This window comes from Schistosoma haematobium, chromosome 1 (genome assembly GCF_000699445.3).
Source record: "Schistosoma haematobium chromosome 1, whole genome shotgun sequence".
Classification (NCBI taxonomy): domain Eukaryota; kingdom Metazoa; phylum Platyhelminthes; class Trematoda; order Strigeidida; family Schistosomatidae; genus Schistosoma; species Schistosoma haematobium.
Genome location: NC_067196.1, coordinates 26,187,339 through 26,259,427, shown reverse-complemented (window position 1 = coordinate 26,259,427; position 72,089 = coordinate 26,187,339). Strand labels below are relative to the sequence as shown.

The 72,089-nt window shown below is 34.0% G+C and overlaps 1 protein-coding gene across 2 annotated transcripts; it reads left to right on the top strand.

Moving 5' to 3' along the window:
* The first annotated feature begins 15,259 nt into the window (after positions 1 to 15,259).
* On the top strand, positions 15,260 to 53,770 carry DVL2_1 (Segment polarity protein dishevelled DVL-2). Of its 2 annotated transcripts, XM_051214318.1 has the most exons (16): positions 15,260 to 15,482; positions 15,525 to 15,594; positions 15,628 to 15,719; positions 17,206 to 17,345; positions 17,988 to 18,029; positions 18,729 to 18,843; positions 21,223 to 21,328; positions 26,172 to 26,458; positions 30,883 to 31,094; positions 32,296 to 32,736; positions 37,391 to 37,558; positions 37,653 to 38,067; positions 38,481 to 38,863; positions 41,728 to 42,291; positions 42,790 to 43,189; positions 46,776 to 48,320. In XM_051214318.1, exons 1-15 carry the CDS (start codon positions 15,322 to 15,324, stop codon positions 43,125 to 43,127), a joined length of 3,534 nt encoding a protein of 1,177 aa, XP_051073554.1. In that variant the 5' UTR covers positions 15,260 to 15,321; the 3' UTR covers positions 43,128 to 43,189; positions 46,776 to 48,320. The 2 variants fall into 2 exon arrangements, with proteins under 2 accessions (XP_051073554.1, XP_051073553.1); XM_051214317.1 differs by adding an exon at positions 53,207 to 53,770 and having other exon boundaries at positions 26,172 to 31,094; positions 42,790 to 48,454.
* The last annotated feature ends 18,319 nt before the right edge of the window (positions 53,771 to 72,089 follow it).

Here is a 72,089-nt window from a genome sequence, read left to right as displayed (position 1 = left end):
GAACGCACTGGAACTCTTATTCGATGTTTACAGTCGGAATCTTATTTTACCGCAAATAATATTGACACTGCGCTTTCCGATTTATACCACAACGTGAAATATTGCCTTGACTGCACTAGTCCAAATATTGGCTATGTGGCTAATAACGCTAACATGGGCCAGAATACTTTTAAAACTTCAGAAAAAGCTGAGGAAACCGGAACACCGCTACTACGAGCATAATGACGTGTGTGCACTTCAGAGTATATTTAACTTAATCGACAGAAATGCTCCATCTAAACGCAAGCATTTTATGAATATAGAAAATAAAGCCCTCGGTAGTAAAAGCCCGGAATTATCAATACTTTGGCTTTTCAGACCTCGTGTGAAGTCGAAATATCTTGGCGCGACTAAATTCTTCATAGTTAATGAAAACAATGTTGACGACCTTGATATTATTTGCGAACAATCCAGCCAGCATTTCTCGCAATGCTACAGCACTGGTACTGAAACCTCTACCAATACATTTCCAATGGTGACATCCATACATCTTTCCAAAATCGATTTCGCATCCACCAAGTAATAATAATAATAATATATATTTCTGCATGCGCAGGTACATGCCATTTTTACGGGAATGATCTATAAATTACAACACTTTTCGTGCCTTAAGGTAACCTTCGTGCTATTGATAGAAGAAACCAGAGAAGTAGTGAATAGGTCTTTATTTCGGTCTTCGCGCAGTGACAGTGGAGCGTGGGATTATCTGTTCAGACAAACAAAGGCTCTCAACATTCAATATAAGATATTAGGGAATATAACGCTTATACAAAATAAGGAAGTGAATGAATACTTGAACAATACTGTTTTAGCATATGCTTAGTTGTTTGGGGTCAACTCTTAACCAACCAACCTAAGCTGTTACATTAGCTTCCCCCTAGAATCGACTTCCGTAGGAACGTCGGTTCGATTAACGTAACTATCGAAAACACCTTAGTTCTATTTCTCATACCAAGGGAAAATTATCAACTCGCTCACTGTTTGACTTACAATCAGTGACGACTGACGCTGTCAACGATAGTCCATGGATGTCTCTTCATTTACTAGCTTGTCATCTTATTTTGTAGCATGTGATTTCTTCTACAAATATCGCTGACGGTTTGCTGCGTGCTTTCAAGGGAAAGTGTGAGAATGTGGAACAAGAATATCTGAGGAAGTGCCGCGAGCGGGCTACCCAACACCATGTTGGTGAGGTACGATTTTTCCGTGCTCAGACCGGCTATCAGGTGTTTACTCACCTGCCTCTTGAGTCGCCCTCAAGTAAAACGTAAAGAAGAATCTACTTCAAAGGTAATGGTGAAAATCAAGCAAACCTGAAGAACTGCTCCACTGCCTGCATAAAATAATGAGATACAAAATGGAAATACATAAATGTAATTGATAATTGTTCGGTTCCATGTAAGTGCTTGGTCTCCAGAACGGATTGGTATTCTGGAAGGGAATAGACATAGTGTAGATATCTTGTGCGCGAAAAACCATGAAAACAAAAAAATATACTCTTTTGTCATGCATATATGTAAAAGGGTGAACTTGCTAGAAGTTGGACTCTAACAAGATCGATCAAACGCATGACCTTGAGCCTGTGATGACCGCCTTTAACAACTAGGTGCGTAACCAAGGGTGCATCAGAGTATTCCACAAAACGGAAAAGAATATACGGTTAAGAAGCAAAAAAAAATTGTGTAGAGTATGCGGATGAAGTACAGTTGTGTCAAATACCCTTTTCTGGTTTGGTTTAGGTATGCATGATATATTGAACCAATATTTCGTCAATTCATCCAAGTAACGAATTGGTTTGTACCTCAGAAGTGTGTAAGCCCTATTACTCATTAGTATTATGAGTGATTAATTGGTGTAAGGAAATATTGAAGTCACTTCCTCCGTGGTCTGATGTGTTTGAACGGCTAAGCACGCGGTCTAGGATTCAGGAGGGCAGAGGTTCGAGTGCGTGTGGGGCCTGCGTTTTTGTTCACCAGACCCACCTTCAATACGATGTTTGTTGCCCGTAAGTCGCTCACATATGAGAGAGAAAATGACAAGAGGACAGATTGATATATCAAAGTGCCATATTGGGAAAGTATAAGTTCTTTGTTTACATTAATATTATTACTATAGAAAAAAAACTACAAGTTTAGTAAATTTCCATTTTACGTTATATTTAAACCAACGAATATATATATATATATCAGTTATTGACACAAATTGTCTTTTTATTACGCTAATGTTAAGTTCCAGGACTTTGTATGGGCCACTAATAATAATTGGTTAACGTTAACATAGCCATGATAGTCGTATCGTCAGTTCAATGTCATGATTACTAAAGAGTTCCCTTATAAGTTGTGTTTAAAATTAGGTATGTGGAATCAATGAGGCTAACATAGTAACCTTACAGTAACGCACTGTACTATATCTTCACGGTTATTGATTCTTAAATGTCAGAAATTTAAAAAAATCTGAATATTGCCAATAAAGATGGGTTATATGATCACACTAAAAAGCGTGCTGCAGGAAAACTGGTTAAGTCATTACGTAAGTTTCCTAAACATGAAAAAAAATGAGAACTTTAATAAGTACTTGACCATGGTTTAATCCAAAATGTTTTGTCTAGAAAACTACTTATTAATAGTAGTATTAATCGTATCAAGCTACTAAACATATCCTCAACCGAAAACTTTTAGAAGTAGTTCATATGGTATATATGTATAGCCAGTCTACGTGAAAAATGTATATAAATATATAAGAAGTACAGCTAACATAGTTAATTAACCAGAAAAAGAAATTATAAAACTCGCCTGGGTTGCTTTTTGAATTCGTTGTATTTGCCAGTGATAGTTGTATGAGTTTAATTAAAATCCGCAGCCATCGTTTCGGAATACCTAGCTTATGTGTCCAGTATTTTAAAAAAATATTTAACATAACACGTATATATCAAAGGTAAAAGGTCTGAGGAATTGTCGGTGAGGCGGAATAAGGAAAAAAAAATTATTTTTAAGTAGATGCAGGGTGTGATTAGCTACGTGGTTAGATTTTATCCTGCAGCCGAAACTGTCAACATCCTTGACTGACTAATTGGATGTGCCCAGCGAACCGTTTTAGTCATTTGTAAAGATTTATCATCTTTACATTTCGATTCCGTAATGGATTTGTCAGTTAAACGATCTAACAACACGTATGGTGGTTCATGATCTAGATAAGCCGGCTTTAGCCTATCAATACTTACTGTGTCGGTGTTTCCATGCTTTTCTATCACGAAATATTTAGATTTTCTTGAGACGACTTTGAAGGGACCTTCAAATGGAGGACTGAGTGGTGCTTTTATTTTGTCACATCTTATCCAGACGTGCGTGCAATTGCTTAGGTCTTTAGGTATATATACGGCGCGCGATTGTTCACGAGTATTAATCGGCTTAATTTTAGACATGTGGTCCCGTAGTTGATCTACATAATTTTCTAAATTAAGTTTTTGACTGTTAGTATTAGGGTTAACAAATTCACCGGGTAGTCTCAGAGTCGTTCCGAAAACCAGTTCCGCAGCTGAACACTGTGCGTCAGTTTTGACAGATGTTCGTATTCCCAACATAACTAATGGTAGGAATTCTGTCCACTGATTGGGGTTCGAGTGAGATATAAGGGCAGTTTTTAGCTGACGGTGAAAACGTTCTACCATCCCATTAGCCTGAGGATGATATGCAGTGCAGCGTATCCTATTGGAGCCTAGAAGTTTAGCCAAGTTATTAAATAGTTCGGATTCGAATTGCGCTCCTCTATCAGTCGTTATTGTTATGGGTGTACCAAAAATGGTTACCCAGTTCTGCATGAAAACCTTGGCTACTGTTTCCGCTGTGATGTCCGCTATCGGGAATCTGGTAAATCGATCTATGCATGTAAAAAGATAATTAAAACCGTTTGAACGTGGTAAAGGACCTACCAAGTCGATATGCACATGGGCAAAACGTGTATCTGGTTGCGAGAAAACACCTATGGGTGAATTTGTGTGACGATTAATCTTTGATTGTTGGCACTCTCTAACCCATTTGTGTACATCCTTCTGTAAATTCGGCCATATATATCTGGCATTGATTAGTTTTGTTGAAGCTTTTGCGCCAGGATGAGACAAAGAATGAAAGTTATTATATATCAACTTTCGCATACTTTTGGGAACGAAAGGTCGCGGCATTGCCTTGGTCGTGTCACAGTAGATTAGAATACCATCGACAGGTGATGGGAACTGTTTTAAATTAAGACTTGAATTGTTTGTTTTAAGCAGGTTTTGTAATTCTAGATTCTGCTCTTGTTCGTGTCTCAACGTCTCGAAGTTTACTGTGGACTGTTGTAGCACGTTCATTTCTAGCCTAGATAAAGCATCTGCCGCCTGATTGTCCTGACCTTTGACATGTCGGATATCGCTTGTGAACTGTGATATATAGTCAAGGTGTCGGACTTCTCGAGGTGAGTATTTATCAGCTCTCGCTTTTAGTGCATTCGTTAGTGGTTTGTGATCCGTAAAGACTATAAATTCCCTGCCTTCTAACATGTGTCGGAAGTGTTTAATGGTTAGGTAGATTACAAGAAGTTCTCGCCCGAAGGTAGAATACCTTGTCTCTGCTGGAGCGAGTCTTTTCGAGAAGAAAGCAATTGGTTTCCAGGCGTTTTTAACCAGTTGGTTAAGGGTACCGCCTACTGCTTTATCTGAAGCATCCACCATCAAAGCAAGTGGGGAAAGAGAATTCGGATACATCAACGTAGTTGCTTGAGCTAATTTATCTTTAAGCTGTTTAATAGCTTCGACGGCGTCAGAAGACAGTTTGAATTCTTTTGGTTTTCCTTTGAGTGAATCTGTCAAAGGTTGCATTAGTTGTGCACAACCTGGTATGAATCTGCGATAAAAGTTAATTAGACCTAGAAAACTTCTTAGTTGTGTTAGAGAACTAGGTATGGGGTATTGTTTGATGGTGTCTACTTCTTTTTTGATCGGTTTAATCCCTTCTGGGCTTATTGTGTGACCGAGAAATTCTAACGTTTGAACACCGAAAACACACTTTGATGTATGTTTATTCCATGTTCATCCAGTCTTTTCAACACTGCTTGTACATGTTGTTTGTGTGATTGCAAATCGGGGCTGGCAATTAACAAGTCGTCTATATACCCCTGCGCAAATGGCATATCTCGAAGTAGGTTGTCTATGAATCTTTGAAATGTCTGTGCCGCATTTCTCAGGCCGAATGGCATGCGTACAAACTCGAATAAGCCAAAGGGTGTTGTAATAGCTGTCTTGGGAATATCTTCATCAGCCACTGGGATATTGTGATATGCCCTGACTAAGTCAATTTTAGTGAATATGTTCATACCCTGTAAACCGTTTGTGAAATCTTGGATATGCGGTATTGGGTACCTATCTGGTACGGTTTGACGGTTGAGGGCTCTGTAATCCCCGCACGGTCGCCAGTCACCTTCATTCTTCTTTGGGACCATATGCAAAGGGGATGCCCATTGACTATCAGAGGGACGGATAATACCCAGTTGTAGCATATAATCAAACTCGGCCCTAGCGATTTTGAGCTTATCTGGTGCTAGTCTCCTGGGTTTTGCCAAAACCGGTGCACCTTCGGTTTTGATAGTGTGACTTACTTTTAGTTTGTCTTTGGAAGGCTGTGGGTTTGGTTTAGTTAAGTTTGGAAATTCCGCGAGTATATCTTGGAATTTCGCTGTTGTTACTGGAGGAGTTTGAATCAAGTTAAGAGAGCTGATGTGACTTTCTTTGCCTTTTGTGTAATACGAAGTTTCTTTTAGTGTTAATCGCCGTTTCTTGGTGTCAACTAGAAATTCGTATCTCTCTAGAAAGTCAGTCCCCAGTATTGCCAGATCTAAGTCGGCTACCGTGAAAACCCAAGGGAATTGCCTCCTGAACCCCAAATCTAGGGTTAAATTTTTCTGCCCAAATGTCGCAATTTTAGTTTTATTTGCAGCTTGAAGTGTAATTGATGATGTTTCTCGACTAGTCTCAGTTTTATTTTGAGGGATGATGCTAAGAGCAGCGCCAGTATCCACCAAGAAATTCAAGCCAGAGTTTCTGTCTCTAACATAAAGCAAGCGACTGTTTAGGCGCCCCTTTTCAGTCGTCGCGACTTGGGGAGGGGTTACTCGTTTCCCGCTGTCTTAGAATTATGCTTAGGCCAGGCGCATGGTTGCATGCACTTGGTTGAGTTGACACCAAACTTCCAGTGGTACCAACAAAACTGCCCAGATTGTCTGGACATTTGTGACCTGTTTTGTGACTTGGATCGTGGTCGTTGTGGTGACCTGCTCCTGTTTCTATGACCCATTTGCATTCTGGTGACAGCCTCAGTGAGACTCTTAACACTCGCAATGAGTCCTTCTATTACGGGGTCTTTTGCTGATTCTACTTTTTGTGTGTGATTTATTGTGCCTGATCCAGTTGGAGGACCTCTTTCCATTATTCTATCGGCTATACGCGCTAAATGAGATAATGAGGTTTCAGGATCTTGTGCATCCAAATAGTGTTGGACGTAGCATGGGAGAGCTTGTATCCATCCTTGTTTTAGGACTGCTTCACCCACTGTGTTACCACCCACTAAAACTTGGAGGTGACGTAAAAACTGTGACGGCGACCGATCACCTAGTGTTTCACCTTGAAAAAGTCTTTGAACTCTTTGACTATCTGATAATGACAAACGGTTCATTATCTCTCGTCCTAAGATGGTGTATGGTTGTGGTGATGGTGGATCTAAAATCAAGTCACGGACTTCTTTGGCGACTGAAGGAGGAAGGATAGAACACAAGTCTCTATAGCGAATCCCTTCAGATTTGATATTGTGTCTCGTGAAATAATGCTCTAGTTGAGCAAACCACAACTCAGGATCACTACGATCAAATTCTGGAATTCGAGATTTCGTAGTCATAACAGTGTCTATTTCCACTGGTGACAAATCCTCCAGATTATGGGTTTCTATTGAGTCTGACATGAGGTATGTGACAAATATAGCAATAAAGTTAGCACGAAAAATGGTTACTATAACACGAATAACATAAGATAATACGGAACAAACTAGTTATATACTCAACTTAGTTTACGGATAATCAGGTCTACTTTTACGATTAAGCAAAAAATGTTAATAACAGAAATGAGGTTGAATTTGTGTTCAAAAAGGGCTCACCACTTTCGTGCCTTAAGGTAACCCTCGTGCTATTGATAGAAGAAACCAGAGAAGTAGTGAATAGGTCTTTATTTCGGTCTTCGCGCAGTGACAGTGGAGCGTGGGATTATCTGTTCAGACAAACAAAGGCTCTCAACATTCAATATAAGATATTAGGGAATATAACGCTTATACAAAATAAGGAAGTGAATGAATACTTGAACAATACTGTTTTGGCATATGCTTAGTTGTTTGGGGTCAACTCTTAACCAACCAACCTAAGCTGTTACACACTTCTTGGTTCACAAAATGCTTCGCAACTTATTAAGTTTATAGTTGTTATAAAGTATACTCGTAGGGCGCTTGCTGTAAACCGTGATCTTGAGGAGACACGTACGTCAAGTTTGTTCCAGAAGTCAGAAGTTTCATAGCTGTGCCCTCAGAGCAAATTTCTGAAGAAAAAAAGAGAAACAGAAGAGCAGAAAGTCACTTGGATATGAACGCCAAACGTTGCTTAACACTGTGTAGTAGAAAGAACAGAGGTATAATAAATTAGAATAAATTCATATGATATCTTGTTAGAGTGAAATGAAGTCAGAGGCTCCATATTAGAGAATGTAGTAATAAAGAACAATGAGTTGTGTCGTTTAACGAGTTGTAGTAAGCTCACATGAAGGAAAGGAATTCAAGGCTGGTACAAGGAAAGTGGTTTATTAGAAAGGTGTGTATATAGAGGGTGAGGTGTTAAGAATACTAATGGCTATATCTTTTGTTGTCTAACTTTTTTCCCTTGTTTTTGTTTATCCGATGCCAGCCACACAATCCTAGTGTAAAAGTCCAAGTTAGCATGTTATAGGTTGTCTTAGTAGAATAGCTAATCCAGCATAATATTGGAAACGTGAGTCTGAGTGGTGAGCTTAGGAAAACAATCTGTATCACAGATTGATTGACTTATTCTCAATCATAAAGAGCCTGATACATACAAAATGTTCTGCCCCCACAAACACAGGTGGATTGAAGTTATCGCCCTCACCATCAATGCTTGCTGGTCAGTAACTCCACCCTCCCTCCTTTTGGGATGTTAGGGGGATGGGGTATATATCTGGGTGAGACTTCGAGATCTACATCATCGGGCTGGCTATTGCAGGCAGGCTTACATGTACTCCGTGGGCCGCTAATCAGGATGGCGGATTGTGAGATTGTTGGGTGTTTGGGGTCAGCCGCACTGTCTAAATACTGCTCAAAACATGTGATGCTTTTGTTTGGACTGACAAATGATGTCGACTCTAACGGTATGTGACTGCTCTTATTTATATCTACAAGCGAGATACAAGGTAGTAATATGTCTTGTCCACGTAAAGGGTGCACGTTTAGTGTAACTGAGGGAAGATCAGAGTAGGATGCAGACTGATCAGTGTGTAGATAAAGCTGCCCTGGAAAAGTCTTATGAAGGTGGAATTGACAATATTCGTTCATCATTTGTGAAATATGGAAGTACAGAATTTTCATTATATTGTCCAAAACGGTCCAACCTATTTATGGAATACGGGACCTAACCATCTGTATGAAAAACATCTCTTATTGCCCCTAGATTTAAAATAGGATCACTTGGTGATATGGTTTACTATAGGCCAATTAATTTGACATCCGTGCTATCCACAAACAGCTTTTATAATTGTTGCTTTCAGCTAGTCTGATTAGTCCATCCCAACACTGGTTTATGGATAAACTCTAATGCTTAACATCGCACCTGGAATTTTTCGATCAAATTACCCAGGGAAGAGATGTTAGTCAGTCAGTGATAATTCTGTACTTCGACTTTAGTATAGCTTTCGACAGTGTCACACAAAATTCTTCAACAACTTTCTTCATTTGGCATACGGAATCCCTCATTATATTGGCTCAAGTCTTTTTTGGCAGAACATAGCCAAATCGTCCGCTTTGAATCTTGCTACTCTAAGCCTGCGAATTTAACCAGTGGGTTATGTAAGGAACTGTAAGTGGTCCATTGCTCTTTTCCCCCTTTATGTCAGTATGATAAACTATTTTTTGACGATGACTAAAAAGTGGTTGATTCGTTCTCATCTCCCACCGAAGAAGCTATATTTCAGCTTTTTCAGACTTTTACACTAATTTTTCGAGAAAGAAGCAGGAACAATGTGGTGTGTTGTACAGATCATTGAGACTACTTGCAACCAACGATTTTCCTTTATATTTCCAAACATGCTAGAAAAACTAAAAAAGTACAATAGGCAGGCCAGAAATGTGAAATATCGTGATAGGTAATCGTGTTTGATGTAATATATGTAGTAGAAATTCCCATATGTATACAAAACATATTGTCCAGGCAACGAATAGACTGATGAACAGAGGCAGTTATAGGGCTGTGGACGAATGTTATTTTATTGTATTGCAAATAGAATTGGTTGAGTAATAATTAGTCATTCATAATTTAAAACAAATATCGCAAGTATGTAGTGGCATTGGACCATAACCACACAATCTTCAAAGCTGAACACAAGACTACTCAGAAAATAGATATTCAATATTTAGCACGGAGAAATACCTAACAATGGAGAAGGCGCGGAGAAGGAATTGAATGGACTGGGTTTGATCGGATGGCATGGCTCGTCCATGCAGGCGTGGTCCATCTCAATGTTACTTTATATCTTCTATTCATATTAAATATATTGTTCTTTCTCTAGCCTAACCTTGTTCTACATCATGTATTGGTAATTGATACGATACAGTGAGTTGGTGTAGTCGATGGTGTGACTTCCACGTAAGATCTTATAGATTAGGTAGTTATATCATGACAAATCTACAAATTTAGGATTAGGTCTATTATTAGAGCAGTACTAATATCATAGTAGACCATAATTCTACATTGGTAAGCCCGACTAGAGAAACGCAACCTAATATTGTTAATCTTACTTCCATTCTAAATTCTTGATCTATTTTGTATTTATGTTACCCCAATATTCTAACAGTCCTGATTAATGCTCACATGTATTATCGTAATGTTATATCGATTAGTTCTCATGACATACTAGCTCAATCGACAATAAAAACTGGTCGTCTATATTAACTAATTAGCTTTGATGGTTCGTTAACAAGCTTTAATAGCATTTACATGCTTCAGCGACATAGACTTGTTTAAGCATCAAGCTCTAGCAAATATGACCTGTAAATAACGCAAATATACATTGACTAACAATGTAGCAAGAACTAAATAGTTACCTGGATCTAATATTCAGTGTTCCTTATCTTATCACCTCATCCTGTTTCAAACTATGCACTATCCTGTAATATCTTTTCTTCCGACCACTGCCTGCCTAATTTCAAATTTTCGAGTTCCATTGCCAAACAACAAGGATGACACTTCTCTAAAAACATACGGTGAGTTCCAGCCATAAGTTTTCTGCAATCATAAGGTCATTTTAGATGGCTCGTTCAATGGTGACCGCACAATTATCTGGATTCATCCGGTTGTTCTGATCCGAGCGAGTGGCAAAAACGTCAACAACATCAAGGACTCTGGAATTAATTGCCATACTGCATGTTTTATTCTGGATACTTTTGGATCATTACTACTCACGAATGGCGTTATATATATGTCGTCCACTGGATAATATAATTTTCAAAAATAATCCAGGCGAGTTCAACTATTTTACTTAACGATTTTTTGTACTTAACATGTATATGCTTTCCAGTTGCTTTTGCCACATATTTGTAAGTGTCCCTAGGCTAAATGCAGTAACTTCTTATGGAATGTTTATAACGCGTTACATTCTTGCCTGAAGTTTCATAAGCAGTCTTGACTTTAAAATTACTTTTCCTGGTCATGTTCATTATTTTTAAATTTTTATATACGTCAACAACCTGCATGTTAACCTGGCCCGTACATACGTTACACTATATCTTCATATCTTTTGAATTTAGAAATCATCTGAATCGCCTTTAACATTTATCAATAAACCCATCATAGTCGTTGTTGCTAATCGTATTTGGGTTTATGGATTGGTTTATCATATTAGCAGCCTAAAATGCAAACATAGTTTAGATAATAAGATTAAAAACTTAGGTACTATCAACTGCACTAGTAAAATAACTAAATCCCTAGGTAGCTGTTGGCTAAATAAACGTTTAAAATCAAAACTCCGTAGCCTACTAGAATTAACACTAAACGAATCTTTCTGATATAAAATTTATAATTAAATTAGGCGTCTCGGATTCTTTAACGTTACAAATTTCTGATAATTTCGAATCACCTAAAGCAACAATACCTATTTTTCCACTGGCTAATCCTCAATCAACACTATAACTAGTTTAACATAATAGTTTCAGGATATCGTCATAAAGCATTGTCATAACTTGACAATCACGTAATATGATTGATAATATTAATGAAACTATTAACATAACCGGTCATCAAATCGACTTATAATTATCACTAGTGTTGTTTTTCTTTTATCTTCATTCACTACAGATGATTACAGTATGTTTCTCTATCAGTTGCTCATTCAGTAAATATCTCAAAACCTTGTCAGTCTAATTGATGGTTTAGCGACACAATAGTGCATGCAAATAATCAGTATAAGCAGTCGAGCAAATCTCCTGCAAACTGAAAACATCAATGTCGAATTTACCCCAACACTGACTAAGGTTCAAGCCATTATCATAGACATGAGTTGGGAGTGTACTCCCCCTGGTTACAACTTATGTTCTCTTTGATAATCACATAAGCATCACTCACTATTAATCATCTTGTAAAAACTTATTTAGCTAAATACATCTTGCAGCACCACATCACTTCGTAATATGACACATAGGCTTGACTGATTTCAATAACTTATAACCACTATATCTCAATTAAACCGTATTCCGCCTTATGATAAATTGCATACTTGCAACTAACTTGTATGCCCAATCAGCCGGCAAGTATAAATACAAATAAATAGTCTATCGCAGATCAGAACATTGAGTCTAGAGCATGTCTCTTACGAATACACTCATGTTTAACGATTTGTTCCTAGCTATCTGTCCAAAATTCATATAATCATCACTCACGTATTTAAATTTTGTTTTGATGAACATTCATGTGTATTAGTAGTATTACTAAATCCTATCACGGCCAAGTAAAAATGAGGTTGAGAAAATCTCCCCGTAACTAAATAAACCGTATCAAACTAACTGGAACACTAGTTGGAATTCTTCTCCACGGTATACTTCTGTTCCTTCAGTTAGCCTACTAATACAAATGCAATTGGAATTCAACTCATATGGACAACTTGCCGGCATAATCGTTATTTGATTTCATAATTTAAACCAAAACTAATACCAATATTAACATTTCTACAATATTCATCACTTTACTATTTCTAAACACAAAATACTTACTACCTATATGTTAAGTTATTAACCAACGGCTATTAACACGCATCGTTTTATTATTATTATTATTATTATTATTATTATTATTATTATTATTATTATTATTATTATTATTTAACCCCATTTTTGATAGCTCAAATAATCTTCACCCAAATTTTCATTTCAAGCATGTTAAGCATGAAGGCAGATATTTTAAAATTATTACATGTATTTCCCGACCAGATGCTGCTGCTTTCTTTTTGATTTATCTTTCAGCTTACCAATACCCGAAGGATTCTTATTATCCTTGGTAACCTCCAGCGCGCGACGATCCCATCCAATTTGGTATCGAACCAACATCACGTTGATTCTGGTGGGAGAGTAGTGTAGTGGCATTGGACCATAACCACACAATCTTCAAAGCTGAACACAAGACTACTCAGAAAATAGATATTCAATATTTAGCACGGAGAAATACCTAACAATGGAGAAGGCGCGGAGAAGGAATTGAATGGACTGGGTTTGATCGGATGGCATGGCTCGTCCATGCAGGCGTGGTCCATCTCAATGTTACTTTATATCTTCTATTCATATTAAATATATTGTTCTTTCTCTAGCCTAACCTTGTTCTACATCATGTATTGGTAATTGATACGATACAGTGAGTTGGTGTAGTCGATGGTGTGACTTCCACGTAAGATCTTATAGATTAGGTAGTTATATCATGACAAATCTACAAATTTAGGATTAGGTCTATTATTAGAGCAGTACTAATATCATAGTAGACCATAATTCTACAAGTATCCATGAAAAATACAGACTTCTAGCTCTATTATTCAATTATATTCTACACTTAAGCCTTACCAAAGTCGTACTGCCGCATCACTAGTGGAGGACGACTTTGGTAAGGCTCAAGTGTTCTCAAACTACTTTAGTAATGTATACGCCATAGAAACACCCTTCCCGTCAGCGCATACAGATCCCCCACACATACACTGGATAGCGTGACAATTAAAGAACTCGATTTCTTTGGTCCACTAAATAAGCTTGATATAGGTAAATCCACGGGGCCCGATGAATTACATCCTAGGCTACTGAAGGGATTATCTAACTTCGTTGCGAACCCTTTAAGTAAATGCTTTAACCTATCCGTAGCGCAGGGTCGTTTACCCAAAGACTGGAAGAACGCCATAGTAAGTCCTGTTTTCAAAACAGGTAAGAAGCACAAACCTGAGAATTACCGCCCCGTTAGCCTAACTAGTGTGGTTGTTAAGATCTTAAAAAAGATTATTCGGAAGGAGCTGTTTAAGTATCTCGATAAAAACCGGATCCTTTCGGAGAAGCAGCACGGTTTCAGAATAGGTTTCTCTTGTCTCACTAACTTATTAGTGGCTCGAGAAAGCTGGCGCGCTCTTAAGGACCAAAAGTTACCTATAGAAGTAGCCTTCATTGATTTCGGCAAAGCTTTTGACAAGGTTCCGCACAACCGGCTGTTATATAAGTTAAGAAATGTCGGGATTGGAGGCAATCTATTTATGTGGATAAAAGACTTCTTAGTTGGGCGTCAACAAAGAGTTCGGGTAAACTTAAAGTTATCTAGCTGGGGAACCGTGCTTAGTGGAGTGCCCCAGGGTACAGTTTTGGGGCCAGTGCTATTTCTCTTGTATGTAAATGACCTTCCTCGTCTCCTATCATCGGTCTTGCTATATGCTGACGATGTCAAGATATGGAGAACGATACAATGTGAGGGTGATAGCTTAGAACCCCAAAATGACCTGAAGAAATTATCTGAATGGTCTCAAACCTGGCAGTTGCCGATAAATACTTCCAAGTGTGTTGTGACGCATATCGGTCATCAAGGTACAGATACATACACGATAAATAACACTGGGCTACCTGTCGTCCAGACATATAATGACTTAGGGGTCATCGTTAGCCAAGACTTAAAGACTACTGCACACTGCCGTGCAATGGCCGCCAAAGGTTTTAGAACGTTATGGTCGATACGTAGGGCTTTTAGTCATGTCGACGCTAAAACGTTTTTGACTTTGTATACAGTGTTCGTACGTCCTAAACTTGAGTACTGCATGCAAGCGGCTAGACCCTGTTTAAAAAAGACAGTGAGCTTCTGGAAAAGGTTCAGAGAACGGCAACTAAGCTGATTCCCGGAATAGCGAAGCTTCTGTATGAAGCTCGACTGGCCAAGCTGACCTTTTCCCCGTTGTCATATCACAGAACTAGAGGCGACTTGATTGCAGTTTTCAAACTGCTTAGTGCCAAATTTGCACCTGATATGCCCCCATTTTTCTTGTCTTCCAAAACAGAATTTACGAGGACACTCCGAAAAAGTTCACAAGCCCAGAACAAATTACTTGTCAGCTGACTATCGACTTTCCCATCGAATCATCAACGAGTGGAACTCAGTACCTCAGCACGTGGTTGAGGCTCCATCCGTCAACTCTTTCAAAAGAAAGTTGAATCAACTGAGAGACGACCATTGCCAGGACTAACACAGGCCATCAAGCATCTTGTCCTTTCTAAACTGAAACTGAATGTGAAACAGTGTACACAGTTTAAGTAAGTCATTCAGGAAGCTCATAAAAAGCATACAGAAAAAATAAAATGAATACCTGAACCCATGCTTTTAAATTGCCAGTGTAGAATAGTTTCTTTCACCTTTGTTGTTTAAACCAACCAACAGGGAAATTTCATTACAGGTCCTATTATGAATGCGTCTCTATAAGAGCTGCTCCAAATGGATGATACAAAGATTATATACCACATAGATGACGAAGAGACCCCCTATTTAGTTAAAATTGCTGTATGTCCGAGCGCTGTTACCTTAGGGGACTTTAAAAATGCTCTAAACCGACCAAATTACAAGTTTTTCTTCAAATCAGTTGATGCTGATTTCGGGTGCGTTCCTTGTAAAGACTAATCGTTATGTTTCTTATAAAGAGTCGTGAAAGAAGAAATAGCGGATGATGATGCAAGACTACCATGTTTCAACGGAAAAGTTATTTCATGGGTATTCACAGTCATATATTTTCATGTTTGTCAGCTTGTTTCTGCAGATAGTAGTACAAAATCAGATAACCATTCAAACGGCGCAGGTGAAAACCACCTTTCCAGTCAAAATAAAAATTCTACAAAGTGAGTTTTGTTTAAAGTGAAGTTAAACATCAAACTACACGCAAACCTCTGGGTTTCGGGGAATTCTTGTCTTTCCCAAAGTCGTTTGAAAATTCGTAGTTTTCCAGAAAGTCTGGGGAAGCATTGATGAGAACCCTAATTTTCCACAAAGATCTTGCAGAGTTTTTCCGAATACTTCGAAATTTCGGGGTTTTTGCCACATTCCTTCAAGATTTCCCCGAAATCAGGAAATTGGGATGTTTGTTGTTAGCAGCAGGTGATATTTACTTATTGGAGTTCACTTCCTTCAATTAAAGGAACGAAGTTTCGTAGACTTACACTCCTGGTTCTAGCTCCTCTTTACTTTGAAGGTTCTTTGGGAATTGCCGAAGAAAAAGCTCGAGGGTCGAATTTTTTGTGTTAGACCGTATTATGTGTTTCTCTTTGCCTTAAGGGTATATTAGCAGCTAAAGGTTGCAAGACATTTGATGCAACGTCATGTTGATAGTAAACTGATTGGCTTAAATTTAATGTTGATTGAGTAATCAAACGAATCTTTTAGTAGTTCGATTTAACAGATATAGTTAAATCATGGAGTAGTTATGTACTGGTTTTGGTCGCAGCAAATATATCACCCTCCTGATGTACGGAAGTTTGATATCAGAGCATTGTATGCGAAGCATAAGCATTGCCAGCACTGATATGCTTATTATCTGCACAAAAAATTAGCTTGCCATCAACAAAGCCTAACAATTCAACTGTTATGTTTATCTTTGGTGAGAACGAATCCTCGAAATATTGACTTTTGTCTATGCTATATATATATATATATATATATATATATATATATATATATATATATACAAACTTTCTGGGAATAAATTTATGCCACAATTAATGTTGCTTTGATAGCGATCATTATATTTGACACAGGTTGGCTAATTATTCTCACGAAAATTGTAGAACCGAAACTTGGGAGCACTACGTTTTACTGACGAAAATAAAGTGCTTTTATCAAATTTATAAGAACTCCTGTAACATTTGCTCTTTAATATGAAAAAATAATATACTTTACACTTATGTTTGAGTAGTATGTAGTTCACTGGGTCGCACACCAAACACGTGCACAAAGTTTTTAACGTTGGTACCCGGAAAATATAGAGATAGCTTTCCTACCTCACATATGTTACAGTCGTCGCTGTAAAATGTATGCTGACTTTTAACAAGTCTTAATATTGTTTTATTTTCCTCTACTTACCGTTTTGTGGCTTGGACCACGCCTTAATCTATTTTCTACGTAATATTCTAAGTGGTAAACTGTGAGCTAATCAAAAGGAAATCATTAACGCGTTCCATTTTAAACTGCTCAAAGGACCTATTTTAATATGAGTTATTTTTTGCTGTTTTACTACATTGACTTGAGGTAATACAAAAGTGTTTGGTATTTCGACAAATGTATGTTTTGCATTATGTCATCTCTTATAATAAAGAAATTATTCTATTTCAGCTTCAACAAAACTCCCGACAATATACACAGTGCCTCGAAAAATGAAATCCCCAGTGAACAAGAACATGCCATTGGGACAACAGGGCATGGTCTTGAGGAATGTGATACTTGTGTCGAGACAGACTCAGTGTATAGCGGTGGTTAGTGACGTAGAATTTCCAGTTTTGTTTAATTATAATTTTGTTGACATTTCATCTGTAATATTTATTTGCACTAGTTCTAGCAACTAGACTTTCGTTAAGTTGGTATCACTTAATTTATTGGTCAGGTGTATCACATCAAAAACCATTCAGCTAGGTTTCTTATCTTTATTCCTCTGTTTTCGATCGGGCCCTAGCCAAAATGGTGTTGACTCTTAAGGAAAAATGTACATTTCAGTATGCATTGCAAATGTATCTTCCAGGATAAGGCGCTGTGTGATACATGGACTGATGTGTAACCGTCGACACCGAAATTTATTTCGTTTTCCTTGAAATACATCTTGTGATATCTTATCAAAAGTACATAATTTATTTCTGTTATCTAGTAAGTAGAAGTACGAACTTCTGTTTGAACTCCAAATACAGTAAAGATTGAAATCAACCATGCTTTCTTATGTAAACCTGACTTCTGATAATTTACTACATGTTTAATAGGGGTAGTTCTCAATATTTCATGATATTTAGAACTGGTTGGTTTTGTAATCTAATTTAACAATAAGCTTAAGTGTTCATTAAATTTTTAAAGGTAATTTCCTGTAAATGTGTTTAAATCTGTCTTAAGTTTACTTTTATTTTTAATAGATCGGGTTCCTCCTCTGAAAAATTTTCATAATTACAAGCATGGTAAGCGATAAAATTTTAGCCCAGGTTGTAATATAAGTGCTTCTTAATTCGCTTTTTGTCCCACAGGAAACAGTCAGTGGTAAGCCACTAAGTTTATATCTCAAAATAATGAGAATCATCACTCCAGTTTTTGCCTACTGATCACTAAAACTAGTTCAGTTGGCCAAACTTCAGATTTTCTCTTAAATTTATGCAACTCATTAAAATGCCTAGGATCATGGATATTGGCTTACGTTAAGTCTAAATAAGGATATAGCTTATTTGCGTGAATAGAACTGTTAGAAATTATGCCTCATGTTTTAATGTCATTTTGTCTTTAGGTCAGTTAACCACATAGCCTATATAGCCCTCATAGGACTCCCCAAATTCTAAGATATGGACATGTGGTCACATGGTAAGTTGCACATTCATTCATATCATTGGCTGTAAATAGTAAGCACATACTTTTGTTGAAAGAGTTATTTTAGTTGTCGACATATTATTAGGCGACTTCAAAAAGGTCTCAGGTTTCTTACCGGTCACACAACTGTTGTAATTTTGACATAGTACGTCTAATAGTTTGTATAAATGTATAATTGTTGAGCATAATCTCATTCCAGTTATATACATATTCATAAACTTAAAAGCTTTATAAATCTGTTGTGATATTTGGTATCCTTGAGACAATGCTTTATTTCTGAAAACTTCGTTTCTTCTCAGGTTCGCGCTTGGCTAAACTTGGTCAAAGAATCCAAAACTATGAAACATCTTCATCCATGATGAGTTCAGATCTGGAATCCACAAGCTTTTTCGATTCAGAAGACGAATCAAGCAGGTATGTCAGCTTAATTTAAAAGGGGTTAGGTTTTTTTACAAATAGAAACAACTTCACTAGATCCCCAGCTAAGCACTAAATACACCTTTGCGTTACGGTTGGAAAACATTTTCTGGGAAATTACTTCGGCTTAGGTTCCTGAACAAGCATCAAACTCCTGGCTAGTCTTATTATTATACATAATAGCAGTCACTTTCGGAAGATACATTTAATGTAGTGAAAGTTCTGAACTCAAGATGAAGATTGTTGTCGTTTATCATTCTTTGAGTTTTCCGGTTGTTTTGATTCCATCTAGTTTTTGTAAATATATGTGTGAAATCTTCCTTCATTACTGGGTACAGGTTTGTGCAATTGAGATCATTTTTATTTGTTGGTTTGTTTGACCTTGATTTTCGTTGTTTTATACAGGAGAAATAGGTCTCGTTAGTGGTAATGGTTAGTCTGTCATTTATATAATGGCAGTTTATTGGGTCAAACAATCCTTACCTCTATTCAGTAGGTGGGATTTTTTAAGCAGCGTACATATTCCACAACTATGTATCTTTTGAAAGGCATCTCATCTAAATACTATGGTTTTTAAGGATTTGCGGTTTTTCGAATCCTCTTGTTATGTTTTTTTATATCATCCCCCCATAGAGATGGCGATTATAAACCTCTATGTACATTTAGATCAGTGACGCTAGTTGACTGCTGACTCAAAAGCTCATCGATGTCTCCGACAACTCGGTTAATCGGACTGATGGTGGAGCTGACTTACTGTTGGTTTTGTAATATATATTTATTTTTCTTACCTGCATCATTGTAACTTTTGTTTTTTGGGTATATCTTCTAGCTGTCTCACTTTTTTTTATTACTTTCATATAAAATCTGCTAGGAGCTAATTGGATTATTCTAGATGTTCTTGATATGTTGAATAAATGATGGTTTTTCGGATGTTAACGTGACTTTTGCTTTTTCTATCGGTAATTAAATGATAGGGCTAACTGGAATACTCGTTAACCATGAATATTTCATTAATGTGGTTCATTTAACTCAATCGAAGTGACCATACAAGCCTTACATGACATTTTTATAAGCTATTGAGTTGTTACTATTGTGCCTCAGTTATGGTCTGCTCATGCTTTATCTTTGTATGTACTGAAGTTCATAAGTTTTCATCATGTGCTTTGTTAGAAAAGAGATTTAAGAACGCCATCACATCATAGTACTCTACTTCTGTGCATTTAATTGAGTTTAAAAAGTATGGCTGACATATTTAGATCAAAGTTTAGGTTCAGTACTTGCATTTATTATGAATTGTAGCACTCAAATCAATATTATATAGAATGGACGAAATGTGGCTAGGCGTGGAATCCAAAACGCCTGTTTCGTTCTACTTGAGACTTTTCAGATGGTCAAATTTCAGTCAAAAAATATCAAAAAGAGGATGATCTAAACCATTTAAAATCAAGTTGATACACATCAGTTGTTTTGTTACTGACATACCCATAGTATTTCGTTTATCCTTCATTTTCGAATCAAAAACTGCTTAGTTCTCTTAAATTTCGTATGTTTCTGAACATCATGATTGTCGTTCAGACTACCCGTTTTTTCTTTGGCTATATTATGAATCTCATAGTGTTCAAAAAGGCAGCTACATTACATGATATATTTTTACTGTCATCGTTTATTTGAGGCATTCTGTTACCAAAGCAAAATCTTTTAATTGACTGTATGGATTATTATCAACAACTGTGTATCTTGAGAGTTGTACACGATTCTTTCGATAAGTTGGATTGTAACATCTCCGTCTATGCTATTATTTTGACGCGGCGAAATATGTTTCCCATTCAATATTTGACCGTGATGCCTTGCTAGATTTACCCCACTTTTCTTCAATACACCAGTTTTTGTTTTAACTAACTTTTAATTTCCTCGATTCAGTTTAAATCTGACTATTTTGACGTTTGGCTAGATTTCTGCCTAATTCACCAATAAGTTCATAATTCATTAATTCTTGTCCTTTTTTGTCGTTTCTTGTTCTGTTCAAAGTGGCTGTTCTTTCCTTACCTGCCTCCTCTCAACACCAGTGATCTTACTATCCTTTGATGTAGGTTCGATAGTTTGAATATGATTGTAATGTAAATCATTGAAATTTCCACCCTTTATGATATTAATTCTAAAAGTGGTATTATCAAGACATTAATATTATAAGCTACAAATATTCTTCATTAATTTTTCAATTTAAAATTAACGGCTTTTGAGAAGTGTTATTTAAAAATGTTTCCGAATTTATTTGGTAATTGTAGCGCAATACTTGTATTGTTTAGTGATTTATCAGTGTCAGTTTTGTCATATTTTAAGTTTTCGTTTTTGCTTTTTTTTAACTTTTCTATGTAGATTTTCAACAGCAACAGGTACAACTATGTCTTCGGCTAAATATCCAAGACATAGAAGACAACGAAGACACAGACGAATTCTTCCAATAAGACGTACCAGTGAAGATGTAAGTTCCATAGTTTTATCATCGCAAGTTTATATTTGAACTGTATAGAAACAAAATAACAATTTCCTCACTTCAGTCTTACCTTTACACCGAACGTATCAGTCTTTATAATCTGAAAAACAACACTGTTCATTAAATTATTGCTAGATTTTTTTGATTAACCTAAGGTACTTTTTACTCACGCCATTCAGTAAGTAGTACCTTTTTAAGGTAAACAAAATGTTTAATAATTGTATCATTGAAAACTAACTACTCTTTGTTTATTGGTCTAGTTTATTCCCTTTTACAACCGTATATACCCCTTAGTTGAAGCTTACTTGAAAATATTCATCGAATGAGACTCAAGTACATTAACTATTAGTACGTAAATACGAAAATAAGAAAAATTAGAATTATCGCAAGTGAGGCTGATATAGGTATCTCTATATTACCAAAAAATGCAGGTAAATAATGAGCTTAAATTGATTTTGACAATCTGTCGATTCATGTGATTAATATCTTAAAACTATCTACAGTTTCTGTATGTCAGTGACAATCATCGTAATCATTCTCTTCCAAACCCTTTACGTTTTCACATTTCATTGTATAACAAAATCAATCAATAACAGAGTGGTATTGATATCATAAAGTCTTCTAATGTTAATTGATAGTTAATTAATTTGCCATGCAATACATATGCAGAAAATTGTTTACCATCATCATCATTATCATATTCAATTTTTTTTCTATCTGATGAATGAATGTATGTTTATAGATTGGCTGTCATCTCTGTCATTCCAAAAATATTTATCTCATTTCTACATGCATTTTTCTCTTGTATCTCTGCTGTATTCTACAGTTTTATTTTTCACTGATCAGAAATTTTTTTAAAAATGTCATAGAATTTGTTTTTTTCCTATTGTCGAAACCTATTTTTATGTAGATCCATCGTCTACTACTGACATTTCAATAATATGTAAATATGTCATTCATTTGCATTCTGACATTTTCTATTTTTGATCAATAATCTTACAGTGTTCCATTTATGTATATATAAATGTATATACAATACAGACAGATTTGAAAGGTTTTAACACACTAAAAGCGTTTTTCTCTTGTATCTTGACTAAAGTGACTTCAATTAAGGTATATTTCATGTACATTAAATCATTACTATTGGTAAATAGAAATTATAATGAAAGATGAAATTTAAAAAAACAGTGATTGTGTACAGTAAATTTAAAACGAAGATGTTACAACTCAACTCAAGCTAACCACTCTTATGAATAACTAATATACCATTTAACATATATCTAAGTCATGAAGTCTATCTTCCGATTTAACTTATGTTAGGATTTATGTTTAGTGCGAGTGTCACTCCCATTATATTTCTTGGGTTTCCAAAAAAATGCTCCAATAAATAATTTTCCCTCAAGTATACTAGTTAAAAATCAAGTTTCTTCACTCTTCTACATACATTTTTACTATATATCAGCATTTATCTTTATCCGAATGAGACTGTGTATTCTTTCAAACTTTAACATATAACCAGTAATAATGTAAAATAGCTACTGCTTGAAATGAAAAAACCTCTACAGTCTCTATTCAACTGTACTGTAGCTGTTGTGTGTCCACATGAACGAGTTCTATGCATACACTCCTCTATCAATCTCAGTCTTTAATTTGGCGTCTTGTTTCGGCTTGCTTCCTATAGAATTACAAAATAATGTTTTTTATTTTTTAAAAATTAAATAAATGAATTACTGAATAATTATTTTACGCTAAAAATTGTGACCTCTAATAATGAACATAATAGCAACGGAAATATCAACTTCACAGTCGTATATAATTGACTGGGCCTTCGCACATACACACTAGGCTGATTATCAAGTGAAAGAATAGAGTTTCCTTTTTTTCTGATTTTTTAAATGACAGTGCACGATTTTTAATCATTTCGATAGAACTCTTATATGCTGAATATAGAAATATTTTTAAAAATATACTTTTAAAAGTTCTCGATGTATATTTCTTGTTGTTAGTATGGGAATTTGTGGAGATTGTGGTATTTTAACGGTTGAATTTACGAGTCGATCTGGACCAGACCACCATTGAAAACCTGGAAGCACTGGACGACCGAAGATCCTGGGTTCGAAATCCACGTGCGGGATCGTGGATGTGCACTAGTGAAGAGTCTTATACCAGGTTAAAAGAGCCTTCCAGTGCTTCCAGGTTTCCATTGGTGGTCTAGCTTAGATTAACTCGTGAATTCTATTATTTCTTGTTAGTTGCCAACTGTTTACTGATGATAATTCTACTTGGGATGAAATAATTGAGGATTTAACAAAAAAACGTTGAGTGTTTTGTACTTTAAGGTATTCAAGTAACGGTTTGTATTAAATACCCTCAGAAATAGTTTACATGTCGCTCATTTTTCGCCTTAAAAATTGTGGCGGATACTTTTGTAAGCAGTTTATTCGGTTGTACGAAAATCATAGTCAAGTAAAACTGGATACTTTTTCGTAAATAATGACTCATATTTGTAAAAGTGCAATCGATTGAAGCTTGTAGGTAACAAATACCATATTTGTTACTTGCACTAAAATGGCAGGGACCGTTAAGTGTCTAGTATTAGAATATAAACTATGATCTGAATGTCTTATGTCTATAAATCAGTTGGCAATCAGTGTCCGTAGGTATGGTATGTGCTTTGCACCTTCGAAGTGCAAAGTACTTCTACAAGACTGGCAGGATTCCAATCCTGTACTCACCCTGGACGGTGAACAGATAGAAGTAGTCGAGAAGTTCGTGTATCTAGGTAGCTGCATAAGTGCTGGTGGGGGTGTGAGTGATGAGATCAATGCACGAATAGTGAAAGCCAGAGCGGCTTATGCCAATCTGGGCCACCTTTGGCGCCTTCGTGATGTTAGTCTGGCTGTAAAAGGTCGGATCTACAACGCGTCGGTGAGAGCAGTTTTGCTCTATGCTTGTGAAACCTGGTCTCTCCGAGTTGAGGACATTAGACAACTCTCTGTGTTCGATCATCGCTGTCTCCGAAGGATTGCTGACATTCAGTGGCAACACCATGTCAGTAATGCAGAGGTTCGGCATCGTGTGTTCGGGCACAGAGATGATAATGCAATTGGTGTCACCATCTTGAAACACCGACTTCGGTGACTTGGACATGTTCTACGAATGTCGTCCCAGAGAATTCCACGTCGTGCATTATTTGCCGACTCTGGGACTGGTTGGAAGAAGCGGAGAGGTGGTCAGTGTATGACATGGTGTCGTGGCATGAAAGAAAGCTGCAAAGGACTGGCTTCTGTTGGTCCTTCACGACTCCCTGGTTGGAGTCCGAGAGATGATGGAACACAGTGGCTAGAGACGTTATCCGATATGGCTCAGAATAGAAGCCAGTGGCAATCCTGCTGTAACCTTCTTTTACTTTCTTCATAAAAAGTGGTTGTGTCTCCCTTAACTGGAAGATTTCTTCTGATTGTACCTTTTCGTTCCCTCGTTACTACCACACTACCTTACACCAATCTCTTCGTTATTGTTCTCTTCTTTTGCGCTCCTTAGTTTTTTTTGTACTTCTCTTCGAATTTTCATTGTTTTGTGTGGCGCATATATATTGGCGCTCTCTTGTACCAATATTCATGTGTTCAAATAATAATAATAATAAATGTCTTATCTTTTTATTTCGATGAGTAATATCCTAGAGGACTTAGTAAAAACTATGGGACTTAAAATTTATTTGAGTTGTAGTTTTTGCGTAGTTATTTATTGCTTTTCCCCATATCCATATGGTATGAGTAGTAGTTGTTATAGTATGATCGATCATTACTTTAGAATTGCTGACATTTTTATGTATAATAAACATATTATTGTAAGTATTCAAACAACTAAGAATGTATCAACCCAGAAATGACAGATTGAAAAAATGTTTGAGGCTTCACATTTTCATTATTTATGTCTGCTCTATCACGTAATATATCCAGCTTCCGGGTGATTAATCTTACCAGATTTGTATCATTTACGTCTAGTTCTACATTTTTTTCCTTTGGGGAAGCTGTCTAGACGTTTTTTCTATGCTGATTTATGGATAGAATTTTATCCTATCGTGATGTCAACTGTTTTAAATAGAGAACCGGAGAGTCAAAATATTTGGTCACATCTATCTGTGTTTTTTTCTACTGGAAAGAGAATAACTAGATTTGCTGAATAAACTAAATTCGGTTTCCTATTTTCTTAATTTTCACCGGGTACACAATATTTGAAATATCGATTTTCTAGAGTAATTCAGTAAAATGATACACCTTAGCTGTAAAAAAGATGATAATTCAGAAGTGTTTATGGATTAAATTGGTCAGGTTAGGAAATCCAGAAAGGAAAGCTACGTGCAGTTACGGGTGTTGTGTTGTGCGTTATCTGATTTGGATACTCATATAGAAGCTTCCAATACACAACTCCAACTGGTTACTTGAATGAGAAGGAAACTCTACTGGCTTAACCAAATCGAGAGATATTTGTGCACTCATTCATTCATTCATATATATATTTCAATGCTTTGGTTTCTCCATCTTGTTTAGGAAATATTTTAAGATTTTCTTCTGTTACCTGTTCGTTAAATGTAGTTGTACAACATTTTAATAATTATCCTGTATACTTATATTACTCACATGCCAAGGGTTAATTTCAGTCGATCATGCCCATCATAAGCTGAGAATAATGTTCAACATGTTTATTTATTATGTGTTTATAATTAATTTGATTTAATTCCCATCTATTGTCGTTTTTTCCCTAGATATTATGAGGATCAATTTCACGAAGCTTGGTTACATTATTTTTTTCTTTTCATTCAATTTAGGCTACTTCTTTTAGCAGTGTAACCGATTCCACAATGTCTCTCAATATAATTACCGTCACTTTGAATATGGATTCAGTGAATTTTCTTGGAATCAGTATTGTTGGTCAATCCAACAAAGCAGGAGATGGTGGTATCTACGTAGGATCTATTATGCGTGGTGGAGCTGTTGCACAAGATGGTCGAATAGAACCTGGAGATATGATACTAGAAGTAAATAGAATCAGCTTCGAAGATATGAGTAATGATGAGGCCGTAAGAGTTTTACGTGAGGAAGTTCAAAAGCCTGGGTAATTCACGGCATATTTACTATTTTTCCATTTATCTATTATTTATACTTATTTTCTCACCAAACGTTTAAAAGTAAACTTCAAGAGAATCATAATAAGGCAAATGCCACAACAATGAATGACCAGCATAGTTTTCTTGTAGGAGTTAAATTTTTTGGCATCATAAACTGATATTTGGTGATTAACCACTTGCTAAGAAAATCATAGGTTATCCATTTTGTCAGTGCATGAAAATTTCTTTGTGATAACGATAACTACGAGTACAATTTTTCTAAAACATACTTTCGTTTTTTTCTGATTGGTTGTTACTACTTTTAGTATGCTCTAGGGTCATGCTTTTGTTACCCTATATATGCGGAATTTTGTTATTTTGTTCGCTTAACCATCACGTTTTCCGGTACTCTCACCTTCCTATGTTCCTTCGTAATCGTGGATTATTGTTGAAGTATGGTGTATCAGCTGTCATTCTATGGAGTCCGCCATAGAATCTATTCGTAGTAGAATAAACTCGATTTTAACGATCACCATTGGACCATATCAAACTTCAATCTCAAGATATAACACCACAAAAAGCCAAGTAGCATTTTATGTCAATGTTCAGGAAATTGGTAATATAGCGTAATCGTTTTTTCTGTCATTAGTACCACGCGGAATATAGTGAATTAGCTCTAAACCTGTCAGTCAAGTTAAATTTCATCTTGACCAAGTGGTATCGGCGTTTTGCATTCATAGAAGGAAACTTCAACTGATCGATCAAAGTTTACTTTATATAAGTGATTCATATAATTTACGTTTTACGTCTTTTTTGTCCTGTGTAGCAGTCCAGTTGTTGTGTTAGCTTTAACTAACCGCTCATACACAAATAATGGTGATCAGTTTACGTTTGCATACAAGGTTTTCTTCTATTCCTTCAGACACTGTATTTATTCTGTACCTACTGTGTAATTTACTTCGACTATATATATATCTTTTTCAAACACGATACTGTTAATACTATTGAATCGTAGTTTGAGCGTAACTAGTTAGGACACGTAAAATGTTCTCCTTAATACATTGGATTTTTCTAAAATTTAACTTTAATTACTATAAAAATGTGAAATATAGTTTCATCAAAAAGAGACAATAATCTAAATCAATGAACAATAAGGGCATACTGATGAGTGATTATGAGTAACAGTCATATTTAGAAGAAGAGTACAGTTTCCATTGATTAATAGTTAAATCAGGATAGGCCACAAGAATGGTGGGCGTTCAAACCAATATATGATTTGCCAGTTTAATTATAAACAATAATAAATCTTAAATCCTCGACGTTTTATGATCGCAAAAACAACTCTAATGAAATTCTTTCTTGTAATTCAATAATCAAGGATCATATATTTGCCTTTGTGCGATATCTAGTAATATTGTGGTGAAGGAGAACACAAACGAGGACAACCGTCTATATTTAGCACAAAATTACAGAGCAACTTGATAAAATAGAAAAACCAAACTCCAATAATTTATTTGTAGAATGTTCATTAATTGTCTCACACTTCATTGTCCCTGCATTTCCGTACCAATTGCTTTCTGTTCCCGTTCTTCCCTCCTCGATATTCTCAACCCTCTGCTGCCAAACATTCTATTTCTGACTAGCGTTATATACTACTTATGTAGACATAAGTAGCACACACCACACTATTACTCAGTTGATCAAATGGGAATATGTAGGGGGGACTCGAAGCTGCAACTCAGCGGTTGAATTCCAAATAATTCATAAATCACCAAGCCGCCGAATTCAATGGTTAATTATGGATTAAATTAGCACATAACAGGGACACTTACCAACCATGGTCTTGGTGTGTCTTCCGGTATGACAAAGTATAAAATTATACCATTATCCCAGTACTATTGTGTTTTTATTTGTCAAGTGCTTGAGGAATCAAGCTGTTGAAAAAAATCCAGTTTGTTACAGTAAAACATAGACGAATTTATTCTATACATTTTTTCCATATATATTCATCTCAAGTTATGTATAACATAAAAAATTAGAAACATTTTTTAAGTCGATACTTTTTATGTTCAGACCTTTAATTTTATTAATGACAGTTGAATAATTGAGTAGTTAAGTTACTGATATTAAGATAAACAAACTATTAATCTTAACAATCAAATATATTTGATAATGTTACTGGTTTCGAAATGATTGTCCGATTAAAATCAGTTCATAATGTTGTGAACTATGAAAATTTTAATATTTTCACAAAACCTGTATATTAATAGTTACTGTAGCTCAAACAAAAGTCCCTTTTAACAACAAGGTTTAGTCAGCCAGTCAGCTACAAAGTAGGACCAGACATATGCATCGGTCCAAGTTGCCACACCTCAGCACAAAAAGATGAACACCAAATTCACAGTAGTTACTTCAATAGTAGTGATATATAAAACAACGAATGCATATAAGAATATAATACAAGAAATAATTAGTTTGGAGAAAGAAAGGTATGTAGTAATTTTAATCTCACAGTGTAAGGGAATACAAAGAGTGTATACACCTACGCCATTGTGATCGGTTATGAGCCATGTCACCAAGAGTCTCCAACCATTAGATACGATAGTCATGCGGAACACAACCAAGTAGTTTGTATGTACCAACATGGCTCAGACCAGAAGTTAGTGACTTCAAGCACTGATTACACGTTTTGGTTTGGCCACCCCTAACTTTCTTCCTAAACCCCCCAACACTAGTCAGAATTGCGCGTCGTGGTAATGAGTCTTGAAGCATACAACACGATTACGTAAATATTAATTTCTTCCCTTCAGATAACAATGATAACTTTACTTTTTTGTTTGTTGTTATTATTAATTACTACGTAATAAAATCAGTCGTAAGATTAATTCTTATTTAGGTTTTAACCGTTTGCACGAAACTGTGAACTTATAGTTTGCACCAAATGTATATACTTCACAGGTACAATAGTTTGGTCAATTTACTTTTATTCTATAGGTTACGGATCCTAATCTTCACTTTTGTTTTATTTTAGGTAGCGTGGTAAGTTATAAGGAAGCCTCCCAATACGTTAAGGCTAAATACATAAGTATTTACTCTATATCAGAATTGCGTTGAGACTGATAAATTCATGGATGAAAGTGGAAATATTCAGTGTTTAATAAAAGAAATATGATGTTATATATAGTCTTAAAGCTAATTAAAAAAGACAGAGCTTAATCATCTTTAGATTTTATGAATATACTGTTTATTTATATGTATTCCAATTCTTTTTTTTTCTATATCGGGGTCATCCTTCCATTAAGAATTGTATTTACTTGTAAAATTTATCCAAAATGACAAGTTAGTTGGTAAGGTTGTAAGCATGTACCGACTGGTTTGTTTACAAGGTGTTGTAGATATTCGTAGCTTGGAAGAAAGAAAGTAGTCATTAGGTCTGCGACCATCGATCCAGGCTATGTGGGAGAGGGAGACAAAATATATGCTTGTAATTCACAGAATTGTCGTAACCTGTGGTTGGGAACCTTAGGTCATACACCCCAAAACCGGTTACGGTCCGCCATTTTCAGTCATGTTTTATCTTCAAAATATTAAGCTTAGAGTCATTTCACACTGGTATTTATTTTTAAATCTCACTTGTTGATTCCAAACTTGATTTATTATGGTCAGGTTTCCATTATGTTTCTTGGATGTTATTGTTTCAAACCTGTTGAATACCTGCTACGCTACGTAAAACTAGTGAACAAAATTACTCGTTATTTCGAATATAGAAGAACTACTTAATCTCAGGGTATTCATTTACTATAATAATGTTAAACGAATCTTAAAATATTAAACATCTTTTCTTTAAATTTTTATATGTAAACGCATCTACAGAATACAGAATGTTTCCTCTTTTAAAGCTTTGAAAATTCTCCTACCTGCATTTCACCATAGTAAATATTTATAAGCTTTCCTTGAGCAACGTTTTTCGTACCTAAGTAAGAAATGAATAAACAAGGATCATATATTTTACTGAAGAATCTAGCACTCTTAAATTTCTCTTCTAAGTGTTACACAATAAACTTTAGAAACTGATTATGAGCTATTGAAGTGTGTTGAATTCTTTTGTTTTTAGTAGTTTTGAGTTCTCTGATCGGTTGATAGGCTGTCTAGAACAACACTGAAAGCTCTACAATTAAAAAGGTTTGCTCGGAGAGCTTAACTACCCAAAGCAATCACCTGAAGTACACAGTCTCCCCATGTATCCATATGTTTCTACACTTTGTCAAACAATTTTAAGCTATTTTCATACACATAACTTTAGTATTCTTTTTTAGCTACCTTCTGGCGGTGTTTTCAGAAATCTGATCTATTTATGTGAATAAAATTCCTAAGTACTTCCTGTTTACAACTAAACAAATTAAAATATATTACTTTAATTTTTACTTCACAGTCCTATCACTTTAGTGGTGGCAAAATGTTGGGATCCCAGTCCAAAGAACTACTTCACAATTCCTCGTCAAGAACCAGTTCGCCCAATTGATCCTCGGGCTTGGGTCTTACATACAAATGCGATGACTGGAGCACTTGGAACACCCGGATTTGATGGAAATACACCTTTTTTTGGTTCAGGATCACCTGCTGCTGGAATGGCAATGATTCCTGGTGAGAAATGTTCCCTTGCTTTGTCTTGCATTAGCAGTATTTTGTTTCAATGATTATTTTGTGTTTTCACGAATCGGTTTAGATTTGGTACACAAAAAAGTAAATCCCGTTCTTTTGATTTTGTGTAATCTAATCTTTTATCAAGTTACTCTGAAGGCGATGAATTTTTTTAGTTAGGGATACGGATATAGGCTATACGGCGATAACTGCAACTACCATACACAATAGCTCTACTTCAAAAGAGCATTCTTGTTAGAAAGATTTGTCGGACAATGTCAAAGAAGATCGAATCTACATCCAAGCTAATTGAGCTATACATCATTCCGATGATTATCAATTGGAGAGTTTTATTAACTGAGTAATTGTTACTAAATAAAAAAATCGTAGTAAAATAATCAGTACAGGAAAAATTCATTGGGAGTCAAACAACTAAATAAAACCGATATTGCACTGAAACTCAATGTATCAAAATTACAGAAATGAGTTAAAATTCACTGAATAAAAATCACCTTAAATAGATATACGAAATTATGGTTGCATTTCGTTCTCATATGTTGAATCTGTGCATACAGTATCTCCAGCAATCGGACCCGAACTTCAACTAGTGAGAGAGTTGGTGACCAACCTCAAAATCGTGGATAAAAAAGTCAAGTAGAGATTAGTATCTTCCTCAGAGAATGGAAGATGGTCTCGCAATTTCGTGGATTGGTTGGAGTTAGACATAAACACCGTTGGATGTTGGCTCAGTTGTCTAGAGGTTGGGCGTTTGCGTGCAAGGCTAAAGGTCCTGGGTTCAAATCCCGCGCGCGGGATCGCGGATGCGCACTACCGAGGAGTCCCATACTAGAACGAAACATCCGTCCAGTGCTTTCAGTGGTGGTCTAACGTTGACCGGTTCATGATCTCAATTAAAAAAATCATAATCTATGCGGTCACACTAATGAAATGATTATTGGCGACGACATTATATATTCTATATCGATAAATCAAATTATTAGCTACTAGTCTTGGAAATGTAATAGCTGTTGCTTAAAAAGACATTGAAAGCCTCGTGATCAACCCGACACGGCATCACTAAAATTCCTCTGCTGAGCTGCAAACCACCATCTCCTTCTTCAGTTTACTAATTACTGGTCTATATTTCTATGGTAGGTGTTTATGTTCGAGTTCTCATGTTTTAATCTATTCATTTACCTTTTAGGCCATTTTATGGGTATGACTCCATCCTCTGGATTGTCCGTACCATCTATGCCTCCTGGTATGCCTCCTTTAATTTTACCACCTTCAATGGCTGGAATCAATGCAATACCTTCATCTAATATGACTACTAAATCATTACCAGAAGTTGCTGATGGTGATGGTTTAACTGGCGGGTATCATCGCAGTAGAGGTCCTGCAAGTAGTGGAGTTGTTGGTGGGCCAGGAAGTACGAAAACTAACGGTTCCCGATCAGGAGGTGAGACAACTGTCGATGCTAAAGGTACTCAGTCACTTCTGTCTGGTGCGAATGGCAAATCATCCACATCATTAACTGTAGCTTCTGATATGGCTTCTGTAGTTCATGATATGTTGATGTCTGATTCTGGTCTAGAAATACGTGATCGAACGTGGCTGAAAATAACCATCCCAAATGCTTTTATTGGTGAGTTCCATTCACTTATTTGTGACTTGTGTACATTTGTATTACATAGATTTATTTGTCTACCAATCAATACTTGCAAAGTTTGTGGATATTGGGAAATTTTTTTGGTGTCTCATTTGTATTCAAAATCACCTGTGTTTTTCTACTTTTCATGACCCTTAACCTGAGGTAATATATTTCAGTAAAAATGAAACTGTATGTATAAATGGTTAATCTAAACTTTTAATCGCACCCCGCATGGATGTTTGTTTGCAGAAAATAACTAGACAATTTGAAAATAGAACCTTCAGTCGTATACGTTTCTCCCTATGTTTTTTTACCTATATGCTGGAACCTATTTCACATTAATACATTAAACCAATATTAGGATTGTTTGATCTAGTTAGAAATTCCATAGTTGACTGTTAAGTATTCGTCACAGATTTATGTCAGTTGGAGTGGCAATGAAAACCAAGGAGCACCGGACAGCTTTTAGTACGGGACTCCTTAATAGCGCATACTCATAGTCACGCCCCGGACCTAGGCCTTCAGGTCTCTGGACGAACGCTGAGCCAATATTTAGTGACTTATTTAAAAGTTTTGTGTCCGAAATAGTGAGATTTTGGAAAAGTTTTTATCAGAGACGTGTTGTTTCAAACCTGTCTTAAAAGTACTCACGTCAAATTTTTCACATTATTTTCATCGACACTTATAAATAAAAATGAGTAATTTTTATTTATTTATTTATTTCGTAAAGTTGTTAAATCAAATCCTTCACTAACTCCCTCTTATTTATAACTTACTTTGCCAGTTTACTACAAAAGTATATATATATATATATATATATATATATATATATGACAGTTATACAGAATTGATTGAAACTTGTCTACTAAAGCGTTACTTTTAAGGACCAAAAATATATAAAATTATTATTATCATCATCTAATGCACTAATCTGTCTAATCTAGTAGAAACAGAGAACACAAATAAACGAAAGTATACGCCCTCCCGCCCCTATTTGATTAAAGACTAATAATATCCAGTCGAAAAAAAGTATTTTTTGAATCTTTAATTTGGTGTATTTCGTTTTTTCGATAAAATCAATCATTGTGTTTATGAAGTCAGTATTAATACTTTGTTTCTCTTTTTTACTTTTCATCCGGAAATATAAATTGTCTCGCTTGTAGATATTCTTGATTATTATAAATTTAAGGAGAGTAATAATGGTTTAGAATCGTTTTTCAAGTATTACATATCAATATATTTATTGGGCGAATCGTTCACATTTCTAATGTGGAGTTTTTCGTTAATAATTCTTCAGATATGTATTAGTTATCGATTACTCTAATTGTTTATTAAGTCTACGGTTAACATGTTTTTTTTCGCTAGGGATTAACATAAATGTGAAGTTTCTAGAAAACTTGCTATCAATCATCTTGCTCACTTTTGTTCATTTTTCATAGTCCCCCCTCCCCCATCGAAATCCAATTCAACACGTTTTTGACATAAATATTATAATATCATAAATTACATGCTAGTTAATTAATGTGTATAAAGTGGCGAAAAGAAGCTCGACTCGTTATAACTTCCGTATAAAAATTTAACTTTGTCAAAATGTTACTCAGGAAAAACATAAGTATATTGATTTATATACACATAAAGGATATCTGTAAATAGTAAACATACTTTCAGGGATGTAGTAATATAAAAACTAATTTTCACTTAACCTTTATGATATAGAAGAAGCAAACATAAAATCTAGCATATAAAATCTGTATTCTTTGAAGTTGAAAGGGTTTGGATTATCACCACAACATTTCTAAAATTGTTATACAAACTGCAGGAAAAAAAGTAAAAGAAAATAAGAGGTTACATCTAAAGATATTCGAATATGTCATGTTCAAAGAATGAATTGATTTTCACCACTACTGTCAGCCTTCAGTGTTGTCGTTCAAAGCTTAGTATCATAAACTTTTAGTATTATAAACTCTTCGATGTTCTTCTAACACAATCTTACGTCAGCCAATAAAGTGTTGAAAGTCCTCGAGAATCTGTAGGAAAAGTCTTTAGAAACCAGGGAAATTCTGAAAACTCTATCATTCGACCAGCGTTCAATGGGACCTTATAAGAGACCCCTAGATAAAAGACATTATGTCACACTCTTACTAGATCAATATCTATTATAATACTAAATTCAGTGGTTTCTAGAAATTTTCAAAATTTCAAAAACATAAACATCCTTGTTTTCTGCATGTAAACTAAACTGAAGCCAAACTTCTCATACTTCCCACCTCTCAATCATTTGGAGCTCAAGTATAAGAAAGCCACTGTTAAACGTCTCACAAAACTCACTGATTTAGTCGGTAACATTGCATAACACACAAGTGCTTACTATCTCCCATTAATTAAAGATTCATAGCTCCATCAAGAAACCTAACACATTTACATGATACCCTTTATCTAGCAATTATTACAATTAATTATTTCCTATATTGGTAATATTAATTTTTAGGGAATATTTTTTTAAAACAATCATAGACCCCAATTCAAATTTGTTAATTCCTTGTTTATAATTTAACACGGTATCTTCTCTATGAGAAAAATAATATTTTGAATAATTTCACTTCATTATTACTACAATTTTCATAATTAATACAGTATTACATCATTTTTCTTCACTCTTTTAAAAGAAAGTTAACGTTTACTACTTTTGACATCATAATAATATCTTAACGCTTCATTCTATTTTAGCATTGTTTATTTTTTACTTTTTCTTTACAACTCTTGTGTTGTTTTATTTGTATCCAAAGAGCAACTGTTTTTGTTTTCGTCCAAAAATATTTTGTATCATCTATTATATAAGTTCAAAAAGTTGTCGTTACCTGTCGAAATTTGAAATTGTTGAAAACAAAAATATAAATGCTTCCAGTCAATGTTCACATTCTCACCATTATGAATAATAACGTACATGATTATCATATTACATAATACGTCTATATACTTTTTCATGTATTTCCTTATTTCTTTGAATATGGAATTTTGTTTCCTTTTCAATTGACCGTTTGACAACTTATAACTAAAATGAACGAGTCTTTTTATTTCTCTTCCAACTTCTATAACATAATATTATAAATGTTTTAAACAGTATAGTTCAACGTACTTGATATCTCTGTAGATATATGTATCGTTCATTATATTTCACTGCAAAGATCAGTGTAGTACTAATGACGTTGTTTAATGAGCTTACCTATTTTACATTCGTTTTTCTTGCACATTAATATTATTATTCTATCGTTACCAGTATTAGGTGTAGTACACCGGGTTGATTGACAATCATCTTTTGTCGTTGTTATTATTACTATTATTATCTTCCAAATATAGTTTCTTCTTTGTTTGCTGCACTTTCTCACGTTTATACTTCCCAGTCACATTTGTCTTTATTTTTGTTATACAATCCAATTGAATGATGACATTGTTGATGGTAACCTGCTGTGTTTTATGCTTCACTCTTTTTGTATATTGTTATTAAATTTTATGAAGACCTTAATCGATTGATAAATATATATTCATATTAACTTTTTACTGTGTTACTGTTTCTAAAAGGATTGTCATACCAGATCAATTCGATACTTTTTTAATTCCTAAGAAAAACAAACTATTTTTATTTGAGCTTTTATATTGACTGATTTCTCTAACTCAGTAATTGGGGGTACAATTGTAAAGCTTTATTCAAAAGTCATAGTAATGGTTTGTCATTTCATGTTGTCATGTTTCTTTATGTTACAATTAAAAGAGAGTCAACAAATAACAATAAAACAAGACGAAACTTAATAATGTGGTAATAAGATATCCAATATGTGTTGTTTGGTCCAGACTACTTGATTAGGATTCGCGCGATTATTATAATCAGTGATTAATGATGTTGAATGATACAATGGCTCATAATCTGTTGCTGTGGGGCAGATGCGGTCACTCTTAGTCTTCCTTTAGATCTTGAGTCCTAAAAGGATTTTCAAATTTCTATCCCACAAATTCTTTCTTCTTAAATCATATTGTCTATCCCTAATGTTTTTTAATATTACTGATATTGTTACCACTTCTAATATTTTGATATTTATCTTGGTGATTGCATTTCGCTATGCTGCTATGATATACTAACTTGAACCAACGTACATATGTGCCTGGTTTTTCTCTGGTTATGACTGACTGACTGGTTTGATAGACTAAATATATCTTCACCAGTCACATTTAATGTAAACAATTTCTTAAAATCTGTGTCACTTAAATTGATCACCTAGATAATGTTATTTGATGCTAATTTAAGATGTTTCTGTGATTACTGTGCTTGTTTTTTTTTCGAAAAATTGGTGAGTGGGTACAAACTGCGTTTAGTTCTTTAGTTACATCCTACCTTGTTTTACTGTGAATTTGGCATTTTATGTCATACCGAAATATAAAACCTCAAGCACTTTCCGTTTTTTTCTTCGCATAATTGGTACTCGTTTTCGATAAACGGTTTCCATGTTGACTATCAGTGATTTCTTTCAGTTTTTGTTATGTGGTCGAGCCAATAAAAAACTTCGTTGTTAGAAATACTGAGTTTACAAATACCTAACTTTTTTCTTAGTTTTTGCACCATTTTCATTTACCTACTGTTTTCATTACTTTATAGGCTCTGAATTAGTTGATTGGTTATTCACACATGTAGACGGTTTCGCAGATCGGCGAGATGCTCGGAGGTATGCATCTAACCTACTGCATTATGGTTATATTTGTCATACCGTTAATAAGAGTACATTTTCCGAACAATGTTACTATACTTTTGGAGATATAGCCACGAGTAAGTTTGTTTGCCTGCTTGAATATTCCTATTTATAAACATCTTTCAATAACTGAGTTTAATAATATTTAATTTTTTTCACTTTTTTCTTCAGCGTTGTCTCATCTTAATTTAGACGAAGTAGATTCAGTTTCTGAAATCGGTGCTAATTCTTCATCTCATACTGGTACTCATCCTATGATGCCTCAAATGTATCCTCACGTCCACCATGTGCTTCCTGATGCTCCTGGTGGTGGTTCAGCTACAGGTCTATCATCAGTACAAAATCAAAATGCTCCATCTAATCCTAATCTAGGTTTAATGTCATCTCCTATACCTGGTGAAGGGAATTCACTTGCTCAAACCAACTCTCATTATCCTTACCCACCTGTACTTTATCCTATCCCATCAACAGCTCCTGTGTCTTCATCTGGTCCTTGTAATGTTGATGCGAATGGAAATGACTGTAGTTTTGTTAACCCAAACTCATCTGCTCTTTCTGGTCTTAGAAATAGAATGTCAAATAACGGGTAAGTTTAAAATGACTTTTTGTTCCGTGATGTGTTTTTTTATACCAGATTATATTGTCAATTTAGTGTTTGATTCTCTTTATTTGAGATGTCTCATACCTTTTTATTCCTAGACTTCTTCAAGATTAAAATGTTGCGACAAACGGTGTTAATTTAGTTATGGGAATCTGTTGCCAGTTTACTTTGTGTATCTCTTAATATCCATATGTTCTTAATCTTCTATAAATAACTTGAATTGAAATCCAAGTATTTAATGGATTCGTATATTTTTAAATGTTTTTTCCTGTTTTTTTCAAACGTTAACCTACGTCTCAGTTGTTCAATTTTTATGTTTGGAGATATGTTTTTCTTTTTACTTGCCTTTGTTTAGTTATATACGTCCTCAGTAGTTCTGTTTCATCTATTATTTTTAGTCAAATGGGTGTGGATTCTGCCATGTATCCGGTAAATACCACTACCATTGCTCCTCATACACGTTCTGTTATTCCTAATCAGACACATGTTACTACTATGAATGCTACATCAAATCAAAAGATACAACAGCAGAAAGTAAACAACTCTTCCTCGTCTAGTTCATCTCGTTCTTCTGCATCTTCAACATCTTCCTCTTCTACCGGTTATTCTGGTAACAGACGTCCAGCTGGTCTATCGGCTAATACTACTACTCAAACACTTAACACCAATGTTCCTCAAAGTATGATCACACCACTAGATACCTCAGCTTCTAAAGGCCTTCCTTCCTTAAATAAGGGTATTCAACGACGCACTGATCCATCAAGTGTACAAAGTCTTTCCGGTTAGTTTTTATTTCAAAATTATGAGACTGAGAGTTCACATGTTCATGCATGAGGCTGGTGTGTTTTTGAAATAACCGTGTATTTCAAATATATATGTATACTTCAAACTCCAGTTATCTATAGTGAATGTTCGGATCTAATTTCTGTCTGAGTTGGCTTTTTGGTTGACAAACATAAATAACAAGCTGATTATTTCCATCCATGCAAAAATATGTGTTAATTCTCATTGATGGTGAGATTTATTTACGAAGTTTAAACTTGACAAACAAAAATTCAACTCATTCATGAAATGATTAAATATTTAACAGTATTTTAGTTGCATGCAATGATAAATTACATAATTGACTATAAATACTTAAGAGTACTAAAGGATAACAATAGTATATTAGTAGTTGTATTAGCAATAGCAAACAATGTATCATCTTTCTGTGTACTAGTAAATGTATCAATGAATCAGTCCTTTTTCTGTGCCCATCTGAAGAAAAATAAGTTTTATCTTATTGATGCTAATTATTTCATAGTATAATTGAAATGTGAATGTTCCTCCTACTCTCTCTCTTTGCGTGTGTGTATGTTAGCTGCTGAGGTGTCTATAACTCATATATTGTTTATCATAATCCGCATACAAAATACTTGCTCGCTTTTAATCAGTTCTTTTGTAAACTCCATCACTACTACTATAATCAGACTTCTACTTCAATTAATTTATTTCTTTGTTTTTTTCTGACCCAAATTGCCGTTTTAAAGAATTTAGTAGTGTCATCTCAAAATAATTCTATCACAGTGTCGTTGTATGTTTGTACATGCTTTTTGTACTAATCGTTCATAAATAATAGTTTCAGTGCCTTGGGGATTTCAGCACCTAATGTGTTACTATTAGGTTCCAAGTAGGAATCCCATCATATATTTCACTCGCTTTGGTCAACCAGAGAATATCACCAAGCTTGAAACATACAAATAAAGTTTAGCTTAGAAACTAAATGTATAAGCTTGACTATAAAAGGAAATACCCTACAGATTTGATCTCCTTTCTTTCTCATAACTTTTATGGTTGTACCGTTAACAATAGTTATTAATTTGTTTTAGCCTTGCAATAATTAATTTATAAATTTCAATTTAATATAACAAGTTAGATTATTTTAATGGGATACTGGTTTGATTTTTTCTAGATATAAAGTGATTGATCTAAAAGGTGATCACATGAAATGAATTATTTTTCACTAATTAAATAAACTTGTCATCTCTATCTATACTTTTTTTAAGTCAAGTAATTTTTACCTCTAAATTGATAGTATAAGTGTAGTGGTTGCCTAATAGGTAGTAAAATAAATTAGTTGACCGTCAATTATTGAGTCACAGGTCTGATGAACACATCCGTTTTCTATCTTCTTTGGTTTCAGCAAGTCAATAGTATTAATATTCCTTATGATAAATAAAATGGCATAAATTCGAGCACTATAACTGTGTACTACTTACTAAATAAGTTACAATAAACAGATAATTAAACATTCAGGTTAGATATCAACTTCAGAATAGTTAACACTTAAGTAATAACCTGCAGAAGTCTTTTCTCTGATTTGAAACAATTTGTTAGTATGAATTTACAAGCCCTATCTATAAAACTTTAATTTTAGCTTTATAAATGTTTGATTGCGTTCTATTTCAGTTAATAATTTTACTTTCAAGTAATTTGTGCTATCAAAGTATTGATTAGTCTTCAATATAATCTATTAAGATTCACTGCTATCGCAGGTTACAAGTGCACATTATATCTCAGTAAATTTTTTAAAAAGTTCTATGAAAATTATCCCAAGATTAAAACTAATGATCAGCAGCACATTAATTAATTCCACTGAACTGGAAAATAATGTGAATTGAGTATCTGCATTAATTTGTAACACGATACAATTTCATAAAGAATCTTTAATTCATTTACAGTGGAGTGGTAACTTAGTGGTTCTAGCACTTGGTTTTCAACAAGTAGGTCAGAAAGTTCGAACCCTGTTTCAGTTATTTCGGTTTGGCTGACGTGGAGCGTATCGTTAACCGTCATACAAATAAAGTGTAACCCATAACTCAATACATAAAATCTTCACACAATACATGGATTAATCAATCTACGGAAAGAACAATTAAGATTTTTCTTCTCTCTCTCTCTCTTAAACATTGTTTTATCCTTAATATTAGCCATGACAATTGTGTAATTCATATTGAATCTTTACCATTCATTGATTGATTTACTCACTAGCCTTTTTCAATTTTTGTTCTTTCATTTCTTTTTTTGTTTTACCTCGGCAAAACAACAACAAAATGTGGACTACTTTCTAAATGAATGTACAAAATGTGGTGTTATACACATATGCGTGTATGTTTGTGTGCTTGCACCGCTTGCTTGTGTTTACAAATACGATTTTTTAAAATTTTATTTCTTTGTAATTACTTGTCTCCTGATTTGTTTGGGTATCATGATATTCTTGCTTTTACTATTTATCTTCGATTCGGATTATTATTATGTTTATCATGAATATAATTACTACCTGTATTGTATATGCACATATGTGTATATATGTATGTTTTTACATCATTATTGTTGTACAATACCCTAATTCTAAGTCCCGGTTACTCTGGTCATGTAATAATGATAATAATGATAAATTATATTTATCCTAATACTAATTCATTGTTTAAACCTTGAATCGTAATTATCATTGTGGATAATCATGTATTAACTGTTGTGTACATTGAACACACTGAACCTGGAAATCCTTCATCTCAAAATCAACTGACCCAATCAAATTTTGTTGGAAATGCAATATACCCATTCACTGATTTTCGATTTATATGTATATATGTGTGTGTTTAGTCTCATCTCATCCATGTTTTTGTATGCCATTCATCCGAAAAACTCTTAATTCATCATCGCATGCTAATAATAATAATATTAATAATGCATGTAAAAAATTAGATACACAACAGAAGCAACAACAAGAAGAACAACAACCATGTCAAACTAAAAATGTTGTGCATGATCGCCATTCTGATCTGCATGAACTAGATTCCGCAAAAAACTCATTAATATTGTTATCCGATGAGAATGTCAATAATAATAATTATAAGATAGTTGATAATCTATCATCAGTTGCCATTACTAATTCTACCATATCTACTACTCCTACAAATGATAATCGACGTAATTCATACTCAGTGAAATCATTAAACCAACAAATAACGAATAATGTTATTGATAATGACCGAACAACAACAATAACCACTACTAGTGAATGTTACAGTAATAATAAAGAAATAGATCATAATGACAGTGATAATAATAATCAATTATTTTTGTTGGCAAAACATGACAGTATCATTAATAATGATTTCAGTACTGAACATTTATCATTCATGGAAGATAAAATACATGAATCAGGTTTGATATCGTGCATACATATAAGTACATTATTATAGATTATTACTACTAATTCAGTTATATGATTTGACTAGCTTTAGGGTGTATATAGTCTGTTTTGTACTATAGATAAATAATCTCAAAAAATAGGCAAGTATAATGCACACTCACTGTATGATCACTTTTACTATTATTACTATTACTATTATTATTAATATCGTCTAGTTCTTACAATAAATCAAGTATATTTTTTGGTTATTTCTTCACATATCAAACACAATAATTTTTGGTACATTAAACTAATGGTAATTTACTGCACTTTTCTTTTAACAGCTCATGGTTTATGCTAGAAGGCATCATCTATTTGTGTTTTTTTCCTTTACTAATTGCAACCATAGTTCCACTTATGATATATACATATATATGTTTTTTCTGTGTGTAATATGTTTAACAGTTTAATTCTCCAATTGGATACTCCTACGCTTCTAACACGTTTTTTTTCATTACTTTCAATTTTAGGCACAAGCAGTACTAGTTCTGCAAGTCGCCAAAATGGAACTGGGGCAAGTGCTGCTGGGAGTGGTAGCGGCAGTGCCGTAACTACACATGTACTCAAAAAATTTAACACGAATAATAATGGTAATAATAATAACAGTATATCTAATAAATCCGAATTTCTTGACAATGTTCAACGTACACAGCATGGTATGGATTTTAACAATGCATTTCGTCAAACTAATTGCAATTTAGTCAAAGATTCAAACAATAAACCAGAACTCAATCAATCATTTAATCATACAATGACAACTGGTGGAAGTAACGTTAGCACTGGTGGAATTCACAATAATCAGAGATGAAGTAGTCTATGCGTTCATTCATTCGTATACATAAACTGACAGATTACTCTTTCTATAAATTGGTAATTATTTTATTTTATTTACTTATTACATAATACTTATTTATGATGTTTATTAATGCACCACCTAGAATACATTAACTTCATGTGGATTTCAAATGATATTATTTGTGTTAATTAAACATTTATGTGTATAAAATTTCCTGGAAGTTTATCATCCCTAAATTAACTGGACAATCACTAGTATTCTGTTGAAAGTAGACAATAAGATATGAATTAACACAGTCCATTGATTTGTTTATGTTCAGAATTTGGTTTTAAAAAATATTGGAAGTGATTGGAGATCCTGTTTTGACGTTCGTATTGAAGATTCTCATTTTGACATTGGCTGACAGCTATTTCGAGTAGCAGATGTTCTTCAACTGTAGGAATGCTATCCTCGCTTTTCCAATCATCGCCTTTACGTCTGCATCAGCTCCTTGTTTATCAATAATGCTTCTCAGATACTTGAAAGTTTCCTTTAGTTGCAGGGCTTCTGCATCAAATGTGATTGGGTTGGTGTTCTGCGTTTTGTATTTGAGGATCATGATTTTTGCTTTATGTATGTTGATGCCTATTGATTCAGAGGCTTCTGCTACACTGGCTGTCCTGACCGGTATTCGTTGATGTGTATGGGATAGAATGGTCAGTTCATCTATCAAGTCCAAATGGTCTAGTTGCATTCAACCTGTCCATTTTATTCCGTTCTTCCCGTCAGATGTGGAGGTTTTCATAATCCAGTGTACCACCAAAAAAAAAGAAAAAGGGTGAAAGTAAGCAGCTTTGTCTGACTCCGGTTCTTACTTGGAATGCATCTGTCTGCTGTCCTCCATGCACGACGTTGCTGTGTGATCCGTCGTATGAATTCTGGATGATGGTGATTTTCTCAGGTACGGCATAAGGTGGATGAAGTTTCCATAATGTTCTCCCACCCACACTGTCAAATGCTTTCTGATAGTCAAATAAGTTGATGTATAGTGACGAGTTCCATTCAATTGATTGTTCAACGATGATCCGTAATGTGGCGATCTGGACCGTGCATGACCAGTCATTACAGAATCCAGTCTGTTGATCTCGAAGTTGGGCATCTACTAAATCCTTTATCCGGTTCAGCAACATTGTTGAAGACCTTCCCTGATACTTACAGTAGTGTGATGCCTGTGTAATTTTCACTCTTGTTCATTTTTCCTGTCTTTGGAATCTTGATGAGATATTCTGCTTTTCAGCCTTTCGACACTTATTCTTCCTCCGAAATCTTTTTGAGTAGAACGTGAAGCATGTTTGCAAACGACTATATGTCTGACTTTAATGCTTCGGCTGTTATGTTGTCAGGTATTTCGATAGAGATCCATTCCTTATGGCGATGACTCTTGACGCCCAGAACTCCTTGCCACGTTGAAGTTAATGCTTCTTTGATCCCTTTTCAATTGTTCTCCTTAGTGTTCCCCTCACCTTTGAGTAATTCTTGTAAGCCTTGGAACCTGTTGTTGAGAGTTATCTTGAATTGGTTGAGTTAATCAGTAATCGAAGGAAGGTTGTATTGAACATTTGTAATCCTGTTTCCCCAGTTGTCCAGTGCTTCTTTAGCTTCAGTTTCACCTCGGCAACCAGCAGGTAGTGATCTGAAGTTATGTCAGCTCCTCTCCTCGTTCTCACATCCTCCATTGACCTTGTGGATTTTTTACTGATGCAAATATGATCTATCTAGTTCCCAATGTAGTGGTCCGGTGAGACCCATATAACTGTGTATGCTTTTGTCTACGAAAATTGTGACACCTGTAACCAATTCGTTGAATGCACATAGATTTGCAAGTCTCTTGCCACTCTCGTTCCTTTCTCTCAGTCAGTTAATGTCGTCCCATGATATCTTCATAACCGCTGTTGTCCATTCCGAATTTGGTGTTTAGATCTCTCATCAGAGTGGTTAGGTCCTTTTTTGGGCACTTCGCTATGATCGATTGCAGCCTATGGTAGAACTAATCTTTACTGTCGTCGTTGCTATCATTGGTGGGTGCATAACACTGGATAACATTCATTGTAATTCCCTCCTTCTTTGTTCTGAATGATCCTTTGATTATTCTGGATCCGTGAGATTCCCATCCTACAACTGCATTTCGTGCTTGTTTGAACAGCATCAGAGCAATTGCCTGGGTGTGTGGAGCATTTTCCTCTTCGTGACCGGAATAGAGCGGCATCTCTCCCGTACCTAACCTTTGATGTCCAGTTTGAGTCCAATGGGTTTCACAAATTCCGAGTACTGCCAATTTGTATCTCCTTATTTTCGTAGGTATTTGACTGGTATTGCCGGTCTCCTACATGTTGTGGATGTTCCATGTAACTATAAAAATTACTGCTCTGGTTGTTAGAAGGGGCATCGACCTCGTGACTTCCGAAGAATCTTGGCTTTCATCTTGAGGCGTCATAATTCTTCCTTCATCTCCGTGAACAGGGTTTAAATGGTTTGAATTGTATATTCTGGTTAATGTTTTTTACCAAGATTGTTTTCTACGGATGGGGTTGCCGACCTCATGCCCAACCCTCCTCCTTTGTGTGGGCTTGAGACCGGTAGTAACTCTATAAGTGCTACAGACGGAGTTAGAACTTAAATTGAAGTACCTTAAATCACTGATTTGATATGTCCCAATAGTTATGGTTAGTTATTAATATTATTTAGGCTCCCTTTTGAATGGTTTACTATTATCGTCTTTTGATGGAAAAGTACTTTTAAGAAATTTATTTATTTATTTTACATTTACGTATCTATGTAGATTATGACATTCAACATGTGTTTGATATCGCAATTACAGTGTAAAGCATTTATTATAGTACAATATACAACTTCTTTATTTTGGTTTATTCTTTTTTGCAGATATAGTATTACATTAATTTGCTATGTAAGATTTCAGACTAGTTAATCTTATGACTCTTTAGTTTTTCATCAAAAGGTTTTTTTACTTAAATTCCAAATGATAAGAAAAATTTGTAAATCCACGGTAAATATGTAATTTTTTACCACAAAATGAATTCGTTTAGTGATTACTGGGTGTTGATGATCAAATAATAAAGCTCAAATGGCCGCAAACTGTTACTCAGTTCAGATATAAGGAAAAAATCATTAGATATGCCGTACTCTCATACTCGTAATCTCTTTGCTCACGTTCATCACATTAATTCAATAGGACTCTGATCTACTATTGATCGATCACTTAGTGGTGTTTAATTTCATGTTCGTCTAAAGAGGTCGTTACACAGTAATCAATTGATTGCAAATATCTCGGTTCTACAGTAGGCAAGTCGTCGCTCAACTAGCTCAGTGAGAACACTTCAGACTGAAGCGGGGTTAAATATGGAATATGAATCCGCAGGAAGCACCAGTTCGCTAAAGATTACAGGTACACCAAATAACACGAAACCTTGATTTAGGGTTTCATATCGACTACTTTCAACCACCCAACCTATTATATACAAACTTCTACTATTACTATCATTACTACTACTACTTATTATTGTCATTATTATTAAGATTATAAAATCCAACTTTATTATGAAAACTTTAGACATTTATCATTCAGAGTAGTTTTCTTTGTTGTTTTTTTCTTATTTCTTGTAGCAAATTAAAGACCTTCAGTTTGCCGATTAATGGCATAATCATTTGTGGATCTGTTTAATTTTCTTCTATCTGAAAATCCGACAAAGAATAAAATGTTACAGTGGAAAAGACATTCATCTTGTTATTTTCAAACGATTTGCTTTATATATATATATATATATATATATATATATATATATATATATATATATATGAATTACATAACAAGATGACAATACATATGTATATAAATATGCATATGTCCGTATGTATTATTCTTCACACTTTCACCCGGTCTTTCTTTATATAATATTGTTTTGAGTTGTTTTTGTTTAGTATGCGATATTTTTTTTCTCTCACGTTCACTTATTTATCTGTTTCACTTCTTTAGTAACTTTTCTCATGTCACAAATGTAAACTTTATTTATTCATTGTGTGTACACTGACCTATTCAGCGTATACGGAGAGTTGTCTTTGCTCTGTCGTTGATATGAATATTGTTTTTAATAGAACTTGTATACGTTATGAGAAATCCATTCACAGTTCCTACTTTCAAACGATTTATTTGCTTTACTATATTGTCCCTCTTCAATCGTTTCTCTAGGTTACACCTTGTTATATCAATCTTAACTACATATGGAAAGCGTGTGATGGATGGATTGGAGTCTATCTTATTTTAATTTTCTTTGTTATCCGAAAATTAGAGGAAACTCACCGTATTCAGATATTTTTAGTCCTATATTGCTTTTTGTTTTTTCTCTGTGGAGATATTCGTGGTTGCTATGACTTGTTAAATCTAATGACTAATCTTTGTTTTGAAGATAAACAGTTACATAGCAAACTCATTATATGTTCATCGTAAAATGGCATTTTCTTCCTCTTTAATCGCTGACATATGAACATAAAAGACAATTTACTATGATATAAATCTATTCGTCTTTTTACCTGATGTGTGATATAAACATTTGTTTCATTTCTTAAAGCGCCCCATCCTCGTTCATGTAATCATGTATTTTTATTCTGTCCCCTTTCTTATCTTTCTCCCCACCCATAAATAATCTATTCATCGTTTTTGATTTCACTCTCCCTATTTTTTCCTGTATTTGAATCTCTAACTTGAGAAAATATTGATTCTATGCATAGAGTGTATTTCGCTATTGTAATTTTCAATCGAATCTTCCTTTTTTTCATTCAATCAGTGCTGGAAATGCTTCCATTTAATTCTTTTTTGTTTTCTCTTTTTGTTTTATGATTTATTCTTTTTTTTATTGTGAACTTATCTATCTGAGTTTTCTCAAATAGATATTTTGCTCTGAACTATTATGCATACATGCATATGATTAAGTAGTTTAATTCATCATATTTAGTTCTTTCTCATTTTGTTTTTCAATCCATCTTTTATTAGAAATATATTCAAAACGTTAAGATATTTGTTGTTTTGTCTTTATCTACTCACATTTTTGTTTTTGTTTTCACAAAATAGTTGTCAATCTAGGGAATACTCTCTCTTTTCCTCAACTCCAAAAATATATATTTCTATGAAAAAAAAGACAACTTGAAATAAATAACCGAGAATGTCTTTTTTTCTATTATTATCGTAGAAATTATCATCGGTATTGTTGTTGTTGTTATTATTATCATTGTGGTAATGATTAATTATACTTGTATACTTGAGATCAGTTGGAAGAGTCTAAAGTTATGTAAGTTTCTTTTAAATAATGTTAGTGCTATAATTTTTCACCGTATTATTCAACAATCATGCTATTATATGTAATAGTATCAGTGGTACTAGTAGTGTTTAAGCATAGATAATATAACCCGAGAAGAAAGAATGAATTCGTATAATGGAAAAGTATAAGATAGTCTGGAGATCTAAAAGAGGACATAGAGTGAGTGAATCTTTGCGTTACGGCCGATTTTTAGTTATATCATCCATCTTTTTCAACTATTTGTTGTGATTATCTTAAATACTCTAATCGGATAGTTTCCACCTACTACCACGGCTCTATAGATCAGATAATTATTTCATGAACTGATACCAAGTTTTGATTTGACTGCTTCGAGCTCTCTTCGAACTTATTCCTACGCCAACAAACTTCATTGACTGGGGTAGGTAGTGGTTGGGCATATGTTCCAACCACCTCAGTTAATGAAGATTCACTGTCTTACCAACCAGTTGTCATCTTTACTTAGTACCCTGTATCTAATCTCACCATTAACCAATCGATAGTCCACACATATGCGTTGATCTATGACCAAATACTAATAACCTATACATATGTCCTCTATTTTCAAAGGTCACTTCACAACCACAAAGAACAAGTGAAACTACCGTTCAGCATACTCGTCCTTCAGTTGTCAAACGGACATCTATCGTACGTCCCAGGCAACGCATGTTGGAAGAAGCCAAGAAAATTTCCTGCCTAGGTTTCGCTAAACACTAACCCACTAGAACTGATTAGACTTGCAAGATTAGTGAAGCGGTCGACGCTCTCAACTAATTCGCTCCCTGTCATCATTTCAGGCGTCGATACAGATAATTTCTAAAGCAACATTTCTCAATTCGAGAAAAGGAGAGGAAATGGCATCTCTAACGTGTTGAGATTGTTGCTCAAAGCTACCAGACATTTTCTAGCGTCCTCGCCAAACAGAACCATACCATCTGCGCATTCTAAGTCGATATGTAAAAATCATCTCAGGAGATCAGTGCCTGAAAAGTCAGATAATTAGAGCATTATCTCCAAAAGATTATTAGATAATATTAGGCAAAGCGGGCAACCTTGACGGATATTACTTGTCGCTATCAGTTGTGATAGCACTTCTCCATAAGCTCTCAACCAGTAGTGCTTGAGTATAGAGAGCCTTGATAAGGTTTATTCACTTTTTTGATACATCTTTTGTTAACGGTATTTATCGCGGTCAGTGGACCCAACAACTCTTACCCATGCAACACATGATGTAGGCTGAAAATACGAGTTCCCACCTACCTTTTACTCTCTGGTTGTACACGAGTTTACCATAACCTATTCGTCATAATAGTAATCAAGATTTTATCTGCTACTGGTCCCCATGTTACTAAACTCCGACGTAGCTCGGCAATCTTTATGAGAGCTGTTCAAACATATTTTGTCCAATTGGTTATAACTTTTCGAACACTACCTAGGCTTCTCATCGGAAATTTCAGTAAATGTTTTGAACTGACTTCCTCATAATAATGGGCGTGATTGTTTTCTTTAACTTAGTATTTATGGTCGGTTATCTAGATTGTTGGACGAGCTGGCATTATCCCTAAAGTAAGCTGTTCGGGCAAACAATTTCATACTCTAACCAACGTGTGTTTCTTTTTTTGATATCTCGTAAGATTGGAACAACTTTCAGCGGGGCCAGTTGCTGTTTCTATCTCTTTGCATTCAATAGGTCTTCCTACTCCATGTCTAAATTTAATTTGATGTAACACAATCACCAAACTACAAACATATTCAACTTAGATTTATACACCATCATACGATGAGCAGTGATATTATACATGAATACCTAAACCAAAGTGTGTGTATTCAATGATCTAAACTGGAATTTCTCAACAACTGAGCCAGTTATCCACTTAAATCAATAGATATGTAATGAGAAATATTCCAAGTAACTAATTTGAAACGAATAGTAGAATGATGAAATGTAATTTTAAATCACAACATTCAATCGAATGTAATTAGCGAATAATGTTCTAATTAGTTGAAAAAGTGAATACTTTGCGTAATCTCTTGAAGATCTGACCAAACAACCATGACTTGGACAGAAAAAATTCACACAAGTTGGTATAAAATAGTTAAAATTAATTAGTTGAAAAAATATTTGACTTTTTTACCTCGTGATCAACCTTAACAAAATGTGTTAATATTCTAAATACGTGGGTCAGATCACATTTTCCTATCTAGATGACCGTTAGCAAAAACTGACTCAATGCTTAGGGAAACATATCGCTCTATACACATATCTATAACAGAACTACACCAATGATCTTGCAAAAAACATGCTAATGATATTCACTCTTGATTTCTCAATTTTCATCTTTCATTTACCTCGTCTGAATCCCAGAACTCAAACTGCACTTTCTATGTTAAACTCCAATTTCCATCATTGTTACACTGTCCACATTATGAAACACTGGAAATTGTTCACTGATAGAACACATTAATATCTCCTTCATCATCAAGATCATAAAGTTCGAGATGTATTCCAATTATCATGACATGTGAATTCATGTGAGAATCACTTAAGATAATTTAATATATACTACTGATACTTATTTTTGATTGCTTAACTCACTGCTTATTAATACTAAACCAGAATCAGGCAACTATATGCTGATTCCTGGTTATTAGTGTTCCTCCAGTTGACTTTATTTGATAATAAGGACAAATTTGACTCATGACTGATTATTTTTAATATTATTACATTTCTTCACATTTTCCTCTAAGCGAATTGTCATCCATCTTAGGCAACTTCGTCATGATGTTGCTGTTGAATTCTTTTAGAATTTAACCATTAGGTTATGTGATTCGGCGAGGCATCAGATGTTAGACGAAATAACTGGCAGTTGTTAGTTCATTTACCAATGAAAGACTCAAGTAGTCATAATAAGCAGTCAATGGGTCATAAATGATGTGATATTAACAATCTCTTATCATTGTTTGGATTGTAATCAATTATTATAAATTGTGAAATGAGTAATCAGAAGAACGTCAGTATCCTCAAGGATGTTGATGATTTTACATCGACATAAAACATAAATCAAACAGAACCCGTTGTTGAATTTGCTTAACTGTGAAACACCAAACAAGGATTATCAGAAGAACACACCATTGCATTTTATGGTTAAATTGAAGTTACATTGAGTAGAATTTAATCAACAGTGAGGCATATAACACAAGGAACTATTCGGAATGTCTTACTTTCTTATCGACTTATTGTACCGGTACATTTGCCCAATACAATAGTGTTTTAACTGAGGTACCTAAACTGATAATCCTATCTCTTAATGCGTCTCCAAATTCTAACGAACCATTAGTCAACTAACTGACCAAATTATAATTGTAAAGAACTAAAAATGTTATTAATAGGATAGGTAACAAAAACCATGACTGATTTTCTGATTAGATAATGAATTATTATTCAAAATAAAATAAAGGTGGGAAAATGAATTCAACATTATTTTGCACGTCCTCAACATATCAAAAGGATGAGCACTATAAATGTTTCTAGGTGCCGATTCTGTTTTTCAGCCGAATCATAGTTTTCTAATCGTGTTTATCATTAGTAAATAAAATCCACATTGAATATATTCAACAGTGACACATTAATAATTAAGTAATCAAATCGTGTTATTAATGTATGTTACGTTTTATTGATCACAACAATCTTATTTATGAATAAAAATTTTAAAAAATCCCCTCTGGTTTAGAAATGAATTTCATATGCTGATGAAAAAGAAATAAATTGATTCTAATATGTTCCGTAATTGGTTTGTACAATCACCAATCGTTAAATGCTTTTCTAACCTTTACATCTATTATGAAACAATTTTAATTAAGATAATGGAAAGTGTAAACCAAATTAGAACGTATTTTATTTTTCTTAATTGGTTTACTACTAATTATATAAGTAATTAGTATCAGAATGGGTTTTGTGGATATTATAGTAATTTTAACAGTTGAGATCATGAGACAATTGAAGCTAGACCACCATGGAAAACCCAGAAACACTGAACGGCCGTTTCGTCCTATTTTGGGAATCCTCTGCAGTGCGCATACACGATCCAGCCCTGTGGGATTGGAACACAGGACCTATCGATCTCGCACGCGAACGCTTAACCTCTAGACTACTGAGCCGGCTTCTAACGGTGTTATTGTCTAACCTCATTTAATCCACAAATTGAACGACACATCCACGACTGTCTTCAGTGAGTTACTATCTCGCTCAATTTCGTGGATTCATTGAAGTTAAACATTAACCCTGTTGGGTCAATAGTCTAGACGTCAAGCGTTCGCGTACGAGACCGTTGTTCCTGGGTTTGATTCCGATGTGAGGGATCGTGGATACGCACTGTTGAGGAGTCCTGAAATAGGACGAAATGGCTGTTCAGTGCTTCCAGGTTTTCCATGATGGTCTAGCTCATGATCTCAACTATTAAAATTACATAAGTAATTGTTAAGACATTTCAAAAATATTAACAATTTAAAATAGATAATTATATTAATTAGGCTTAATATTGTTACTGTTAAAGTGCCGTACACTGATTATGTGTTCATTAAGCTGAATAGACAAATACTAATTATCAAAATTTGTATAATTTCATATATAAATCGTTTATATTTCGTTTAATTTTTTTAAAAAATATATCCCGATTTTTTTACTTCGATTTATCTATTGTATTGTTTTTTTATTCAGGAAAAAAGAAGATTCGTTTCACTTTCATTTGTACCGCTACTCTCCGTTTTGCTGAAGCGATCGCGATAAAAAAAACTCAAACCGGATCTATGTATTCAAAGAGATAGTAATAAACTTATTGCCACCCTGGTAATCCTTTTTTCGTGTGTATGCTTATTATTTTTTTGTTTTGTATTTGATTATTAGTTTTATCTAGTTATTATTTATTTTGTGTTATATTCCACTCCCATTACCGAATTCTTAAACCACCCTTTCACTCACACATTTCCGCTCACTTGATTCTCTTTAATTATGTGAACTCTTCAAATTCTATTCAATTATTACGCAACCCATCTTATCAGTTTTTAATTCCGTGAATCCTTTATTACCTCACAATTTATTTTATCTGTCTCTGAACTCCACCACCTTGATTCTAACACCAAATAACCTCTGACCTATTCTTGCATATATATATAGTTATCATTGATAACCTTTGTCATTCCATTCCTTTACATTCACTATTTCCTATCTCTATATAAAATTCTAATATATATTTGGTTGTAAGCAGCTGACGAGAAACCACAAAATATAATGAATTCATATTATTCTGCATAATTGTTTGTTCTGGCTTTTTTTTTTCTTGAATTATTTGTTTGTTACAATATCATTATTTTATATATTGTGCTATAATGACAAAATCTACTGATTTTTCACTATCACTACTATATCTACTTTTAATATAGTAGTATCTTGTCGAGTAACAATCACACTATTCACAAAACAATCACTTAACATTAATAACTTACCATTAAAAGCTAATTGATAAATGATTTTTATCAGGCGGTTATGAGCAGCATGATATATTATTGCTCTATAAATACAGACATCATAATGTATAGTTTTAACCCAATTTTATACATAGACATAGGAATTTCTCCTTACTTAAAGAGTGTCGATAAGTTGTGTTAGATTTAACTAGAATACCCAGTAAATCAAGTTTCATCGTCACTTATATCTTATTTATCAAGTGTGAAGTGAAATTATTGATCGTTTAAGGTCATAGATTTGTTTGTTTATTTTATACTTGTCATTATTGTTCATAATTTTGACATTTCAGTTTATTTAAGTGTGGATAATCAAATCAGTCATTTGACAACTACTGAAGTATACCTCAACTCCTTATTACTGAATGACAATAGTAACGATAAGTTCGTTATAAATGTCCAAAATAACCAATATAGAATTAGCAAAATGGTAAATCTCTAGATTAGCAAAGGTATCATTTAATCCATGGAAATCCAAATATTTATGGTTGTTTATTCACAATAAAAAATTTTAATGGAGCAACAAATTCTTGTCTTATATCCGTTTGAACTGAGAAATATATGTGTTCATCCTCAAGTGCTTTTGATCAGATCTGCAATCATATGATTTTGCTTACTAGCACAATCTCTTGTATGCGTGAATTCCGAAGCCGACTCCTCTTTGTTCCTCAAAAGATAAATAAAGAAAATATACTAAACAGTGTGATATTTTTTCTAATTTTTGATCATTAACCATTGAAACAAATGAGAAACTTTTCATTTACTAATGTACATTTAAATCATCAAAATGTATTGTCATGTTTACACATTTGGAAAATACATAAATCAAAGGTTTGAGCAAGGTACCATCTAAGAATATAAACAAATTATTAGTGCTTTCTAATACATGAGTAATAACCAAAATATCTTTCAAGGTAAAAAGATGTAAATAATCTTCTAGAATTTAAGTAAAGATAATACTGAAGTCTAGAAATAGATGGTAAAATTCCTGAGGATTTAATCTGACGAACTATTAAAAGAGGAATAAAAAAACAGACATTTTAGTGATTTAGTTATCATTCACTATCAAAAAGTGAATCAGTATTCGAGTAATAAAATAAGAAAGGAAAAAAGAATGAAAAAGATGTTGTATCTAAAGGACTATGCTGTTGTTTCTGGAGTGTTCTCGCTGTATATATGCGTATCACCTCTATTGGGTCCGCAGTTTTACTGCTCATAGTTGATAATCGATGACCACTGCAAATCCTTGATTCTACTACTTTTACTTTGAAAAGAGAATCACTTCAATTCTCATGACCCAAAGTAAGAACACTAAAGACTGGTGCAATGAAGATCTATTGACTATCTAAAAATACTTCCCTAAACAGTCTCAAAATCACATCGTGATTAAATCAAAATACAATCAATTATGTACTAATTCTTCTACATACTTTAAAGCAACATATATAAGGGGAAATAATATAATGTTACTGTAAAAAATACAACACTGAATACATTTCACTTGAATTAATAAAGGGAGTATAATTGTCATATTGACCGAAGTTTCCATCTATCACCCTGGCCAAAAATTTCTTAATAAATTGATACAAAAGAAATATTGACTTAAATAATATCACCTTTTTCATTTTACTATATATCAAAAGGATTATATCGTTGAATTCCGACACAAGGTTGTAGTAACTGGGTAATCATAATGTAAACAAATATTATAGACATAATGATTTTTCTAAATAAATATTTCTTATATTATAAATTACATTAATTTTCGTTACAATTTTTAAATCCATTTTCGGTGTGCAAAATTGAGGATAAAATGAATAGATGAGTTGAATATAATTGAATAAATATATCATTAATTTCATTGTATTATCATATAAATTTGTATTTTATGTCTAGAATATATTTCTTAAAGTAATTGACCATTGAGTAGTAACGGTTTAGTTATGATTGAATTCTGTTAATTAAGTTTGTGACATAGACACCAGTAGTGCACGGTTGAAAATCGATACATTGTTATTTCAATACTAGTGTCAAACTAACTCTACCTGTAGCTCTTCTAAAGTTACTGCCGGTCTTAAACCTGGATAAAGGAGGAGAGTTGTGCATGCGGTTAGTGACCCCATTCCGTACAAATCTAACTCGTTAAACAATGCTAAAAATGCTAACTCTACCCTGAGAGTTAGAAGGTCTTCATCTAGAAGAGCTATGAGGTCTCATGGTAAAAGCCGAGTTCCTTCGGAAGTCACGAGGTCGATGCCCCTTCTAACAACCAGAGCAGTAATTTTTATAGTTACATGGAACATCCACAACATGTAGGAGACCGGCAATACCAGTCAAATACCTACGAAAATAAGGAGATACAAATTGGCAGTACTCGGAATTTGTGAAACCCATTGGACTCAAACTGGACATCAAAGGTTAGGTACGGGAGAGATGCCGCTCTATTCCGGTCACGAAGAGGAAAATGCTCCACACACCCAGGCAATTGCTCTGATGCTGTTCAAACAAGCACGAAATGCAGTTGTAGGATGGGAATCTCACGGATCCAGAATAATCAAAGGATCATTCAGAACAAAGAAGGAGGGAATTACAATGAATGTTATCCAGTGTTATGCACCCACCAATGATAGCAACGACGACAGTAAAGATTAGTTCTACCATAGGCTGCAATCGATCATAGCGAAGTGCCCAAAAAAGGACCTAACCACTCTGATGAGAGATCTAAACACCAAATTCGGAATGGACAACAGCGGTTATGAAGATATCATGGGACGACATTAACTGACTGAGAGAAAGGAACGAGAGTGGCAAGAGACTTGCAAATCTATGTGCATTCAACGAATTGGTTATAGGTGTTACAATTTTCCTAGACAAAAGCATACACAAAGCTGTATGGGTCCAAGGTTTCAAGGCTTACAAGAACTACTCAAAGGTGAGGGGAACACTGTGTTAGACAATTGGGAATGGATCAAAGAAGCACTAACTTCAACATGTCAGGAGGTTCTGGGTTTCAAGAAGCATCATCATTAGGAATGGATCTCTTTGGAAACACTGGACGAGATCAAAGAAAGGAAGAACAAGAAGACGGAAATTATTGACAGCCGAACACGAGCAGAGAAAGTCCAAGCACAAACTGAGTACACAGAAGCAAACAAGCAAGTGAAGAAGAGCATTAAAACCGACAAGCAGAAATAAGTGAAAGAACTAGCAATGACTGAATAAAAAACCGCAGTAGACGGAAATGTGAAAAAAACTATATAACACAACGAAGAAACTAGCTGGGAAATATAGTAAACTAGAGAGACTAGTTAAGTACAAAGAAGGCTTAAACAATCACCGAGATTCAAGAACAAAAGAAGAGGTGGGTTGAACACTTTGAGGAACTCTTGGATAGACCAGCTCCATTGAATCCACCGAACATCAAAGCAGGACACAGAGACCTTCCTATAGAAGTCACTCCACCAACGATCGAAGAAATCAGGATGGCCATCAGATAAATCAGGAGCGGAAATCAGCAGGACCTGACAATAAACCAGCTAAAGCACTGAAGTCAGACATCGAAGTAACTACAAACCTGCTTCACCTTCTATTCAAGAAGATTTGGGAGGAGGAAAAAGTGTCGATCGACTGGAAAGAAGGACACCCCATCAAGATTGCAAAGAAAGTAGATTTGAGCAAATGTGAGAACTACAGAGGCATCACACTAATGTCAGTACCAGGGAAAGTCTTCAACAGAGTGTTGCTGAACCAGATGAAAGACATAGTAGACGACCAACTTTGAGATCAACAGGCTGGATTTCGTAAGGATCGTTTGTGCACAGACCACATTGCGACACTACGGATCATCGCCGAACAATCAGTTGAATGGAACTTGTCATTATACATCAACTTCATTTATTACGAGAAGGCATTTAACAGTGTAGATGGGAGAACATTATGGAAACTTCTTCGACACTATGGAGTACCTGAGAAGAATGTCAATATTATCTGGAACTCATAAGATGGTCTGAAGTGCAAAATCATGCTTTGAGAACAGCTGACAGATGCATTCCAAGTAAGAACCGGAGTCACACAAGGCTGTCTACTCTTCCCCTTGTTCTTTCTTCTGGTGGTCAACTGGATTATGAAAACCTCCACATCTGAGGGAAAACACGAAATACAATGGACAGCTCAGAACTAATTAGACGTTTTGGAATTCGCAGGTGACCTAGCCCTCCTATCTCATACAAAAAATGCAGATAAAGGCAACCAATGTAGCAGAAGTCTCTGAATCACTAGGCATCAACATACATAAAGCAAAAATCATGATCCTCAAATGCGAAACCCAGAACACTAACCCAATCACACTTGATGCAGAAACCCTGGAACTGATAGAAACTTTCAAGTAACTGACAAGCATTATTGACAAACAAAGAGGATCTGATGCAGTCGTGGAGGCAACGATTGGAAAATCAAGGACACATATTTCGGGAGTTATCAAAATATATCACGAGAGAAGCACTCAGTCGGAATCCCGAAGGGAAACAGGAAAGTAGTGAGAGGTCGAAGAACACACTGGGTTGAGAATTGGAAGTAGATTTGAAAAGGAACAATAGCAACTAGAAAGAGCTGGAAAGTATTGTCCATGTTATGGTTGGATGGAGAATGCTGGTAGGCGTCCTATGCTCCTGTAGGCGTAAGTAAGTAAGTGTCAAACTACGTCAATAAGTGATATTATTTTAAAACTCTAGCAAATGGCATCATATGACCGATGATTCCACTTTGATTGTGAGTACCAATGATACGAATTGACTTCTTTATACCCACCTGATGGTATTACTAAATTACTGAATCCATTTATGATGAGTCAGCTTATGCTTAATAATGAACTTGGCTCAACCAATTTACCCATAAAGTACAATGACACTGATTAGTCCTGTAACTTCTTTCTACCACCGTTCCAGCCTAAATGGAATGCGAAAAAAAGCCAGTCTATATACTCTGTATATTTTATAACCCAGTTTACATGACAAGATAGATTAATTGCAAGATCACGATGTATCATAAATGACAAAACACAATATGTACATAACTAGTTCATTTGTGGTGCAAAATTGAGTAACAGACACATAGTTAAGTGACCATAACTTATAGATGGTAAAATATATATTGACAGTTAATGATTTATACGAAAACATATAATTACGACAATATACAAATGAAAATAATCTACTGTAGTATAATTCTCAGTTTCATCACCTATTGGTCTATATCTGAAAGCCAACCATTACACATCATAGAGCCAAGGCTTCCTATAGATTGATTCCAATCATGTTTCTTAACAGAACATAATTATTTCAAACGGACAGATATATCAAATTCGTCACATAATTATATAAAATAAGAAAGATTGATGTGGAGAATTATTTATGTCAATTCCTCTGAACAATAAGTTCCTTATACGTACTTAAATTTCAGATCAACATACCGAATTTACAACACAAATAAATCCCTACTAAAGAAAGTAGGAGAATGTATAGAGAACTGTATGGAAAAAAATAGAAAATTAATATCAATATTATATATTAGATTATCTTAAGTGATCCTCAAATGTCATGAAAATCGGAATGCATCTCGAACTTTATGGTGTTGTTGACGATTATGATGACAGTGGAGATATTAATTTGTTCAATCAGTGAACAGTTTCCAGTGTTTCATTCCGCTAAAATCCATTCAACAGGCAGTTATCTCACATGTTTATTTTGACAAATGAAATCGTAGACAGTAATAGTGACGGTACTAGTAACATTAGTAGTTGAAGTATTAGTATTAGTAGTGGGAGTGTCCTACTGAAAATATTTCATTCACACTATGATGCATCGATATGAATCGTTCATCAACTAATTACTTTGCTAGTAATTTTGAAAATTCGAAAAGAAAATTTAATCAAAATATGTGAACCAGTGGAATTCACTTCACTTTGGTAAAGTGAACATAAATAATTCGAAATGGAAAATTAATTAATTGGTAAAGTGTTTCAATTTTTATCACTCTACTGAAATGATGGTGATGATAATAATGTGAACAGTGTAATAATGATGGAAATTGGAGATTAACATATAAAGTGTAGTTTGAGTTTTGGGATTCAGACGAGGTAAATGAAAGATGAATAAATTGGAACTGAATTAATAAAGAATATCGTATGATAAATCCCGAATGATACCTCTTTTATAAATCATTAAAAAAAATTTTTGTATACATTTAGTTGTATAATCATGGCTGAAAGTCTTTTAGTCTTCTATTACATACATTACTACATTAGATAGGATTACAAATTAAATCATCTTACTAAAAAATTAGTTTCAACTGAATTTTTGACTTTTGATTTAGTTACTTAGTCGTTATCGAATGGTTTTTCATCGTCTGCTTCAATCCACTTATTGTACAAATTGTTCCTTATCTAACCAACTCTGTCGATGGATATCTCATAAGAATACACTGACTAAGGTTTATCATTATAACTTCTCAAATCCATCATCACATTATATAAAATCTGCCTTAAATCAGCTAAATGTTTTTTCCTTATTCGATTACTTCACATGGTTAAATATTGAGTGACTGATTAGAAAATGATTCATTTTATTTATTATCAAACGACTAGATATGGTAGACATGTACTGGAACAGAATATAGAAATTGAAATATTGACTAAAGGTCGTCGAAAAGACTACTATTACATATATTATCTATCTATAATATCTGAACAACATAGATAGCAAATCCTTTTTGACTGATTAGTGCCAGATGGGTACAAGCAACCTGTTAATTGTTTTTAATTCATAAACAAATATTGATTGTGTTAAGGCAAATACATTTTTCTCATGAATCAGTAGGATCTGTGTTTAGTTATCTTATTCATTTAGTAGTTTACGTCATTAATTAAGTTTAATTGAACTCCCATTCAGAACTAGAGAGTTCTATGCAGTTGTTTCGCTCTGATATGAGACTTTTCACAAGTCTATATTAGGTTTACTCCACCGTGTTAGAGATCACAATAACAATAACAACAACAACAAAGCTTGTAACCAAAATCATGTTACAAAAATGTTCCAAGAATTTTAAACATTAATAATTTTCTAATTTTATTATCACTGGTTGAAATCATGAGTCAGTTGAAGCAAGACCACCATGGAAAACCTGCAAGCACTGGACGGCCGTTTCGTTCCGGCATGGGGCTCCTCAGCAGTGCGCATCCACGATCTCTCCCCCTGCGAGATTCGAACCCAGAACCTACTGGTTTCGCGTGCGAGCGCTTAACCACTAGACCACTGAGCCCGCATCCAACGGTGTTAATGTCTAACTTCAACCAATCCACGAAGTTGCGCCACCGTACACTATTGTCTTCAGTTAGTTGATATCTCACTACCGACCTGGTTGAACTCCACTGGTAACGGCTTCTCACTAGAACTCCAGAAGTATCTCTTGAAGTCAGCCAGTAGTGAGCAGATTATTATCAGAAGGGGTTTTGTGGAGATTTTAGAAATTTCACTGGTTAAAATCATGAGTCAATTGAAGCTAGACCACCAATGGAAAACCTGGAATTTCGCAGAGGGCGAGGTCGTGGATGCGCACTGCTGAGGAGTCCCATGGTGGTCTAGCTTCAATCGACTCATGATTTCAACCAGTGAAACTTCTAAAATATCTACAAAACCCCATCTGATCATTTTATTATCAACATATTTGTCATCAAATTGACTTATAAAGTATACATTTATTATTTATATTAAATTAAGTCAACTAAATGATTAGAATACATTTTCCTGTTTAGCACATACATCATTCATTCATCATTATAATAGTTAGGAATATAAATGAGAAATCATCCATTTTAATCAGATTTTTTTAAATAATACAAACAGTATTCAATGAAGAATTATATAATGAAACAATTTATCAGCTTATTGAATGACAACACAATCACATTTGGCGTTTTTTTCTTTCTGTAGCTGTAATGTCTGAAAACTTATCGATTACTTTCTAAATCCATTCTTTATATTTTCTATAATAATAATAATCATTATGAACATGTAAATATAGTTATACCTTTAAAGATATAAATTTATCAGTTCATAATAGATGCATAATTGAAATTGTTTATATTGACCGTATGTTTATAATTTCATTATTAACTTACTTACTTACTTATGCCTAGAGGAGCATAGGACGCCTACCAGTATTCTCCATCCAACCATAACATGGACAATACTTTCCAGCTCTTTCTAGTTGCTATTGATCCTTTTCATATCTACTTCCAATTCTCAACCCAATGTGTTCTTCGACCTTCCACTACTTTCCTGTTTCCCTTCGGGATTCCGACTGAGTGCTTCTCTCGTGATAGATTTTGATGATTCCCGAAATGTGTGTCCTATCCCACCTACAACATCTTTTCATAATTTTCTTTTGAACTGAAAGCTGGTTTGTTCTCTGACACAGTAGGCTATTGCTGATGATATCCTGTCAATAGACATTGTGTATGTCGATTAGGCAACTATCTATAAATACTTGAACTTATTTGATGATGGTTATGGTAGTTGTCGAGGTTTCAGCTCTGTAGAGTAGAACTGTCTTAATGTTTGTATTGGAGATTCTGAGTTCGATGTTGGCTGAGAGCTATTTGGATTAGCAGATGTTCTTCAACTGTAGGAATGCTGTCCTTGCTTTTCCGATCGTTGCCTTCACGACTGCATCAGATCCTCCTTGTTTATCAATAATGCTTCTCAGATACTTGAAAGTTTCGATCAGTTCCAGGGTTTCTGCATCAGGTGTGATTGGGTTGGTGTTCTGGGTTTCGCATTTGAGGATCATGATTTTCGCTTTATGTATGTTGATGCCTAGTGATTCGGAGACTTCTGCTACACTGGTTGTCTTTATCTGCACTTGTTGGTGTGTACGGCTAGAAAGGCCAGTTCATCTATCAAGTCCAAATCATCTAGTTGCATAATTTCATCTAATAACATTCAGAAAATTGTAAATTACTTCATAATTTGTGTTTAAATGCAATAGAATTTATGATTTAATGTTTGGATTAATTTCAAATTGTTTTATACTATTTTACATCATATGATATTTTCAAGTAGTTTGTGAATCAACTATATCGTTACATAATAAATTGCAGTAGATATATGACATTGTAAATTATTTGAATAAATTATCATCTTGATCATTAATGTCCATCTAGTTTGTTTAGCCATGTAGATTAAATTGAGGGAAGAGTAACATGGAAATTTTACTGATCATCATTAATACAAAATTTAACAAGTATGTCATTTATCTGATATTAATCATTTGAAAGATGTTAATAGAGAGTCCTGTAATAAATCACAATATTGTTTAAAAAACTGATGCCACTTGTAAGATCTAAATTCATGTCACCTGTAATCTGTACTTAAATCAATTTAAATAGGTTTTTAAATTCCGCCTGGAGTCCCTCCGGGGGCTATTGCCGGTCCTAAACCCGGATAAAGGAGGAGGGTTGGGCATGGGGTTAGCTTCCCCATCCCGTAGAAAACTAACTCGCTAAAAAAACGCTAACCAGAAAAAAACGCTAAAAAACGCTAAACGCTAACAGCGTTTCAATAACATACCTATATAAAGTATATCAAACTTCATTTTATTTTCCTTAAATGGTTTAATGTACTGGAGAACCATTCAAAATCAAGGAATACTAGGAAAAATTATATTGTCCTACCTCTCGATTACCAAATAGTATGTATTATTGACCATACAAGAGATAGAAGCCAAAATATGAGTTCAAACTGATATGAAAATATAAACTAAAAAGCAATTCCAAGTGATGTTAGTATATGATAAACAATCTCCATCCCCTTCTTTCATCGACCACCTTAATGTAATTTATTAAAGTATATGTATATTGAAAATTGAGCACATATATACAATTGAATGAGATAATTAACAAAAATGAATGAAATATAGTTATACTATTTTGTAACAAACTATAAACCTCTGATTTCAGGTCACAGTTGTTTCAAAACATACAAAACAAAATCTGATCTCATCACATTTCGTTCGTTTTTTTTAAAAACAAAAAAGCAAAAAAAAACAAGTAACTGTACAAATTTCCATGAATTATACATTTGAAATAATATTACCTTAAGTTACCGTAAACATTCAAAATGATTGAAAGAACATTGAAATTGAACGTTTGTTGAACAGCTGTTATTTTCTTTTTCTGTTCTATGAATTTCATATACCGGTAACAAAAAAAACATAAACAAACAACATACATGTATCTTGTTGGTTAGTAACAAAATAATCACTTACTATCAGTTCAACATTCAAGTATCGTCTTGAAAACTATTCAGATACTACTGGTTTATCTTCATAAAAGAACTTTTCTTTAAAAAATAAAAGAAAATTGATGATTTCAATTGTAAGATATTGTAATTGAAGAAAAAAAATGATGAAATTATTGTTACATGTTTATTTAGTGAAAATTCTCATTTTAACACTTAGTAAATAAAGAAGAAACGAATCGAGCAAAGAAATTCTTTTCCACAATAGGACGAAACGGTCGTCCAGTACTTCCAGGTTTCCAACGGTGGTTTAACATCAATCGGTTCATGATCTCAATGAAAAACGTAATAATCTCCACAACCCCTCTACTGATAATTTCTTTTCAATTAGTTTTTCATCATATATATATATATATATGACATACAATAATGAAATAATACTCATCGAGTGGATACGTTACGTAATAATTATATTATGACATATCGATTATAAACTAACATCGAGTAACCGGGGGAAAGAGGAATAATAATAATCAAAGTTATTATTCAAAAATCAAGAAGTTTCTACATCACATAATATATAAAAAAGAGAAGGAACAGAATATTTTGATGAATGGTCAGTAGAATAGTAGTTATGTAAGAATCAAGAGATCAATGGTTATTTTCATTAATCTCTAGAATAATTATTTTCATTTCAAATAAATAGTTATATACAGAGCTTTGAACTATGCATTTTCTATAAAGGCTATTCATACAAACAGTCTGTTTAAATTGAAATAAACAATGTAAAATTCAGACGTGTAACTCTACATATAAGAACTTTCGTCTAAATTCGTTTTGAATAATTTCATAGTATTTGAGTGACGAGTTGATATGAGACATTAAAGAGGGAGAATATATATGTAAAATCTCATAGAATGAATTTAAAGTAAATTCAGTGTATCTCCATACAATCTGCTTCAAGCTTTTTTTCAAGAAAATCTAATCAAAAATCAAAGTTCTTCTTTTATATTTGATAATTTTGATGTTTGATTATATTTCCTTGAAAAAGTTTGAACCAGATTGCTAGGAGTAACATTGGATTTGCTTCAACTTCATTGTCTGAGATTTTACAAATATATTCGTTCACCTTAATGTCTTATAATTATACAGTTCAAAGTTAAGTATTGTAATGACCATTCACTATTGAACAGAATAAAACCATTTGAACTTCAAGCATATTTGTCATTTTTTAAAAAGTTAAATGTGATAAAAGACAATTTGAAATTTTGGAAATCATATTACAGCCTTATTAATGGCAGAGAGGATTTGTTAATGTTGACTATAATCACTTGGCAACATTAGTTGATTGAGGTTGAAAATTTTGGAATACTGGCATTTGACTAAGCGGTTTTAGTTTTACTTGCCGGCTTTGATTAATGCACGTTTCAAGTTTTATTTTATGTCGAAGACAAGTAGATTACTGGGCCAGTCACAGCTCAAAATTAAAGAAACCAGATTTTCAATATTGCATCATTATTCATCTGGTGCTAATCCATGCAAGAAACTGACAAAACACAATTAGATCTCTATAAGAACGAGGATTAGGAAATATACTTATTTGAACAGTAAGTTAATTTTTATGTAATTTACATGAGTGAAGTAATAATATTGAATTTCTTAAAAACTTGTTGTGATAAATCACTCTGTCATACTCTATTAGATGGACGCATCAGATGGATGAAAAAATATCTAATGAGCTAACGTTCAATGAAGAAATCGGTAATTGGTAGGAACGGGTTAGAAACTATATGCCTTGAGTTATTACTGGGTTAGTGATCTTCAAACTCACTTATCTTTCAACTAATTTATTGCAAACTAGCTTTTAACTATAATTCATTTGTGCTATATGCCTACATGCAACATACATACAACATTCATACATATCACGTACCAGTGACTTGGCATCCATTAAAGAACACTTTCATCTTCTAATTTGTTGTTAACCCCTGATAATTCTTCAGAAGCTAGAAAAAGGCCTAAATGCCAGTGTTTTATAGAACCTTTCCAGTGTTATCCCCTGACTAGATAGTTATCATCTTTTACTAAATCTAAGATTGTACTAAAAGCTTCTGGAACATTACAGTCATCCATGAACCTACAAATATCCATATTATCTGTGCAAAATCTAATGGTACAAGTAAAACCTGTAACATAATTCCAACACTTGGAATTTCTTTCGATTGCCAATTGTAGGAGATTTTGGGGGACTAATAATCACTTACAAAGCCAACGTCGGCCGTTCGAGTACCAAACACATCATATTTGCTTGACTAGACTTTAATTCATACGTCATTTCCGTAATCATTTCACTCAATTAGTTTTACAACTTAAAACTAGTTTCCATCACTAAGTTATAATAATTTCAAATTCACTGGATGTCTTTAAGTACTAGACATATATTTTCATTCTAATCAATGACTTCTCAGTAACCAATAGGATTGAACTCAAGACCTCCAAATATTTTAACAATCCCAACACTTTGAGTAGTTGGGTTGAAACTCAAGCATTCACATACTGAACGTTAGTCAACATATAATATGAATGTATTTTGAATTGATAATGAAACGGGAATCTTTCATGTTACATTTTGCATATAGCTTGTATTTGTGACTAATAATACACTACTGTATGTTTTCCGATTTTTATTATCACTTAAAGTAGTTATTGAAAATTCATATCGACTTTTACTTGACATTATTCTTTGGTAAGTTGAGATTACCTACCGTTGATACATTAAAAACTGCAATGAACTTTCAATGAATAACTGCATATTTTGTAGGCAAATGTTCAACATGAATATATACCAGCTTGAGAATAATTGAAAATCAGGCAGTTCTAAATGACCGATTCTTCGAGCTTTTATTTCTCGAGCAGTGTGATCTACTGGATATCGAACCGAAAACCTGAATAACTCGTAGAGACATTTATGTTATACTGAAACTGGCTCTGCTTATTCGAATTTTAAAGCCCTTCAATTTTAAAACTTAATTCTAGGGAAACTGTCTTGTAATATGCTGGGAGAGTGGTGACATGAAATACCTGTACTCATTCGCCATTGTAAGGTCGAAGGGGAGGGAGGTTTGAGATTATAAACATGGTGCGATATTAAAGGAAGTTCATTATTCATCTGCTCAATTTTTCGGCCTACATATCTTTATCTAGGTCATACTGGCAATCGCTTATGTACTTATGATATTTACACTTTATGAACTAATATTAATGTGTTTAGCAAACGATGAGACTGAATTGAAGCGCAAAACACAATAGTTTGTGCTGAACAGTGCTATAAAATATAAGATGTATGCACTAAGCAACACAATATTAACATAGATCTGATTGAATATTGAGTGCTTATTATCAAGAAATTCTTGATTTTCTATATCTGTCTAACTAAATTCTATCCACGATACTATGCCCGTTTCGTTATTGATTGTTCTTTACACATTTAAGGTCCTCATGGTTTGATTAAAAAGCGATCATTATTGTTTATTTTATTTCTGATCAATGTGACGTTTTTCCAATTCCTGGGTGAAAGAATAAACATTGATTATTATTATTATCATATTCACTCACGATATTTAGGTAAACAGCATGTTGCCGAAATAAGTTTTCAAAAAAAAATTATTAGATTTAAAGTGTCCGAATTATAGTTTAATCAAATTTCATAGTATTTCACTAATTTAGAAACATCATAGGCATCTGTTATCTAGATTTCATTCAATTCAATTCACTTTCTTCTTAAAAACAAATGATGCCATTTAACATATCTACAATATAATCAAATATATTTATCATAATCTGTAAATTATCTTCTTTACTTTATTCTATATAGAACATTCTATATTTGTTTGTTTTTGTTGTTTTTGTTTAAATCGATTAAATTGAGATTAAAATATAAAGCAAATATTTGAAATATTATTCAAAATAAGAATTATTCCCTTTCTTTTTTTTTCAACATTATGTCTATTTCCCTTAAATTTTTACTGTTAACTTTTAAGAAATATTAACAGTTGTTTACCCTATATATAATATAATATAATGCCCATTAATAGATGTTGTCTACCAGGTGTAGGCAACATACATATTTTTCAATTATATTTACATACATATGAATAAATGATTTATGTATATGATTAAAAAAAAATAATCATAGTTTATCTTGGATACATTTTGTAATTCCATTTATTCTTTTCATTGATTATATAATGAACTCGTGTAATATTATTAACTAATCTGTTTATAATATAATTTAGGGTCAATGTTGATTAAACCAATAATGATTATTAGTTTTATTTTATTGTATTTATATGTGAATAAGAAGAGTTGAACATGTTATTTAAAATTCTGCGTCGATCTGAGTATCCAGGCAGTTCACAGCTTATACACAAATAAAATGAAATGAAATGACGATTTGTATGGTGCATATATATCTGGGTGCCCCCCCTTGTATCAATATCTATGTGTTCAAATAAAATGAAAAAAAAGTTATGAAAAATGAAAAATTTAAACAAATTTGCAAGTATTTTTTAAAGCATGAAACTTCTTTTACCGTCAAACTTCATTTGTAATTTGGGTATTACAGACTTTATAAATGGAAATAAAGTTTATAATGTGAAGTGAATATAAAAAATCTCTTCAGAATTAGAAAAAATAACTGATATCAGTATATGATTTATGACTTAACTTGGTCTGGAGCCCCTCTAGAACAACTGTTGGTCCCAAGCCCGGATATAGGAGGAGGGTTGAGTATGTGATTAGTGACCTCATCCCGTAAAAAATTAACTCACTAAAAAACGCCACTGTATGGGGTGGAAACTTAGAGAACTATGAAAGCTATCATCTAGAAGATACAAGTGTTTATTAACAGTTGTCTACGCAAAATACTTTGGATCCATAGGCCATAAACACTATCTGCAACAACTTACTGTGGGAGAGAACAAACCAGATTCCAGCAGGGGAAGAATTCAGGAAGAAGCTCTTGAACAGGATAAGACAAACATTGAGGAAAGCATCCAACTGAGTCACAAGGCAAGCCCTCGCTTGGAATTTTCAAGGTCAAAGGAGAACAGGAAGATCAATGAACACATTACGTCGAGAAATGGAGACATACATGAGATGAATGAACAAGAATTGGAAGGCCCAGGACAGAGTGGTTTGAAGAATGCTGGTTGGCGGCCTACGCTCCATTAGGGGTAACAGGCTAAGTATTTAAGTAAGTAAGTAATTTTATGACTCTAGATTTCAGAGAATACTAGAGAACGTCAAATGAACTTTGATGTATGTACATAAAGCAATTTTAATATAAAATATTTGACTGTTTTAAGTCATTTGTTTTGTTTAATAGTTAACTGACTAAAAGTCTTGGATGTCTACAAATCGATCTAGGAGTTAGTGTCATTAGCATTCACTGTCTACACATAACTAACAATAATCACCTTTCATAATACGAGATCAAATTCAGCATCTTGAAATTTTGCAGCCAATGTGTTACGTATTCAGGTTACTAAGTTGAAATTCAATAATCTGTAATCTTAACGTTTATGCTTTAAATTGTCCTGTTTGTAAAGGACTTAAAAAAAAAACAAAGAACAAGTTACTCGGCTGCTGCATTTTGTTACCATCTTTGAAGTAACTATCACTACCATACAATATAAATGTCATATACTATTTAAAATTTTGTACAAACACTAAGTTTTGATATATTAAGTCAACTAAGTTGAGAATGATGTAATAATTTATTGATAGTTCTGATGAAAATCATTTTGTATCCTAAATACGGTGATTTCAATAACATGAACAAATGAATTACTACTGGATGATTGTAAAGTATCATGACCCTTTGAACCATCTGAGTCCCATTTTTTCTACTGAATGCAGGACCGTGAAAATTTGCATCTAAAAAGTCTCAAAAACTTATGAAGTAGCTCCCTAATTTTTTGACTGATTTTTCAATAAGTTTTTATCCATTATTACATTTTTTTTAAAATATAAGTTATAGTAACTTTCCTACAATCAGTTTCGATTGTGGTTAATTTTGGTTAAGCCATTTTATTAACTTACATAACAGATAATGTTATTAGGACAGTAACAATTGGAATATTTCTTTGTGATATTTTGATCAGTATCATATCTGCATAAATGTGTACGCTTGATCACATGACAGACTCAAGCTAAAATGTTGACAGCTTAAATATCGCTTGGTGAATCATTCTTTTTCCCATGTATATATGTTCTCGAATCCTATTATTAGCCTTTGCTTTGCCTTACTGTGCCTTTATTCGATTTGACTATAAATTTGCCTCTGTATTTGCTCGCATATATATATTCGCTTCTGTTTTGAATTCGCTCGATATGCTTATAGTTTTGTTACCCGTATTATCCGTTAATAAACTGTAGTCGCCGCATCTTATTGCCTTCTGATTTTAAACATCTTTGCGATTTATGTAATAACGATTATCAAGGTGTTCGATTAACGAAGCTAAGTGACTACAAAGTATAGTTTCTCGTGTTTCAAGAATAATGTGCATGAAATATTTGGGTACACCTAGAAAAATAAATATGAATTCCTATATTAATTAAATAAGTTGTTCGAACTCCATCCTAGTACATATATTCCTTTATAATACAAGATAACTGTATTCTACCTCAGTTGTACATAAAATGAAATATATGTAGTGGATTTACTGTGACAACTGAATGATTAAATGCATAAATGTCGAGAACATCGAGATTAGAACTACACTTTATCAGTTAATTAGGATTACTATCTTGTACATCTGAATTATTGCTCATGTGTATTTCTAACCAATTCCTAACGTTAATTACAATTGTGAATAATATAATGGTATATATATCGCTTACTAACTAGCCCTAATGAATCATTAAGTGAACTAACGCGTTTTTTTGTTATACTGTTTTAATCGACACACAGAACAAATAAGAGGTAAATAATTTTAGCTAGTGAGTGTTCACTTGTTGCCCATCTTCTTACACCGTTACTGATATTTTTGTACAGATATACAATAATCGATGTGTAAATAATATGGAAATTAGGGATAAACAAATGTAAAGAAAACATCATTGCACTAAAACAAAACACTTGAAATACATCGGGAAATATAACAAAGAATCTTTATTATGAATATTATTATGACTAATCTTTCGCTTAAGTAAATATTGATTTTGGTGAAGTATATGGGTCATGTAATGATATTTTCAACTAAACTTGATCCCTAGCAGAATAATATGTTCTAATAGTGAATATAGATTTATGATGATTTCACATGTCAGTATGGTGTTGTAGAGATAACTGAATTTCATTTACATTGCGAAGTGAGTGAAATTAGAAAACCACTGAAAAAACTGGAAGTGCTGAACAGCCGTTTTATCCTAATATGACTCTTTATCAATACGCATTTACGATATAACAGGCAGGAATATAACGCAGGACCTCTAGGTTCGCGCGCGAACTCTTAAACTGTAGACCACTGAGCCAGGATCCAGTGGTGTACAAGTCCATGATAGTTCACGGACATCCTCCATTGTCCTCGGTGAGCAAGGTGTTCACTAACAAGACCAAAATTTCTCACTTGCGGGATTGTGGATGCTCACTGCTGATGAGCTTCATGCTAGAATGAAATAACCGTCTGATATTTACAGGTTTTCACTGGTTGTTTAACTTTTATCGACTCGTAATTTCAATGAAATTCACATCCGTTTGTGTTACAAGTATATTCATTGTTACTACTAATGAA

What these genes read in the sequence shown, in the direction of transcription:
- DVL2_1 (XM_051214318.1), top strand. Translation starts at nt 15,322, where the DNA reads ATGGATGATACAAAGATTATATACCACATAGATGACGAAGAGACCCCC. An exon ending in TCAGTTGATGCTGATTTCGG is followed by an intron (nt 15,483 to 15,524) that starts GTGCGTTCCTTG and finishes TTTCTTATAAAG; the next exon opens with AGTCGTGAAAGAAGAAATAG. An exon ending in AGATAAAATACATGAATCAG is followed by an intron (nt 42,292 to 42,789) that starts GTTTGATATCGT and finishes TTTCAATTTTAG; the next exon opens with GCACAAGCAGTACTAGTTCT.